This window comes from Micromys minutus (assembly GCF_963924665.1).
Source record: "Micromys minutus genome assembly, chromosome: 11".
Lineage (NCBI taxonomy): Eukaryota > Metazoa > Chordata > Mammalia > Rodentia > Muridae > Micromys > Micromys minutus.
Genome location: NC_137980.1, coordinates 58,830,465 through 58,891,412, shown reverse-complemented (window position 1 = coordinate 58,891,412; position 60,948 = coordinate 58,830,465). Strand labels below are relative to the sequence as shown.

General features: G+C 49.9%; 3 protein-coding genes across 4 annotated transcripts; 2 read left to right on the top strand and 1 right to left on the bottom strand.

Moving 5' to 3' along the window:
- Positions 1–324: 324 nt before the first annotated feature.
- Positions 325–20,993, top strand: NKAIN4 (sodium/potassium transporting ATPase interacting 4). 2 transcript variants are annotated; one of them, XM_080925447.1, is made up of 7 exons: positions 325–431; positions 10,089–10,226; positions 10,482–10,562; positions 11,378–11,575; positions 18,628–18,688; positions 19,805–19,889; positions 20,929–20,985. In XM_080925447.1, exons 1-7 carry the CDS (start codon positions 378–380, stop codon positions 20,936–20,938), a joined length of 627 nt encoding a protein of 208 aa, XP_080781573.1. In that variant the 5' UTR covers positions 325–377; the 3' UTR covers positions 20,939–20,985. The 2 variants fall into 2 exon arrangements, with proteins under 2 accessions (XP_080781573.1, XP_080781574.1); XM_080925448.1 differs by lacking the exon at positions 19,805–19,889 and having other exon boundaries at positions 20,929–20,993.
- A 1,496-nt stretch (positions 20,994–22,489) lies between these two features.
- Positions 22,490–26,157, bottom strand: BIRC7 (baculoviral IAP repeat containing 7; the record flags this gene model as incomplete). Its single annotated transcript, XM_080925445.1, has 6 exons — positions 22,490–22,683; positions 22,818–22,892; positions 23,961–24,006; positions 24,088–24,166; positions 24,503–24,602; positions 25,791–26,157. The coding sequence occupies 6 exons, from the start codon at positions 26,155–26,157 to the stop codon at positions 22,490–22,492; spliced, it is 861 nt and encodes a 286-aa protein (XP_080781571.1).
- Positions 26,158–33,788: 7,631 nt separating this feature from the next.
- On the top strand, positions 33,789–49,259 carry YTHDF1 (YTH N6-methyladenosine RNA binding protein F1). The gene is made up of 5 exons (XM_080925440.1): positions 33,789–34,029; positions 34,380–34,404; positions 35,567–35,646; positions 42,104–43,624; positions 47,995–49,259. Exons 1-5 carry the CDS (start codon positions 34,003–34,005, stop codon positions 48,019–48,021), a joined length of 1,680 nt encoding a protein of 559 aa, XP_080781566.1. The 5' UTR covers positions 33,789–34,002; the 3' UTR covers positions 48,022–49,259.
- The last annotated feature ends 11,689 nt before the right edge of the window (positions 49,260–60,948 follow it).

Here is a 60,948-nt window from a genome sequence, read left to right as displayed (position 1 = left end):
GAAAGGGTCCCGCGCCTCCTCTCCGGACCGCTTGAAGCCCCTAAGGGCTGAAAGGACTAGGGGTATCTAAGCGTGGAGACAGACACGGCGCAGCTGTTACCCAGAGCTGGAGAGAGGGGTTGGGCGGGGTCTAAAGAGCGGGTGGGCAGGGGCGGGATCTAAAAGGAGGGGCGGACAGGGCTGGGGTCTGCTAGGCTTACCCGAGGCAAGATCCCGTTGGGGCGGGATCTGCAAGCTGGAAGGAGGCGGTGTTTTCAGGGCAAGGCAGGCGGAGGAATGGGGGTGGGGTGGGGTGGGGAGGGTGGACAGAGGTTTCGCACGCGGAGGACTCTGGCCCACTCTGGCAGCAAAAGGCTCCGGCGGGCGAAGTGAATACCATGGGCTCTTGCTCCGGCCGCTGCACGCTTCTTGCGCTCTGCGCTCTGCAGCTGGTGAGTCCGGGTGTCCTGCGTGGCTCTCCGGACCTGCACCAACCTCGGGTGGCTCCTGGGATGATGGCTTGGACTTGGCGGCTGCAGCCGATTTTTCCGGCTGCCAGGCGTGCGAGAGGAGCTGTCACGGTGCCGGATCTTGGCTGTGCCCTGCAGTGTTTGCTCGGGGAGTAGCGTCCCTGATGGCGGGGACAGGTGCTGGGGAGCGTCTGGGCACCCCTGACCACAAGGAACAAAAGCCTTCGGGAGGGCTGCCCTAGGAGCTCTGCTCAGGTCCGGAGTGCCTGATGGGGGATGGTGTTGCCCTTGACGCTCACACTCCCTGAAGGTGCCTGTGGCCGGGAGATGCAAGCGCGGGTGTCTTACTACCGCGGCACAGGGTCTGAGCCAGCAGCAAAGTTCAGTGTCTTTTGAGTGTGGACCTTAGAGTCGGATGTGCTGGAGAGTGTGATCATTTGACGCGCCCAGCTTGTGCGCAGGCACAGACTACCTTGGAGTCTCCCAATCTCCCTGGGCCTGTAGAGGGAAGGGGCTCTCAGGCCCACTAGTTGAAAAGCCTTCTCAGGTCAGAGAACTTGGATGATGCTGAACAACTTTGCAGCTCTCCCTGGGCTTGGAGCCTGGAATATGGGTTCTGGGGCTGATGGGAGAAGGTCGCTGGGGGAAACTCCTTGCAAAATGCTAATGGGTCCTGAGTATCTATCTGGTCTTAAAAAGGAAATGTAGCTTTGTTGTTTCTAGGCTGGGTGTGGACCTGGGCCCAGCTGAACTGGGTGCCTCCTTCCCTGGCTGAAGTGTCTGAGGACACTTTAAGGCATTTGGTGTCTTGTACCTCCAAGGACTGCCAGGCATAATGTAGGATTACAGGGAGGTCTGTGGTCCAAGTCTTTACTGGTCTGCAGGTTTCTACAGGGTAAATCAGACTTAAGAGGTCTGCCTCCAGCCTTGAAGCAGTGTTGAGTGCTGTCTTTCTGTGAAGGGATCCCTCAAGGGGAAGATGGAGAAAATTCCTGCAGAATGACCAGGTAAAGGATAGAGATAAATTCGCTGACACAGGTTTAGAGCCTGCCTAATGTGGGAGTCAGGAAACAAAGTCACTGTGTGAGAGGAGGAAGACTTTGGTTTCCTTGTCCTGGATTTGTCGTGACAGTGTTCCCTGACATGCCAGCTCTAGTGCAGAGATGTGATCTTGGGGTGAAAGGAGGTAAGGTCAGGGCCTGTTGCTTCTGTTTGACTTCTTGCTGCAAATAAGAGGAGAGGGGTCACTTTGATGCTGGGGTTGTAGGGCTTCCCTGGACAGGGCTTCTCAAAAACACGGTCTCGGCCAAGACAAGCCCAAGGACTTTGTGGAACTGTACTGAGCCCTGTACCCTTGCTTTGTCCAGCAGGGCCACAGCTGAACTGCCCCAGGGAACTGTCAAGGGTCTTTTGTCTTACACTGGCTGGCAGTTGGGGGCGGGCCACCTTCCTCAGTCTCCGGGCAGAACAGGCCCAATACCACCCACTGCTCTGGTCTCTGCTTTCGAGTGGAGAGCAGAGGAAGCTGGGGGGAGCATGGGGGTCCCGAGGCTTTCCCTTTTTTGACAAGCGTGAGAGTTTTCTTGTTACCAAGTTACTGGACAAAGGACCCAAACAACTCTCCCTTAAAGAACAGCAGGAACTCTGCCGGCTATGAGCCAGAGAGACGCTGAGACCATTCCCAGTGCTCGCTTTGCTGTGATGACAAGACAGAAGATTTGGGACACATGAAGGGGTCTGCAACTAGATTCTGCAGGGCTACCAGCTCTAAATTGCCTGTCTCCATGCGATGGGAGACTCAAACATGGCCAGAGGGCTTCTGGGTATGTTGGCTCAGAAGTGAGAGGATATGCCAGTGCCCTCACCTCTTTCGAGGCTTGCCATTCCTGAGGCAGCTAAGGGGCTGGCAACTCTTCAGACTGAGGTCCTGCAGCAGAAATGTGCAGCTGGTCCAGCATCCTATAGGGGCCTCACAGGATGCCTTGGGTTTTTAATGGACCAAAGGGGGCATCTTCATCTCCCATTTCCTTTTCTCCCCGGGTGAAATGAAAACCAGTCAGATCCAATCATTCACAAAGAGGCTGGCCTGGCCTCCATCCCCTGGTGCTGCTCACCCCCCACCCCCATATTTGTAATTTTATGTGCAAGGCTCCTCCTGGAGCTACAGGCTTTCTGGGATGGAGACGCTGGCTCTGATGCTTGAGATCCATTTCTAGATGGTTGATTCTCCTACAGTGTGTAGAAAGAATGTGCCTCTGGTCGGTGCCTCTCACAGTAGAGAGGAACAAACCAGCACACAGACCAGCATGTGACTCCTCAGGACTAGTATATCGTAGGGAAAGGGAAATGCCATCTTTATCTGCTTGCCAGGGCAGGAGCATGCAAGGGTGGAGACCCTGAGTCCTGCCTTAAGGGGGATGCTTCTGTTCCAGAAGTTGAGAGGGTTCATGGGGCTCCGACATAATGGATGGAGGCAGGAGGGGTGAAGGTCACTTGAGTGGGGAGCTCGGTGCTCAAAGGCTGGGTGCTGTTAGAGCCTCCCTCTGTGGGTCAAGAGCAGTCTGTGGCTGCAGTTCCATCAGCAGTCTCTGTCTTGGACACTCAAACAGGTCATCCATTTTGTGGGGCTGGGGTGGACAGCCATCCGGTGCCTCCTTAAGGGAGATTCTTACAGTTAGTGGATGTTCCCTGGGAGTCTGGCTCTTCTGATGGAATGAGAGCAGAAAAAATACCCATCCAGGGCTTGTTCTGGCAGAACTAATGATGTGTGGAGAGTCCTGCGTGCCTTCCCAATAGTTACGTGTCCAGTAACACTAGGAATTCAGCAGTGAGATAGGAGTACAGCTTGGTGGACAAGTGCTTGCCTAGCAAGTGCAAGGTCCTGGATTGATTCCAGCATAACTCTCTCTCTCTCTCTCTCTCTCTCTCTCTCTCTCTCTCTCTCTCTCTCTCTGTTTCTCTCTTACACACACATACACATATACACACACACACCACAGCTTGGAAGAGTGAAAACATTCCATTCCTTATGTTTCCTGGCCCTACTGACACTCAGAAACTGTCTTCTGAGCTATGTCACAGATGTTTGCTGCATTCTGTTGCCTTCTAGGAAGCTGAGGGTGGACAAGGCATGCGAAGTGAGGACCTGCAATTCCCAAGACCATTTCTTACCCGTATGAAGGCCACAGGGTGGTCTCTGCATCCTTCTGACACAAGCTTGAGCTGAAGTGTAGAATCTTGGACATGCCTTGGGACTCAGATCCGGAGCCCAACGGTATTGGGGAACCCTGAGAGAGAGAGTGGGGAGGGCAGGAGTTTCCAAGGCGCTAGAGAGTCAGACAGCAGAGGTCTCCACAGGATTATTGGAGCTGTTGATTTCCTAGGGCCACGGCAGCTCTGTACACTGTGGACCCTTGTGATTCGAGGTCCAGGGAGGCAGAAGACAGACAACAAATGGGAGGAGTAGTATGTCAACCTCTTCAGAAGGTTGTGCTGGTGGGCACCAGTCATTCTGCAGGTTTGTTGTGGCCTTGGTGTGCTATGTGCCTGGCTGCTGTGCTTGGCTTGCATGCCACTTCGGGAGCATTGTAGGGGGGAGTCAGCAAATGCTGGGCATGCAATAGAAAGGCATTGGTGGTAATGTAGATGGACAAGGAGAGAGAGGAGGATATAAATGGGTTCTCAGATCGACAGGAGAGAAGGGACCTGGCCTGCCAGGCAAACTCTGGCTGGAGGATTGGAGAATCAGGAAGCTGGCGTCAAGGCCTTTCTAGCAGAACACTGGGCCAGGGCAGCCCGTGACAGCCAAGAGAGTAAGTACAAGTTCTAGATAACAGAGGGAGAGCTGATGAGGGGTTAAGTGTGTCCGAGACACCAGGTAGGTAATAAAAGGGATGCTGGGCATAGGAGTTGCAGATATGGGGTACAGATGTACTTCAACCATGGCTCTGTGGCCTTAGACTCAACCTGACCACTGAGAGCCCATCTTGCAAGATGGGAGCAAGGCAAGGCTGACACCCTACCTTGGAGTTTTAATCTACTCCTCAGGGAGGGTCTCCAGTGTATAGTCTCTTCCTGGGAACAGGAGAATGGCATGCTGGATAACTGCCTTCTTAAATACATACCCCTCCACATCCCTCTCGGAACAGGCCATTACTGACAGTCTCGGTGTTGCAGAGTGCCTGAGTCAACCTCACTGAGTCTCAGTGACCCCACATTCCAGGCCCAGAGCCACCAGGGTGTGTCTGAGCTGAGGGAGGGGCAGGTTCGGAAGGAATTTGGCAAATCATAGAAAGAGTCTCCCTCCCCAAAGAAGTTATAAAATCACCCCCACAGGACAGCAAGTCTGGGAACAGCAAGACAGGAAGCACTATGGACCCGCAGTCCTGACTGGGTCTGTCATCCGGCTTCTCCCTGACTGCTGCTGCACAGTATACATGTGCTTACACATGCTCATGCGGGTATACACACACAGCCTCATGTGTATATGGGTACACTGGACTCTGTATTTTATACAGACATGGAGCTCACCTATGGCCCGACCCACCAGCATCCCAGACATTCTCTGGTTACTTCTGGGGTCAGAGCATCTCTGAACCATTGGCTTGGATTGGAACCTCAGGATCCAAAGAGCCATTGAAATGGATGCTGATGGACTGTTTCGGCCATGTGTTGGGAGTCCAGGCAGCCTGATGAGGAGGAGAGATGAGGCCTCATCCCTCCTATCAGCTGTGTACAGCCCTGGGCCTGACCATTTACTTGTCCAATAGAGCATACCTTCTGTGGGAGAAAAAGAGGCCAGGGACTCTGTGAGCAGCCATAGAGATTCTTAGAACAAAAGAGGCTTGGGGTACAGAGAACATAATAACCCACACTCGGGGGCCCCTGTTGCTGTGCAGCAACTGCAACAAGGTGGCCAAGGCCTGGCCAGGGATGCTGCCACCATGGTTACTTCAACTGCTGTGCTCAGTGAATATTGGCAGTGGTTGACCCCTGAGCTCCAGTGCCCTCTAGGGAAGTCAGCAAGACCGTCATCCTCTTGTTGGGACCCACCTGTGACTGATTCTCCCACACAAAGGCTTCTGGGCTGGTCCTCCTTCTCTGGTGACCATGGGCTGTGCGCTGGCTCTGGTGGCACAGGGTTTCTTGAGAAGGTACAAGCGTCTTAGGCAGTGTGACCTCCTAAGGTCTTTTGGGCTTCTACTAGAGTGGAATTAGTTCATGTTTAAAAGAAGGTTTTTTTTTTTTTTTTGGGGGGGGGGCGTCTTCTGCCCACTGCTTTATCCCCGAGTATTAGTGAAGGTTTCAGGAAGAATGTGGGTAGCTTGATTAGGAGGGCCAGACTTACCTCACGGTTACTTTCCTTATCACCATGACAAAATGCTTGACCTGAACAACCTCAGGAAAGAAGGGTTTTATTCTGGTTCATGGCTTCAAGCTCAGCTCATAGCTGGTAAGTTATGGCACAGCAGTGGCTCCCTTTTGTGTTGAGAGCATGTCACAATGGCTGTTCATGTGTCTCCAACCAGGAAACAAAACACAGGTGGGAACCTGGGAACCAGGGGTGAGCACAACCTTCAAAGGCCTGCCCTTTGTGCCTTGCTTGTACCGGTCATGTCTGACCTCCTGAGAACCATCAGGATGCTGTCTCCTGAACCAGTGCCACCAACAGGGGAACAAATACCCGGGTTCGCTGACGGTCTCTATGCTGTTTCCCTGAGTCATTTGAGAGTTACACAGTTGGGTTTCTTCCACACTCTGGTATGTGTATTTCTCTGAGTAGTCCCAGCACTGTTTCAGCATTAAGACTTTATCTGATGCATCACCACAGGGGTGGCTGCTCCTAAGCTGTCATCCCTCTCGTCTTCTGCTGTGCACAGTGAGGTGGCTACAGCATCAGACATGCCTATGTGGGACCAATACCTATAAGTAACTGCTGTATATAGTATATAGGTCTGGCACCCCTATGGGAGTGGAAAATCCCCAGCTCCTATTAATGGTCCAGAAAGGACTAGCCAGGGAGGACAGTCCTCATTGCAGGCAAAGCCCCCAGAAGCTCAGGGAGACCCTGATCACCTCAACCCCAGCCCATGCGCGATGCCCGCAGTCAGAGCAGACTCTTAACCAGCCCTGGAAGGATTCTTGGCATATTCCAATGAGAAGAGTGTCTGGTTGACAGGCCAACTCCCAATTCCTTAGAGATGATGTAGTTCCAAGGTAGACAAATGGTTCCTTGTAAAAATAAGCAAAGATCTTGCAGGGCTCTCCAGTGAGCCCTTCGTGCATGTCTTCCATGAGGAAGGCATTTGAATGAAGAGGTGAGAGCCATCGGCTGGATCAATAATGTTGATCAATGGTCTGCCCATGCAGGGTTAGCGATGGCCCATCCTCTTCCTCAGTGTAAACAGCCTGTCCGGACTAACAGGAGCCGGAAGTTTGGCCAAGCAGCTCTCTGTACACCCTGTGAAAGGACTGAAATGAGAGCTGATCCTTGAGAGCTGTCAGATGTGAATTTTCCGCAGGGAGATGCTCTAGCCTCCATGTGCATCCTTAAGGGGTCTGCCCATGTATAAAGGAGACACCTACTCCAGGAGGCCAGCATCATGAAGGGCTAGTAATAGGAGGGATCTTTAGAGGTGAGAACTTGGCTGAGTCGAGGCTTCCTCCATCATCATTTGGAATCATGAGACATAGCACAGAGCCACCAGGAGTCTGCAGGCATGTGTGCTTTGACTCTAGAGAAGACAGGATATATTAACGCTTGGACAGAGAGGAACATTCGAGAATGCGTGTTCTGTCACAGGGATGGGGGGGCGGTGGACACTCTGGCAGGAGTTGGGGACAACTGGTGTGAGCACCCTGATAGGAGATGGGGCAGAGGGTGTGAATTCTCTGTATAGGAGAAGTGGGTGGGTCTGAGAACTCTGATTGGTCAGAGGCAGTAGGTGTGAATGCTTTGTGGTTTTGTTTGTTTGTTTGTGGGGCCTGTTCTTAAACTGATTCTGCCGGACCATTCTTGGTGTTGATAGAAGGTCTGCCCTTACCTCTCCACTTAGCAGACCAAGTTAGCCAGAGAAATCTAGACTCCTGTAGAACACTCTTGTTGACAGTCTTCTTCTTAAATTTCTTTGGACATAGCCACACTTCTGGTACATTCACAGCTGCCAGGGTGAGGCCAAGCACGCCCAGTTGCATATGTTTTCTGGGTGGGTGCTGTCAGCACACTTTGGGGGTCAATTCCATCATACAAAGAAGCAGGGAAGAACCAGAGTACTTTCACTAAAGTCAGTATCTGTGGCTATCCAACCTAATAACCAGATTACTCAACTCAAACTTAACACAAGGCATAAGGTCATGTGGGGATGAAGAGAGTGAAGGGAGGCTGTGCCCACATGGCAGTCTTGTCTTTCTCTCAATCTCAACTTTTCCAGCCTTGGAAGGGGCTTCTACTGTGAGCAGACCCACCTTAGGGTTTCTATTGCTGTGATAAAACACCTCGGGGGGGGGGGAGAGTTTGTTGCAATTTAAAATTCCCAGGACACACTTCATCACTGAGGGAAGTGAGAGCAAGAATTCAAACAGGGAAGGAGGCCAAAGCAGAGGCCATGGAGGGGTGTTGCTTACTGGCCTGCTCCCCTTGGCTTGCTCACCAGGTTTTCTTACAGCTCCCAGGACCACCACCCCAAGGTGACTACCTACAACAAGCTAGGCCCTCTCACATCAGTCATCAGTTGAGAAAATTTACCACAGGCTTGCCCACAGGTCAAATTGATGGCGACATTTTCTAAGTTGAAATTCCTTCTTCTCAATAGACTCTGGCTTGTGTCAAGTTGACAAAAAAACTAGCTAGCAGACCTCGAACTCAGAAACCTGCCTGCATTAGGTGCTCAGATTAAAGGAATGCACCACCACCACCAGGCCCACAAGCTAGTCAAGTCAGGGAATGCCTTAGCTTTTCCAGTGCTGGTCTGATTGCTGGTACACAGAGGTCCAGTGAATGTCACAGACTCAGCCAACATACTGCCTCTTTGACATTGCTTCTCTTCCCGAGGTAGCCCATCCTTTTTAGTCCTTCTTGGACAAACTTGTGTCATCCCAAACACAGTGGCTCCAGAGATGTCAGAACATGGTGGAGTTATCCATACTTTCTCTTCCTTCACCTAAACTTGCCCATGGAATGGAGCCCAATGAAGGATGGATGGGTGAGTGGTGAATGAAGGGCAGAGAAATGGATGGAAGCCAGAAGGGATGTGTAGGTAGATGAAGGAATGGGTAAATAGATGAATGGATGGGGGGATGGACAGATGATGGATATAAAGATGGTTAGGTGGATAGATGCCTTAGAGTCTTGATTCTACTGGGCATACGTTCGTTTTCTCCAAGTATAAAACATGTTCCTTGTATATAATCCAATCTTTCCCATCAATCTCTCTGTCTACTTGGATAGAGGGTAGTATCTCCAGAGCTGCAGCATCCCATGAGTGTCCCCAGAATAGAAGTGTGCCCAGCCCGTCAGGATAAGAGCCATATTATCCACAACGGTCTCCAGGACAACCACAGAGAAATCAGTTACCAGGAGACACGTATTCTCTGTGCTTTGCGTTCAGCATGTTGTGTAGGCTCAGATCTTGTCTGCTACCAAAGCAGCTGGGCAGTACTTGAGGATCTGTACTTCTCGTTTATGTCACCCCCAACCCCAAGGTTGAACAGCCTTGGGTACGAGCCAGTCATTATGGCGCACGACTTTAATCATAGCATGTGGGAGGCAGAGGCAGGTGGATCTCTGTGAGTGCGAGGCTGTCCTTGGTCTACATAATGAGTTCTGAATGAAGAGAGAGAGAGAGAGAGAGAGAGAGAGAGAGAGAGAGAGAGAGAGAGAGAGAGAGAGAGAGAGAGAGAGAGAAATAAAAAGGAAAAGATATGACTAGTCCTAGGTATGGTGGAAGAAAAGGTTTATTGTAGATAAAAGGGAGAGCATGGCCAAAGGCAGGGGCATGACCCTGAGTCATGTGAGGAGAGTGGAGAGAAGGGAGAGCCATCCCAAGAGGCCAGGAAGGTAAAGGGCAAACAAAAGGGCCAGGTAACCAAAATGGCTAGGGGAAGGGCTGCACAGCTCCTGGGATGGGGAGTTCAGGGTAGGGATAGAGAATGCCTGCCAGTAGAGCCTGGTAGTAACCAAGGAATTCTGGGAGAAGCTGGGGTTCCCTTAAGCAGGCACATCAGCTGTTAGTCAGGGTTTGAGACCTAACAAGTTCCAGGATAGCCAGGACTTGGTAGAGAGACCTTATCTCAAACAAACAAACAAACAAACAAAAAACCAAAACTAACAACAACAAACAAAAGCAAAAACAAACAAAAATAAATAAACCTTGGTGCTTTGGGTCTGGGGACAAGGAGGGAGTCTGGTTCCTCAAGGTAGGAGCACTCCAGTGGTAACATTTGGGCTTTATCAAACTTGATAATTTTTGCTAGAAAGGCCACATTATAGGTACATGATACCACTCAGGGTTATGGCCAAGAAGGAGTTTGTGGCCCACCTGCTACAGGTATTAAAATAGGTGTGAGGGATACTTAGGAGGGAGGGAAAACCTGAGGTGGCCCATTGGTGTCCACTGTTCCTCATGGGCCACCTGTTCTTAGGTCACAGCTGTGGAGCGGCAAGTGTTTGACTTCCTGGGTTACCAGTGGGCACCCATCCTGGCCAACTTCGCCCACATCATCGTGGTCATCTTGGGGCTCTTCGGAACCATTCAGTACCGGCCACGCTACATCGTGGTGGTGAGTCTGCTGTGCTTGGCTGCCTCTGTGCTAGTAGTGTCGGTAGCAGCATAGGCAGGATATCTTAGGTGGACATCTGTCCAGGGTGGGCTTAAGGAAGCTTTTCCAAGCTTAGTGTTGGGAAGGTCAGACTCAGGGAGACCCATCATTGCCACAAGTTCAAGGGCTTTCTTCCAAGGGGTTGGAGAAAAGTAAATACCCCCTCTGTGAAGCTGCTGGGTTCAATTTCTACCCTGTCCTTCTTGGTCTCCCTAGTATGCTGTCTGGGCAGCTGTCTGGGTTACCTGGAATGTCTTCATTATCTGCTTCTACCTGGAAGTGGGGGGCCTCTCGAAGGTGAGTAAAGGTGGGAAGGGGCTCATCCTCTGGGTCTTTGCCAGATCTCCATGTGATGCTTGGTGCAGTTCACTGCACGTTCCTAACACAGACAGTTTTGGCTGTGACCAGTGGCTCAGTAGTTTGGGAAGACTGTTTTGTGGGTAGTAAGGGCTGCTGGTAAGGCACTGTGGGTGTCTGTGTGTCGGGGCCTCAGGCTGGGTAGCACAGAGGATGGATCTTCTGGAAGAGAGCCTTGGATCCAGGCAGGACCAGGGAGGAGTTGGGACTGAGTAGACAACGGGCAGAGGTGTGTAGGTGACTCCTTCTCAGGGATGGTGGGATTGGGGAACAAGCAGAGACCTTCCTCTTGCGGCCACATGGAGTCTTCTGCCCTGAACAACTGCCAAGTCCCACCTAAGGGAGCTCTAGACTAGTGCAGCTGTGTTCTCCTACTCTAAAGAGACATGCAGTGGTGTGGTAGACTGAGCTAGCCCTGACTGGGCTTATGCCAATAACAGGGAGTGGCTGGCATAAGGCCCAAAACCCACTGTGGCAGCTTTGGCCAGGGACATAAATGAGGGTTTTGAGGAAACTGGATACCATAATAGTGAGTCCTGAGGCCTTCTTGTAGGAAGGGGTATGAGGGCTGAGGGCCAAGAAAAGCAGGCTTTCCCTCCTGAGGAACAGTTTGGGGACACTTTTTCCTGTCTCTCACAGCTGGAACCCAAGAGGAGAGGGTGGAGGGAGACTGGACACTCCATCCTTCCTCACTTCAGCCTGTGGTTGGTGGACTGGCTGCCTCCTGATATTAATTTCTGTACTTCTGTTTCCAGGACAGTGAACTCTTGACCTTCAATCTCTCCCGGCATCGCTCCTGGTGGGAAGGTCATGGGCCAGGCTGTCGTCATGAGGAGGCAGCCACAGCTAGCTTGGGTTCACTGCATGGACAGTCCTTGGTGGTGGGCGCTGGCTGTGCCATGGCGCACAGCTATGTGGAAGCCCTACACAGTGGCCTGCAGATCCTGCTGTCGGTGAGTGTGGGGTCAGGCACCCAGGCTGGGGGCTTGTTCTCCCTGGGCCAGAGTCAGAGCCTTTCCTTCACACAGAGGGACCAGCTTTCCTCCTTGTTAGGCAGAGCTGCCTCCATATCCTGCACGAAGTAAAGGAGTCAGGGTGGACTTCTGACCTCGGGCCTGTCTCGGTCTCTGTTCTGTTGCTGTGAAGGGACACATGACCGATGCAACCAATGAAAGAAAGCATGGAATTGAGGATCTGCTTGCAGTTTCAGAGGCTTGGTCCATTATCATCATGATGGGGAGTGTGGCAGCAGACAGGAAGGCATAGATGGAGCTGGGGAAGGAGCTGAGAGCTACATCCTGATCCTTAGACAGAGAGAAAGGGACTGGGCCTGGCATGGGTCTTTAGAACCTAACCCCAGTGACACACTTCCTCTGACAAGGTCCCTCCTCCTAATTTTTACAATCCTTTGAAATAGTGCCACTCCCTGGTGAATAAACATTCAAACATATGAGCCTATGGGGGGCATTCTCATTCAAACCACCACAGAGCATCATTGTTCATGCAAGACAGGCTCAGAGGCAGAACCAAACTTCACCCTCTGATGATGCTGTGGAGTAGCAGGCAACCAGGAACAGCAATGGCGAAGGTGGGTGCTCCTCTACCTCCCTAGCAGAGGCAAGGGTGGAGGCTGACCTCAGCAGGACTGTGAAATGGAGCCAGAAACCCCAGACCAGCCAGTAAGGCTACTGATGCCACTATTTAATCCCAACAGGTCCAGTCATTAGGATAACACCTCAATACTTTTCCATGGGTCTCAGGGCCTTTGGGGATATTTCACAAGCTCTCATCTCCCAGGAGAGAAGGCAGGCTAGGGGACATACTCCCTGGCGCACAGTAGGCTGACTGCGCTGGCTGTGAGCCCATGGCTCTGAGAAGTCTGCCACAGAACAGAGGCTGTGAGACAGGGAAAAGTGTGGGGAATCTGGCAAATTTCCTAGCACTGCAAGATACCACTGCTCTTTAGGAGTCATGCTCCATGAGCAGAAAGGTTCTGTGGCCCAAGCAGCTCCTATATCAGCGGTGGGGCTGAAGGCTTCTGGGAAACTTTTTCACCACCCTATTAGACATGTAGAAAATTCTCTTAGCAGTGAATCACCAGCAAGTGTCAGGTGCCATTTTCCTGTTGATGATGACATCTCCCTGGACTCGGGTCGTCAACCTTGAGCCTCCAGGGAGAACATAAGAAGCTGGGACTCCCTTACTGTCCGTGTGTGTTCAGGAACCTGATCCCAGGGGAAAGATCAAGGTGACCTGATGTCATTCTACAGGCTGTGATGGAGCAGAGTAGGAGGCTGAGTTCAGGGGTGCAGAACTTTGGAGTACAAGGGGACCTGAGGTTCTGAACCCCAAAGGCCTTTCCCCAGAACCTCAACCCATTTAGATGGTCAGGGAGCCAAATGGTGCAGAAAAAGCAGTTATAGGGAGAGGCTCAAGGTGGCATTTGAGAGACTGGTGCTGAGGCTATGTTCCTGCTATGCTGTCTTGCTGCCATGGCAACACAGGTGGCCCAGGCTTCAGCCTCCTTGCAAGGCCCGGGGTCTGGACTTGACATGGTCTACCAAGCACAGGAAGTTGTGGCATCTGTGGAGATGAAAGACAAGTGGCCCTCTCGTTTGCTCTGAGACCTCGTGGGGAATGCAAGGACCAAATCCAGGATGGTGTCCTCCTCAGCTACCTATATGAAGGAAGTACTGAAACAAACCCCCATTCAGGAACAGTGGATGGCAAGGAGACCATGAGTCCTCAGACTACCTATCAACAGCACCAGCTGTTAAAGACCGGGCCAAGGCACACGAGCCTTCCTGAAGGACCCTTCCCATGCAGACTGAGCATCGGGGCACACGGACACCCACCGCAGTCCGCAGTCTCTTACTCTCACACCCTGCTCAGACAGATGGTCCAGGTGGAGTAGGTCCCTTTGCAGAACTCTCAGCCTCAGGGAACACTCTGGATACAGTGTCAAGTCTGGGCTCCGTCACTGTCAGTCATTGGACCTCTTACTGTGCCCCAGGCTCCGTCATTCCAGGACTGTGCCTAATGGAGTAAGGTATATTGTCCTGGTCAGTCTAGACCTTTATCTGTGAGTTTGGATTCAGGCCAATGCAGGGACTTAAGTCTTGAAAAGACTGGGCAGATATTTACTCATGAACTCTGCCTGGATGTTTATGGAGAATGGTGTTGCCACCAGGAACTTTTCCAAAAGCCAAGTCAGGGCCTCATCCAGCCACTCCACAGTACCTCAGCCTGCATAGAAAAGTAAGGGGCTGCAGAAGCTGCTATAAATGCATTGAAGCTCAGTGAACCTGGATCCCCGTGCTTGCTTGGTTCCACCAGGCAGGATGGCCTGCTACCTCAGCATGGATCAGAGAAGGGCCCCACACATTTGGACCATCAGAAAGGTCGAGTTCTGGCTTTGTCTCTGGAAGTCTATAATAACAACCAACCGGACAGGAGGAAGATGGTATAGTGACACAAGCCTGCTTTTCCAGCATGTGAGAAACAGAGAGTGGGACCACCTACTCAAAGGAAGATCCCCAACTCAAAGGAGGACCACCTACTCAAAGGAAGATCCCCAACTCAAAGGAGGACCACCTACTCAAAGGAAGATCCCCAACTCAAAGGAGGACCACTTACTCAAAGGAGGACCACCTACTCAAAGGAAGATTCCCAACTTAAAGGAGGACCACCTACTCAAAGGAAGATCCCCAACTCAAATAAGAACCACCTACTCAAAGGAGGATCCCCAACTCTAAGGAGGACCACCTACTCAAAGGATAGGAGGACCATCTACTCAAAAGAGTACCATCAACTCAAGGCCAGCCTGGGTACAGAGCCAAATCATCTCTGGAAAATAAAATAGAATATGGCTATGGTGACAGATCAGTTAGTCTGAGTTCAGTCCCCCAGAACCTATGTGAAAGATGCTGGGCACTTGGACGGACAGACGGTTCAGTAGGCAAGAGTGCGTGTTGACCTGGTACCATCACAGTGTCCCAAGGCAATAAAGTAGAGGGTGCTAGGACAGGTCACTTGAAGTTTTCTTCCACATGCGCTCATGGGTGCACACCACTGAGCAAACATCTATATACACACATGCATGCACATGATGAACAAACATGTATGTACGTACATCATACATACACACATAAAACAAAACAAACAAAGATAACCCTGGTTGCCCTGGAACTCTGTAGATCAGGCTGGCCTCAAACTCATAGAGATCTGCCTGCCTCTACCTCCTAAGTGCTGTGATTAAAGGCACAAACCACCGTATCTGTTTATTAAATATAATAAATTGTATTTAAAAACAGGAATGGTGGTGTGTACTCGTAATCTCAGTGTTTGTGAGGTGAAGACAAGTGGATCTGTGAGGCTCGCTGCCCAGCCAGGCTTGCCTGTGGTATCAGGTCAGTGAGAGATGTCTTTAAAAACACAAAGGTAGATGATGCCTAAGGAATGACATCAAAGGTTGTTCCTTTGCTTCCAAGTGTACCTGCATGTTCATGCACATATGTACCCACAAACACACACACACACACACATGCACACAGCATGCATATACAGTAACATGCACTTTATGCTGACATAAAATAAATCATCCAAAAAGAGAAAATTGCTCTCTCACAGCTCCAAAGCCCAAAGCTAAGGAATTAGTGGGGCTTGTTCCCTCTGAGGAGGGCCAGATGTCCTTTAATTATGGGCCACAACAGTCTCTGGCCTAGGGACGCACCAGAATCTCTACCTGCCATACAACCTGTTCCCTACATGGCCATCACAGCACCCTCCCTCCGGTAAAAATGCCAGACTTTGATTTAACTTCACCTTATCTAACCACATGCTGATGGTTTGCGGACCCTTTTTTTTTTTAAGATTTATTTGTTTATTTTATATAAATAAATATTTATTTATATAGGTACACTGTAACTGTCTTCAGACACACCAGACAAGGGCATCAGATCTCATTTCAGATGGTTGTGAGCCATCATATGGTTGCTGGGATTTGAACTCAGGACCTCTGGGAGAGCAGTCAGTCCTCTTAACCACTGAGCCATCTCTCTAGCCTCCAGCGGCCCCTGTATTTTAAGAATGACCAAATTCCAAGGCACCAGAGTTGGGCTTTGAGATATATGTGTGGCTATGGTTTAATATACCACAAAAACAATTCACTAGACTCACACCTTGGGCTCTGGCCCCTGAGGACTGGATGTGACAAGCCACTGCCTGAGAGGACTTCCCCAGACCCTTTCCGAAGCTGTTTTCCTACCTGCAGAGAGGAGGGACATCTTGCCTTCGAGATGCACCTTGTCCTATGTGGTCCATCATGAAATAGGAGCATGTGCCCTTCTGAGAAGTGGGTCTCATCTACTCTGGTCCTGCCAGCTTCCTTCACTGTCTCCAAGACTGTGATGATCACCAAAACCAGTAGGTGGCTTTTTCCAAAACCTCACCATGACCCTGGAGAGATCATCTCCCAACCACGTTCCCACCTAACCATGGACTCACTGGTGTTATGTGAAACGAAAGAACGGCTGTAGCTGGTGAACATGGAATTGACTCCATAGACCTCTCTCTCAGCTCAAATTAGTGAAAAATGGTGGGGCGAGAGACAGCTCCTGGACCCAGGCAGTGCCACCTCTGTGGCCCTAGGGGAACCATTTAACCTTTCTGCTTCCTTTATCACTTCTTAAAATCAAGGCCATTTTGATCAATGGACTCACAGGGGTGGGAAGGAGAGGTTTAGGAGACAGGAGCAGCAGCCAGAGTAATACAGCCCATGGGAGTGTGGATGCCATACCTTGGGCACAACCAAGTTAGTCCATGGAGAGGCCTGGCCAAATCTTGAGGCTTCCCAGGGCATGCAATGCTTGGCAGAGGTCAAGTTCACAGGACAGTCAGCAGCTTATGGAAGAAATTGAATTCTACATCTAAGAACATCCGAGATATAAGAACGCATGCAGCAAACGGTGCAGGAAGCTTTGAGGTCCACACTACACCTCCACTTCTCCCCTAGGCTTCTAGTTTAAGTTCAGCCTTCACAGCGGGAAGCTGAAGTTATGTTTCACCCCAATGTAACTCATGCAGAGGCAAGAGAGGATCCCAGTTGAATCCCAAATGTGAAGTAACACAAGCATGGTCCTCATAAAAGAAAGAACTGAGTGGTCGAGGGTCTCTGTCAAGTCCTAAAATCGAAGACTCTGAAAAGGCAGTAACGGGAAACTAGAAAGACAAAGGCAGGCCTTCTTGCAGGGTGCAGAATGAGTTTTGGTGGAACAGGTGCTGGAGGAACAAAGTTCTGCATGTCAGTGGGGAGACGGACTCGAGCCATACTTTCTCAAATAGGAGTGCCGGCTCACACGTCTGGTATGCTTGTACTTTTTCCTATAGAAAAGTGGCATCTCTGTTGTCCGCTCTGGGTTATCAGGCTTAGTTCTTACCAGACCATTGGTAAGGAAAGGCCAAGGAGAGGGAGAGCTTCCAGGAGACACAGAGCAGAAAGATGCTCAGGAGAGATCTGGGTGAACAGGGTGGCCAGACGTGGCAGGAAGAGAGGACAAGAATGTGCAGGTAAGATGTCATGAACCACGGGGTGGCTTGAGACAGAGTAGGTGCCAGCTTGGACAGCCCAGGAGAACCTGTCCCTGTTTCAGCACTGTGGTCAGCTCTCCGAGGAGGTGGGCACCCTGGGGTGTGACCCTCCCAGACTGTCCCAGGTAATCATAAAAGGTGTGAGAGACATCTCAGGCTTTCCTCTCAGTGAGGAGAATGATGTCTAGGCTCGGTTCTGGACTCATCCCCAGAGTGCTGGATTCCTAGAGGGGCCGCGGCCTGTGCCTCAGCTGGGCAGGGTCTCGCAGGCTTTGAGCAGTGCAGTCCCAGCTTTAGTCTGTCTCCTTCGACAGGAAGGTGTGTGGTGGCCACTTGGGAGGTTGCTGGGATCAGGTCAGGGTGGAACCATGGCCTAGAGGGTAAATGAATCCCTCGGGGCTGCTTGTTACTTTTGCAGAGGGACCTGCTGCATATCTAGAAAGTCCTGCTTCCTTCCAGTCACCCAGACTGGACACTGCCCTGTCACCTCTACTATAGCTTCCAGTGCTTTCACTGGCCAGGCCACTCCCAGCTGTGGTGTCCCGAGACGTCCACTCTGACTTCCAAAGAGCCCACTATAGCTCCTGCTTAGCTGTACCTTTTGAAATATTCAGGTGCACCAAATCATCTAGGGTCCCAGCAAGACAGAGACTCCCTGACCCTGCGCCGACCCTAGCTGTTGCTTACATAATATAGATATTATATTATGCATAATATAGATATTATATTGGTGCCCACAGGGGGGTAGTGCACTCTCCTGAGATTCATGGCAGCATCTGGGGCCCTGAAATAACACAGAGAGTAAGTTGCCAGCACCAGGCCAGGGAGACAGCTTTGCAAGGGAGTGACTAGTGTTTCAGTTTTGCTGGCTTCTCCACTAGCCAGCCATCTTGGTCAAAACACCAACCCATCCACATAGACAGCCTTGCATGCCAGGAACAGAGGCTAAATGTGAAAGGAGGGCCTGTACCCTGGAATGCTCCTGGAACTGAGTGGAAGGGATTCACAGGACATGTGGTGACATGAAAAATACAGACCTGAACATATAGGCTCAGAGGAAAAAGGGCATGACTTTGTCACCTCCAAACTACTACTCAGGTGCCCATGTTCTGTGGGAAACTTCAGCTCTTGTTTTCCATGTTCAGTCTTCCAAGCCCTGAAATGGGAAATGGCTACCACCCTTTCAGACTGGCTTGATTGCCCCCTCACCCACGGGGTGCCCGCTAAGTAGTGTGTCACGGGAGAACTGAGATATCTGGAATGTGGGAGCTTGGGAAGTAAAGCAGGCCAGTGCCACTGTCCCATTTTAAAGGGGAGGAAGTGGAGGCTTGCGGGATGCAGGGATTTTGCCAGGCACACATGGAGTCATCCCCACAGCCAGACGGCTTGACATGTCTCACCTCTTGGTGTCTTTCAGCTCCTGGGTTTCGTCTACGGTTGCTACGTGGTTAGCATGCTTACAGAAGAAGAAGACAGCTGTAAGTGTACAGCTAACGGGAGTGACAACTTTGAGTGTTATATTATCTGGGGTAGGGCTTGAAGGTGCCCCTTAGTGATACCCCATTCCTATTGGCTATTCATTTTTTGCCACAGGCCTGACCATAGTCGTAACAGTACAAAGATCTGAGAATTGGGGGGCGGTGGCTGTCTATGAAGAGGGGCCCAGCAGCCCTCGGGTCCAGGGATGTCTGTCTTCATAATCCCTACAGTGGCCCTGGGAAGGTCTGAGTCTTCAGTACCAAGATTCATTCTGCCTGCTTGGCATCATATTGATTGACACTGAGTGTTAGGTGGGACCCATTTGGGCAGATTATCCTTTCCTCTCTGCATGAAGACCCTTTCCAACTTAACTTTGATTGGCACCATAACACAATAATGACTCAAGCCATCCCTTTGGGGACTCCCAATCCTAACATAGTCTCATGGGAAGACCCTGCAGAGGAAGGATTGACAGTGTGTGGGTGGGTGGTCAGGCGCCCTGTGGATAGAACCTTCCCCAGAGTCAGAACTGAAACTCAAAGCCATCTGCCCCAGAGAGTTGGACCATGGTGTCAGCTGTCTCCATATTTAAGAGACCACACTGAGGGATGGTCTCTTGAGTCTGTTGCCTGATCACGGGATCGTAACTGGCTGCTGCTGAAGCAGGAGCTCCACCTGCTGTTTGAATTCAGAACTGCAGCCAGCCCTGCGGTTCAGAAATACCATTTTTGCCCAACATCCATTAGTCTGTGGATGGCTTCAGGGGGAAGGTGCTTGATAATAGTGAAGGCTGTGGGGTTAGTATTTGGAGATTTAGTGATTTGAAGAGCCTGGCAGGGTGGGTTGCAGCTCCATCTATACTGAAGGGCTCTTGTTGGCCTTCCTGACCGGAAAAGTCAATTCAAATTGTAGAGCCAGAAAACTGTGCACAGTACCCCAGACAAATCCCAGCAAGGTTTGAGATACACCAGGGACCGATTTGGGTTTATGCCTGCACCCTTCACAAGCTCTGACAACATCCCTCCTGTTAGGAATCTGCCACGGGTGATATTTTTCATTCTGCCATCTTTTCCATCATTTGGGTTTTATTTTATTTTGGGCTTGATTTCTTTCAGTTGATTTCATTGGTGGATTTGACCCATTCCCCCTGTACCATGTCAATGAAAAGCCGTCCAGCTTCTTGTCCAAGCAGGCATATTTGTAAGTATGGCCCACTCAGCCTGCGTTAGAGCGCTCACAACACAAGGCTCTTTGCTTTGGAGACTTTCTCAGGCATCTGTCTGTCAATCCATCCATCCATCCATCCATCTATCACTCCCTTAAGATCATGCTCTGGTGGCTGGAGAGAAGGCTCAGTGGTTAAGAGCACTGACTGCTCTTCCTGAAGTCCTGAGTTCAAAGCCCAGCAACCACATGGTGGCTCACAACCATCTGTAATGTGATCCAATGCCCTCTTCTGGTGTGTCTGAAGACAGCTACAGTGTAATTATATATAATAAGTAAGTCTTTAAAAAAGATCATGGTCTGGTTAGGTGTTGGGGGTTCGGTGGCTGTAAAAGTCAGCCTCACACATTGAGCTCAAAGCTTAGCAGGGGTAGATTCTGGAATAACCATGTCCCAGAGTCTCAGGAATGGGGGAGATACCAACAGGCTACTCCCCAGGGGCTTCACTGCTTCAGTAAGTGTAGAGGGTGTGGGCGTCTGTTTCCTATATTTGATTATATTTCCTTCTCCAAAGTGGTACCAGGGTCTCACAGATCCCACGGCTGTGCCTGGGCTTCCTGGTGGTCCTGGAATTGCAGTCAGAAGGGGTGTCTAAGGGTTCCCTTGGTGACCCGATCCCAGAGATTCCTAATGCCTTCCCTAGGAAGGGGAGGAGACTCTGCAGGCTGCCAGATGCAAAGTCCTTAAAGTCTTGACAAAATATGCTCCTAAGCCAAGCCTGGGCTCAACAGATCTGCATGAATATAGGCAGCAGCCATTGTGAGATTTCTTTTTAATGGGGAATCTGACCGTGATGAAACCCTTAATCCACTTCCAACCCCATAGGAATAGGTCAGGGCCATCAGAGTATAAACCCAGTACCTGCCCTATGGAGAAGCTTAGCCCCTAGTATGTTTTTGCTATACCCTGAGCAAATGTCTCTTTCTCGGTTTTGTGGGGTTTTGCATTTGAAGTTCTCCAAGCGAAAGGACACTGTCCTGTCCTCAGGTTCCTCTGACCTCTGCCTTTTCCACAGGCCGGCATAAATGAGGGAACGGCTGACCTGCTCCTGAAATCCAGCCTCAGCCACAGAACAATGAGGAGACCCCAGGCGTGGACTCGCGGCTCTGCTTCCCTGCCTGCCTAGCATTTTTTTCAAGTTCACCTTGGATACCAGTGAGGGGCGGGGACACTGCAGGCCAGGGTGGCTACAACTGTGAGTTTGTAATTTCTTTTTTTTTTTTTTCCTTAAAAAAAAAGAAGAAGAAGAAGAAGAAAGGGCATGAGAGTCTGTGGAAACAAATGGTTATCGTCCCTGGTCTTCTTGGACAGCCGGTAGCAAATTTCCCCAGGAGTCCTCTGTTCTGGGATTATAAAACCTGTAGATTATATATTGCTTCCAGGAGAGGGGCTCATCAGAGGACCACTAGCAGGTCCCTGTAATGAGCCACCAAGACCCAAAAGTGACTAAGGCCTTAAATAAATGCTGCACTACCCCAGTTGCAGGTCTTATTCCAGCAAAGGCCCTGGCCCCACTGATGCCAGTGGAGTTCCTAGAGCTTCAGACTCTAGCTCCCCAAGCTAGAGGGGTACCTACCGTGGAGGGAACCTGGAGCCTGAGGCTACCACATGAATTCCTCTTTGGAGAATGTAGACAGCACCATCAAGAAAGAAAGACCCTGGGCGGGTAACCAGATGGGGGGTGGGGTTGTCTTTAGGCCAGTCTATTCCGAAAGTGTGAAATCCAGTGTAAGGTTACTGAGATCAGAAAGGGTGTTTTCTCCTACGTGAGAAAAGGCTCGTGCAGTGACTAGAGGCAGCTAGACTCCTGACGGGTTCTGCTCTGCCTGTGAGAAGGAATGGAGTCCCTGTTCAGCATGGACCAAGGGACATGGGCAGATCCTAGCTGAGCACTAAGGTGAGACTCTCCTTCTGCTTTATTATCTTTGGGTAGATCCAAAAAGCTACAGCAGAGTCACTCTCTCACACAAACCAGGAACTCTTCCTCTGTGCTGCACCATTTGTGGCGGACGAGGAGTGTCTTCTGCAGACTCGCTGTCTGGTTTGGGACGGGCTGAGGAAGGGCAGGGCCCACTCTGCAGTGTGGTGTCTGCAGGGAGAAGGGGAAGCACAGATGAGTTGTTCTCATCAGACTTGTCTGAGCCAGGGGCCGTCGTTGGCTTCGGGGACTTCCTTGACTCACCACTTTGTTTAGAAAATTCTCTGGCACATCTTGGGGACATACTGACCTCTGTGTACCCAAGAAGGGCCATGACTCCTATCACTCAGCAAGAACAGGGGTGTGACACATCTATGTAACAATTGAGGTTCATGTGTCCCTCTCAAGCCCAAGTCTAGACCACATGCCTCTGAAGCTGGCCTCTCCAAGCCCGGCTTAAGCCCTGATGACCAGCTAAACAAGAGGTGTCCCCCAGCCCCCTTTCCTTCTGACTCCACCTATGAAGGATTCAAAACAGTAGGTGGAGTTGACCAGAGGAGGGGGTAAGAAGTGTGGGCCTGGCCATCTCTAGAGTTGCTAGAAGCAAGACACCTAAGCTGCAGGAAGGATGCTGGGAATCCCCCGGGCCTCACCTGGTTTAGGAAAGGAATGTGCGTACACAGCTGCAGATAGGCACCCTGCAGATAGGGCACAGCCGCAGATTGGGCGCACACTCGGTACAGACGAAGTGGCCGCAGGGCACGAAGACCACAGAGACGGCTCGATCCAGGCACACCTTGCATCTCCTCTCTTCCTGCAGCTGCCGCAGCTGTTCCTGCACATCCTCAGCTCCTGGGGGCTCAAGAATTCACCAGCTTCCTCAGGGACTAGGAGACTGATTCCTGGGTTGGGGGGACCCACCCACCCTCTGTATTCCCTCCGTGAAAGAGGGTGACCCATTCAACCTATGCAGATCCCGGCTATACCTGGCGCACTGGCATCTTCAGGCTGAGTCTCTCTTCTGGATCTGAGTAACTCGGGGCTGCCATGGGCAGGAGGAACTGTAGACAGTAGGAATGGATTAAAGGCCTCGCTTCTGTGGGGAATGGAAGCCTAGCCCAAAGAAGGTCTAGCAGCCACCAAGTTTCAGTTCTGACCTAGAGAGCGGAAGGATTTGCATGGCATTCCATTGCTCATGAGTTCAAGACCAGAAGCTTCCTTGAGGACACCAAGGACCCTGGCTTCTTAGGTTAGGTGGTCAAGTACTGTATGTACTTGGCACCATGGGAGGAACTGAAAACAGATGGTGATGGGTGCCCGGAGGACTGAGACAGGGGAGGTACCTCTGTCTTTTGCCATCTGCCTTCCTCCTGGAGCAAGGCAGCCACCATGTGTGAAGGAGACATACTGGGCACACCTGGGCTTTGGGTCCGTGCTATCCCTTTCCACTTGCCCCTGGGGGAAGGGGGGCAAGACAGAAAGAGACAGAGACAGACAGACAGAGAACCCAGGGTTGTGGAGAAAGGCTAGTGGTCTGTGTCATGCTCCATCTAGATACCTATGGATACATATGGATCCCTGTTCCCAGAAGGCACGAGTAAAGGTCTGACTCTCTAACACTGAAGGCGCTGCATTAGCAAAGCTTCTATCTAGAGGAAAGGACCCTGGACAAAACCCTGCCAAGCACCAGAGTGTCCCACAGACTCATGTGCTTTTGAAATGGGTTACTGTTGTGTCACATCTCACAGCCATGAGATCGGGGAGGAAGGCCACTTGCCTGTGACCACAAGGTTGGTCCCTGAAGTCAGAAGTCCCCTCGGGGCTCCTGAAGAGCCTCGAAACTCTGATCCATAGTTCCAAAGGAAGGGATTTGGAAAGCTGTGACCTCTGTTCAACAGGCTTCTGCTTGCAGCCCAGCTGTCTTTAAGAAGCTATGGCTAGTGCCCAGCAGAAGTATACAGCTACATGCCCAGGTTTGGCCAGTGTATTTAGCAGCCTTCTCACTGAGAGCAAGGGATGGAGTTCCTTGGACCCAACACGTGGACATGGTCCTGACCCTCCCTGCTGACCGGCAGGCGGAGACACTCAGCAGCAGCCTTACACACAACAAACAGCAAGGGCTCTCTCACCTGCGGGAGTGGCAGAGACTGTTTCTTCTGGTTCTTCCCGTTGTTCCTGTTAGAGAGCCATCAATGCCTTGAGTAAACAAAGCAGAGACTGCCGACCCACCTGAGTCCTGCGGACAGATGGACTTACCCAGGATCCAAGCAAAGGGGTGTAGGCCTGGATTCTTTCCACAAAGTCCCTTCCTTTTGACCGTAGCAGGAACTGGCACCTGAGGAAGAGAGCTCAGAAGGTAGGACTGGTCTCCTAGAGCCCCACTGCTGCATTTAAGTCCTGCAAGCCTTCTGTTCCCATGGAAACCATTACTTCCTGTGACAGGTAGTCAGGGCAGTATCCCCCAGTGGGCACCCGCTAGTAAGGCTATTCTGGAGATGGGTTCTGAACACCCAGGTGAGCACCTAGAAAAGGATAGTGACAGCAGTTCCTACCCTAGCAGCCTTTCTAGAGAGGGCTCTGTGAAGAGTTGTCTTCCACCCTAGGGAGATCCATGGGTCTCAGAACCATGGGGCCTTCTCATCAGACCTAAAGCAGTACACAGGACCCTTACCTGGGGAACCACCGTGCGTGCTCCGTCCAGGGGTCATCCCCACGCTCCCAGCTCTGTAGACCCCCATAGCAGAAGAAACATCTCACCTTGTCCTGCTGGCCTAGGCACAGCAGAGACACATAGCTGTTAGCTCCACCCTGGCTGGCAGCTCCAGGGTGTCCCCCCATGACCATCAGAACTTGAGCAGGCAGGACTGGAATCTGTCAGCAGGTTACGAGAAAGGAGCAAGGCACATGGACACCTCTCTTGTCTCAAAGGCAAATAAAGACAATGACCCTGGGGCATGTGTCAGGAGGGCCCTGGAATGTTCCGGAAAGGTCGAACTGGCATTTGTGTTGTTCTCAGATCATGTGGATAGGGTTGCACCAAAGGCTTGGAGCATCTGTAACCTAGGAGTGTCAAGACCTCCAAGAAGGACTCCTAGTTACAGGATAAGGAGGTGACCCTTCCGTACCAGTTTCAGACAGACTTGATTTTAGTAGCTCAGGCTTCTATCATCTCTGCTCTGTGCCCCTCCCCCAGCCATAGGAAACTGTTCCCTTCATGACCTTGAGCAGAAGTTCTAAACAAGATTGCTTACAGGCATATCCCACAGAAGGTCTCCATAGGCCACAAAATCCCCCTGACATCTTTTGGCCTCAAGGAGACTCTTTTTCAAGGGGGCTCTAACTGTCCCAGACATTGACCCTTCCTAACTAGTGTCCGTTTGTCCTAAATCAGTAAGGACTCTTGACCGGCCCGTGCAAGGAAAGCGGATGTTTCCTCCACTGCACTCACACAGCCCCTCAGGGGCTCTCGCTGGCTCATTTCCCTCAAGCCAGGAAGCGATAAAGCCAGAACCTGAATCCTACTGTGGGCGAGGAGCAGACGAAGCTCAAGGAGTGGTCTAAATCTATAACTAGAACAGGTACTCAAAGGATTTGTCTGGAGCTGGCCCCTGCCCCATAGAATAGGTTCTGGTTTTGTCACTTTGGGTCAAGAGATGAAAGGGATCAGTCAGCCTGAAAGAGTGGGGATCCCTGAGGCGTGTGGGATCCTCAGAAACGTATAAGCAGGTGAAACCACCAAGCCAGCAGACTCCACACGCTGAAGGGCCCCCAGAACAAAGCCAGAATAAGCCCAGGATTTCATAGCAGCTTTGAGTAGGGTAGGCCCAAGCCCTGGCCGGGTGAGGATGACAGGAGAACCTTTTATTAGCTCCTCTCTCGGGGCAGGAATGGACAGAGCCATTTGCCTGGAAGAGTGCTAAATAGCATCTAGACCACAGCCGAAAGGCCCCAACATTTACCTGTGTGGAAGAAGCCAGCAGCAGCCAATGGCTCGGGCTGAATCCCCGCAGTAGATGGCCAGTCGTAGAAGGAGGCTAAGCGGAGGTCCTCTGAATCCATCTCCGGAAAGGCAGGCTCCCCAAGGAAGGTAGCCCCAGAGGATTCTTCCTCTTCTGACAGAGGGCGCAACTGGCCTAAGATCTGCCCATCCAGGCAGTCCTGACCCAGGACTTGGTTACATGGACAGTGGGATCCATCGTGCTCCTGTGTGGGCCCATTGCTATCGTCCCCGTGGCTTGGTTCTGGGCGATAGAACGAGTCCCTGGCCCTACTCTCAGGCCCCATGGAAAGGACAGCAGCTCTGAGCATGCCTGCAGGCGAGAACATCACCAGCTCTGGAATGTGCCTGGTGACTTACCTCTCCAGCTCCTGCTGTGAGTCTTTTCTAGAAGCTGTGGTGGCTCCTGCTTCTAACTGTGAGCATAAACTGCTAGATGCTCAGATGCAGTGGTGTCCGGGGAGGTGCCACCTTCTGAAAGAGGCCAGGTGGCAGCCACGTGCTCTTTGCAGTGTGTCACGGGGCCTCCTGGTAGGCACATAACAAAGGCACTACTCTACCAGGCAAAAAGCATCTCTCAACAGGGGAGGGACCGGGCTTGGGACCCTTCCAATAGCTTCCCCTAAGCCCCAGGAAGCAGGTCATGAACACAGACAAAATAGAAGAGAGGGACTCCAGTCACTCAGGGTCCAGTTCTGGGTAGAGATAGACCCAGATGAGGGCCTGCAGGGTAGGAAGCTAGGTTGTCCAGAACAGTATGCAACCCCACATGCCTTCCGTACCAAGCCTGTGCTAATGTTCAGGGATGACCACATCACTAGCTTATCATGTCCCTAGTACGTAGGAGATCCCTGCTTGGCTCAACCCTGAGTCAGAGTCAGTCCACCTATTGGTCACAGGTTGCTCTTTATCTGTCTGGACAGTCTAAGGTCAAATCAAGGGCAGGGTGTGCCCTGTTCTTTGTCTGGAGGAGCTCAAGGTTTGGCTTGTGTTTGTTCCAAGCCAGCCATTTCCATTGGCACTGTCACATAGAATATCGACTCCCTAGATGAGCTCTGCCCCAGAAGTTGGTCTTCACTAACTTGCCCCAGGTGAGGAATTCCATTGACACAGAAAAACAGGGAACAGAAAAGAGGGTCATTACTCCAGAGAGGCCATAGCTACAGGTTGGTAAAACAAGAATCCTTAGGACCCCTGGAAGAGGCAGAGAAGACCAAGAGCCCAGCTCTGCCTGGCTTGCACTGTTCCATGTTTCTGCACAAACCTTTACCCTTAAGTAGTTCTTCGCTGATTGGGAAGGTTTTAGTATTGTGAGTTTTAAAATGTATATATATCTTTATTAATTCTTTGAAATTTTCAGGCAAAACTGGACACGGTGCTTCCCAGCACTCAAAGGCAGAGGCAGGCAGACCTCTGAGTTTGAGTTCAGCCTCTCCAGAGCTAGTTCCAGAACACCCCGGGCTATGTGTCCTGTCTTAGAAAAAAATTCCACTCCAACTTCATGTCCTTTTTCTTTTTTAAATGTATAACCAACAGAGTCCGGTTTGTGGTGTGCATACACTTATGGGTGTGGAGACATCCACGGGGGCACAGCCTTAAAGAGAACTGACCTTCCATCCTCCAGAAAGCTGCCAACTGTCAACAGTCCCTCTGTTAGAGATCGGGAGACATGGTGAGGGCCTGGGGCTTGTGAGACATTGTGAGGTAGGTGTGGTGGCTTGTGCTTGCAGTCCCAGAACTAATGGGGATAAAGCAGAAGACTTTATCTTTCTTTGTATTTTCCAATGTTACTTGGCCTTAGGATGCCCTGAGAGGTGCATGCTTCACAGAACCCCTCGTTGCCCTTTGTGATGGGCACGAAGTTGTCACCATTTCAGAGATGTGGAAACTGAGGCAAAGTTAGCAGGTTCACTGGGAGCCGAGGTATGAAAGGTCAGCCCAGGAGATGGTGGCATACCCATCCCAGGTCAAGCTCCAACAGGGCTGGAGTCCCTGGACTATTTTCCATCACCAGGTCAGCCAATGTAGCACCATATGGCACTACAGGGATGTAGGACCCTGTCTCATTCCCTGCTGTGCCCACATGCTAACATTCCCATCTGTGCAACAGAACCTTCTGGTTTGCCTTTCTCTTTGTTTGCAAGTAAAAGGGAAGAATCACAGCTTTAGTGCTTGAACCTGGAGCCCTGCCTCTCCAGGCCCCTTGCTGGACTTGGGTCCCCTGGATTGAGGGGAACAGGAGCAGCTGCACCAAGTTCCTTCTCTGTCTAAACCCAGGCCTGGGTCCCTGCGGGGTCTGAGCACTGAACTCTGGGCCTGCTGCCTTGGCCTTGGGGTCTTCGACAAGGAACAGTTTCTCCCAGCTATGACCACGACCATTCCTCTTGTCCTTGTCTGAAGCAGCTGAGCCAGCCCCTCTCTCTTGTTTGGAGGTTTGAAAGCCCTCTTGGAGGATGGAGACATCCTGTACCTATGAACACAGACTGGGGACCCAGGGCTGTCAGCAGTGCACAAGGCCCCTGAGAGTGACAACATTACTGTATGTGCCAAAGGGGCTGAAAACAAAGCCTCTGGGTGGTTATTCCAGCTGCCTCCATGCAGGGACTTCATAGACACAATATCTATCTCTGCGACCTCTTGCCTGATGCCTATGTCCCTGCCATGAGCTCACACTACAATCTGAGTCCCTCGCTAATGCAGTACCTAAGTGGTAGCCAGTTGTAGTTGACAATGCCCTAGAGCTCAGAACACAGCCATGATGTTACTCTGGGTCAGCCAAGGCCCAGTGTGGAAGTGTGGGGACTGCTTGTGCATCTGTGTGGTTGATGCCTAGGGGGAGGCCTGAGGGCTCCACCTTGTGGTGGAGGAAGGGATGAAAGGGAGGGAAGGAAGACTGAGGAAGTCCAATGCCACCACCCGCCTCTACAGACCAACGGAACTCCCTTTCTGTGTTTCTCTAGATTGTCCGTCCTACCCTGAGCTCTATAGAGCAGACCCTAAGCAGGCTGAAGGCGGAGTGTCAGGGCTGAGTATCATCATGTTGGCAAGGAGTAAATGTGTCGATATTGAACTTTCTCCTGAAGGACGCTCCTCTGGGCACTCCATGGGGTTTCCTCAGAGCCTGGAGACCCTGAGGTGTCCAGCCAAGGAAGAAGATCTATGCATCATGGGCTAGCTGAGATGGTAACAGCCTTCTGTTCCCAAAGCCCAGAGGAACCCAAACGTCCCACGGGTTGGCCCTTCAGACTGTGTGCTTCTGGGTCCAGACTCTAGCCAGTGAGGGATCCAGGGTAAAGTTAGGTGCGGCTTCAGAAAGGGCTGGATCAGGGAGCTCCAGGGCCTCAGGATGGGCTGCAGGGAAGGAAGTGGGAACTGTCACCTGCAAGGGACAAGCCTGACACTACTTCCTCCAATTTAATTCAGTCAGAGTTGCTGGGGGTAGTGGCGTGTTAGTGGCTAACCGGGCTCAATGGAGTCTGTGAGCCTACTACACACACAGGTCCTCAACCTTTCTCAGGGACTTGAACTTTGAGTGTCCCACACTCCAGACCCCTAGCTAAGTGCAGCCATTTGAATCTTGATAAAATGAAATAAAATGAAGAAAACAAAAACAAAACAACAAACAAAAAAATCCCGCAGTCCCTTAATTGAACAACAGTGTCAAGGAGTTGGGCGATGGACCCAAGGTCATAACACCTGACCCAGAGCGCCCCCTAATGGACATGATGGGAATGACAGCACAGGGTCAGAGAACAAAGGTGGAGCAAACCCTTCAGAAAGGATGTGTGAGGGAAGACTCACCAGTGTCTTCTGGTTCTGAGGATACAGGAAGAACAAATGGCCATGTGTCAGGAAGACAGCAAAGGGACTTCTGGGGGCTGTCAAGGCAGGAGGGATATGTGGCCAGCGTCTGAGAACCACAAGAGCACCAGGGACTAGTGAATAGAAGCTGGAGGAATGGGGTGTGTGTCGGGGCAGACCGTCCCCTGTGGAACCCTGATTGGGTCAGGACTGAATATCCTGCATTGTCATCGTGGTGACATAAACACAAAGCTTCAGCAACAATGAAACGCAGTGCAGGGTGGACTGCCTCAGCTCTGTCCATGTTCAGACAACGCCATCATCTGCTTACCTCTCTCTCTCTCTGGGATACCCCATTCTTGGTAAAGGTGGCCATGAAGGTCCTCCTCACATGCAGCTTCGAGGAGTCAGGGAAAGGCATCTCGCCTCCCCAAGAGTGTGAGACTGATGAGGACTTCCAGAGTTTCCATCAGCTTGAAGCTACCAGATCGAAGGTTGTTGTGAGTCATGGAAGGCCTTCCCATTTCCTTCCTGGACAGCTCACTCTTACTGCCTGAGGAGGGCCTTGGGTTGGATGGCTGCTCAGGCCCTCACTCTGGTTTAACAGCTTCAGCAGCAGTGCCTAACACTCATCCGCTACCACAGGCAACTTCACACACTCCTTGTTCCAACCAGGCACCAGGCCCTCTCCAGGCTTAGCCCCGCTTACTCTCTTTCCTCTTACCCTGCTGACCCTTGCCGGCCCTCCCTGATTTGACTCTCATGATGCCCTGCTTTGTGTGTCTCTAACAGGAGGGCCTCAGAATTCTTGTGGTTCCCAGGACCTGCCCAGACACCTTTTGTATCAGAATGTAGCTGTGGCTGCCTTCTGGACAATCCTTGAGATTGTTTTGTGTCACCTGCTAAGATAATTGGGCCTGGGAAGGGCTTGGGGACTCAGCCCAGCCCAGCCTCCATCTACCCCAGAATCCCTTCCACCCCTTGTTACCAGCAAGGACCTAGGTGTAGGCAGTATGTGGGCAGTGTACTCAAGGTCCATGTATGGATGTTGCAGAGTGGCTTGGGTGATTGACAGCACCATTCTACCTGAGGGAGCATGACATTAAATATCAAATCAGTTGAAAACCAACCAACCAACCAAAGAAACAAACAAACAAACAAACCATCCTGACAAGTCTAGAGGAAACTGGTAAAGGTAAGAGGAGGAAGCCATTCTCAGCTTGTGAACTAGAGTTTCAAGTTTCATCTTGCCCTGGTTGGGGGGGTGGTGGCCCTAGCTGAGAGCCAGCCTTGGTTGCCACAGGAGTTGAATGAAGATGCCTGTTAACACAGCTTGTGTAGTTTCACGACTGGAAGTCAAGGTCTGAGGCTTACATGGTGCCAGGTACCACAATCCTGTTTGTTCTTCCTCAGCCTTGAAGCTGATATTTTGAAGCTGTCTGGACCCTAGGCCACCTGGTACTACCCAGACAGACAAGCACCACTATGGTAGCAGAAGCTACAATTCCTCGGAACACAGAGGCAGTCAGTGTGCCATGGCCCCCTCAGTGGGCAGCAGGTTTCTTGTCCAAGTTGTTGATCTTTGGCTTGCTGTGTAGATCGAAAAAGAGACGAAGTTCATGAGTGGGTTGACACTCAGATTGGTTGTCTGTGGCCTGGCATTTGCTCTAACCCTGGACCACAGAGCTGCTTGGCTTTTGAGAGGTGTCTGCAGGATAGATCTGGCACAGGCTGCTGCACTCAGCCAAGAATGCAAGAGTGGCTCCTGCCACAGGGAGCTGACCGTGGGGTTCGTCTGTGTTCTGGCTCCTGCTGTTCCTCTGTCTGGAGCATCCTGAGCCAGTCAGTACTCACTCACCTAGATTCTAGTTGAAAGACACCCTAGAGACCAACCCAAGGACATCCTCTCCTCTCCTTATTTCTCCCTGTCCCGGCTGCCTGCCACATCACAGGCCTGATTTATGGTGACTTGGTTAAACCATCCTTTTTAAGTCTGGGTTGAAGGACAGCACCTTGCCTGTGAACACCTAGTGGGTACCCACTGTACAGTGAAGCTGAGCTGATTGAATTACTTTTTAGGACCATGTATCATCCCTCCCCCAGGAAGCTACTGGTGCAGAGACCACTGGTACCTTATTCTATACTTCCCAGGCATGGTGTAGGTGCTCAACTGAATGCTTTAGGACGAGTGGCTAATGGACAATCAGAGAGAGAGGAGCTGTGACTCACAGATACTCAGGGTTGATATTGAGAGGCAGAGAACAATAGGAGCCCCAAGATCACAAGCTGGTTTCCTGGAAAACAAACTAGACACCCAAGAAAGTATGGTAGGACGGAGTATCCATAAGGAGGTTTATCGCAGGGAGGTTGTTCATTCCCAAGAGAGCATTCATAGAGAGGAAGGTTGGGGCTGTTGCATTTGAGCAGCTGTGACTCTGCATGAACAGGTGTCCTCACTGCTGGCCTACATAGGGCCAGGTGCTGGGTGAGTCAAGCCCAGCACACAGTAAAGGCTTGTTCCAGCCAGGTGTGACTTGAAGACAGGGTTTCTAGCCTCTGGGCCTCATCCTTCAGTTCTTGTAGCTGAAAACTCCAACCCAGCTTCCTTTGAGGACATCTCACATCTACAAAATGGCCCGCAGATGTGTCCTTCGATCCAGTGATCCACCCGTAGGTGCCTTCCTCTGGTGTCCTCCTTTTGATGATGCGTATCAGAAGCTAGGACATTTACTCCAACAAATCCAGAGACCAAACACTTCCTAGGAGAGATGTGGATGCATCTGGGTGTTGGTCTCTAGCAATGTTCTTGAAATCACATGATGGCTCACAGATTTGCCTGTTATTCCAGTTCCAGGCAATCAGACACCTTTTCTGACCTTCACATGCACCAGGCACACGCATAGTCCACATATCTACATGCAAGCAAAACACTAATACATATAAAATTTATTTTTAAAGGGGCTAGAGAGATGGCTCAGGGCATGAGAGCATTTGCTGCTCTTTTGGAGGATCTAGGTTCAGTTCTCAGCATCCATTTCAGCATCTGAGCCATCCATAACTCCAGTTCTGTGGCATCTGGCACCCTCCTCTGGCCTCCCTGAGTACCAGGCACACATGTGGTGCATAGACATATATGCAGGTAAAACACTCATACACATTAAATAAAAATTAGTTTTTTTTAAATTACATTAAAAAGATTTGTTTTATTTTATGTGAATGTGTGTGTGCATGCTTGTCTGTATATGCATCACATGTATCCAATGCCAGAAGAGAGTTCTGGAACCCCTGAGACTGGAGAATTGTAAGCCATCATGTAGGTGTTGGGAACTAACCCCGGGTCCTCTGTAAGACCAGCAAGTAGTCTTGAGCACTGAGCCGTTGCTCTAGCACCCAAATAAACCTTTTTTAAAAAGATTATTTATTTAAAGTATATGAGTACACTGTCTTCAGACACAGCAGAAGAGGGCATCAGATCCCATTACAGATGGTTGTGAGCCACCATGTGGTTGCTGGGAATTGAACCGAGGACCTCTAGGAAGAGCAGCCAGTGCTCTTAACTGCTGAGCCATCATCTCTTCAGGCCCCAAATAAAATGAAGGTGATATCTGCTATGCGGTAACAGGGAGGAGCGTGTGCATGGTAGCATGTTCTCTGAGCAAAGAGCTTGCCTGAAAGTGAATGGGCTAATGGGGTGAGTTCTTTGTTGGAGACTCTTTGAGGGATGAACTGAGCTTTTCCCACGTGGAGCCCAAAGGGGGCTGTCCTGCTTTCCTCAAAATCCTCGTCTTTTACTCAGGGTGATGGAATCGGGTACAGAATTTAACGCGAACATTGGTCACATACTGGCACGCTCCTGTCAGGCCCAGATGGTTGCAGGGTAGGATAGGAGGTCAACCCAACACCCACAAAACTCTGAAACAGGTGTAGATTAGCTACAACCTCCCACCTTCTCCCCAATAGGTGCCGCCCCAGGAGCCCCACGTGACTCACTGCTCGCCCCGCCCCATCCGGCCCGGTCCCGCCCCTCCAGCGCGAGACTGAGTCCCAAGCGCGAAATCCTGGGCAAGGAGCGACGGTGCGCAGGCGCCATAGTGGCGACTCGACGGCGCTCCCGGCCTGCCCCGCGCGCTGACGTCGCGCAGCTTCGTCCCCCGCCGCCGCGGCCGCCATTGGAGTCGGCGCCCCCTCAGCCTGTCCGCTACCTTCCGCTGCTTCCCGCTGTTCCGGCCTGCGTGCCTACAGCTGCCGCCGCGCCCGGCCGCGCCCGCGGAGTTGGCGGCGGGGCACGGGACCACGCGCGGCGTGACAGGCCCGGCCTCGCGGGAGGCCCGAGCCGGCGGCGCCCGGGTCCCGCGCCGCGCTGTTCATGAAGCATGTCGGCCACCAGCGTGGACCCCCAGGTAGGGGCGTCTCGGGACCACGGTCGCGAGACCAGGCCGTGGACAGGGCAAGACAGAGGTTCCGGTCTGGGCCGAGCTGGGGACCTGGAGGCTGGGCTGGGGTTAGAGTGCGGGGTCCGGGCTGGAACAGGGAGGCCGGGTCAGATCTTGGATCTCCGGGCCGAAGATCTGCATAGCAGGCCGGACCGGAGTTATGGGGTCGGATGGTGGGGTCGCTGGGCTTGCCTGTGATCAAAGTATGGGCCCGGGTCGCAACGCCCTCCGGGTAGCATTCTTCAGATAGTAACTTTGTGTTTCCTTTCCCGGGCTGGGTGGTGTCCACCCGCATATCCTGGCCTGCGGCGAAGCAGAGAACAAAAGGACAAGATAATAAAGGTGAGGAGAGTTCCGGGAAGTCGTCCGGACTTTGGAGGAGAACGGGGCAGCGCCAGTCGAGTGGACAAGAGAAAGTCCACCAAGCCGGCCTGGGATCCGAAACTTAGTTTTCTCCGTCAGCTTGGAGGAGATGAAAGTTTCCATTTCCGGGGTATTTGACAGATTGGAGGGGAACTAGAAAAATGAAGGCGTACTTGGAGTAGTTCAGATAATATTTTGCAATTTCCCCCATGACCCTGCCAGAACAGTTACCTGGTGGGGAAAGAAATGGTGATAAGACGACCTCGAAGGGGTTAGCGGGGCTGAAGGACTGACTGGTCCTCTGTTGGTAGGTAGTGAATGGCTCTGGAGAAGAGTCAGCCAGCTAGCTATGGACCTGGAGGTCCTACCCTCCACCCTTAGTCATTGTAAGTTTATTGTTATCTCCTGTGATATTCTGGCTTGTAATAAATTCCCACAACTCTTGGAAGAACTCGAGAGTGACACTAAATCTTTGGAAGACTGTTTTTAACCAATGCGTGTTGTTGTTACTTGGGTGTAACCAAATATGGTTCATCGTGTTTTAAGGTTGGAAAAAGCCCAACGCTTTATTTACCATTCCTTTCCTTTCCTTTACTGGCTGTGCACTGTAACTGAGGAAAGTAAGTGGAGAATCAGATGATAGCAAGCTTGGGTTACAGCCCTTTCTAACTGAGCATCCTGCCTTCAGATCTCTATGCATAACTGGGCTCTTAAAGCATGCATCCTGTTTGCCTGGAATAGTTCTTCTGAGACCCTGTAGTTTTCACCAGCCCAGGGTCAGTGGTAGCGCACTAGCCTAGGGGAAGCCCTGGGTTCGGTTCCCACCTTCAGGGTTGGGGAGGTGCCATCATGATATTGGCTCGAAGTCTGGCTGTAGGTTTCTTGCCCCTTATTTTGGTTGCAACAAAATGACATCTGACCAAATTATGATTATATTTTTACTTAAAGAATTTAGAAAAAGTTGTAAAATGCCATTCTAACTAGTCAGGGTAAACATTAGGTTTCTATAGAGATTGTGTACATTTTGAAATAAGATCATATCTACTAAAAATTGATGAAAATAGGCTTTACTGCGGTTTCCATACTTAAAAGTAAACTTTTTTAAAGCTTGAAGGTAATATCTTGCAACTTTTTGTTCTAGTACAAAATGGTTCTTTGCATCAGAAGGATGCAGTTCATGACAATGACTTTGAGCCCTACCTTTCTGGACAGTCCAATCCGGTGAGTTTATTTTATTAATATATTTTTTATTTAAATAGTTTTCTTGTAACACATTTACTATAATATGTTTTTATCCCAAACAGCAAAGAGACAGGCTGGAAAGTAATGAAGCTGATAGTCTTGAAGACTTGCTTTGTGCAGGTCCTCCCGCTGGGCATGGGCCTGAGCGATGAAGATAGTTCTCTCTGTAGAACTGCATCCTGTGGAGGTTGGGTACAGCAGACTTATTGTGGGCTGGTGATGGAGGGCTTTTTAAATGATGCATATGACTGGTTTCCTTAAGCTTTGTGTCACCTTTATTTTGACTCTGGAGGGTTGGAGTTATGATCTAGGTAAGCACTGGACAGTGCAGCAGACTCCTTTTTCTGTGCTCTTACCTGCATCAGGAGACTTGCCTTCCCTTAATCTTAGTTTCCTTTTGTATGAATAAAAAAATCCTGCTCTTAGGACTGTTGGGAGATTGGCATTGGAGAGAGTTGTGTGTAAAGCACAGAATGAGTACCTTATGGTCAGGATTTCTTACCTTTGGCATCATGGAACCCCTTCTGTTTTCATGTGTATGTATATATGTACGGGCACAGGTCTGTGTGTCTGACAACGTGTTCAAGTGGGGGGTGGTGTAGAACGTGTGTAGACCTGATGCTGGTATACACATGGGAGATGGAACACTTGTACAGAGCTGATGTTGGGGTCAAGATTGATCTTCTGTCACCTTCTGCCTTATTCAGTGATGCAGGGTCTCTTAAACCCAGAGCTTGCCAATGTGGCTAAGTCCCAGTTATTTGGGGAATCTTCTGTATTACAGGTAGGCCACCATACTACCTACTTAAATGTAGGCATTTACATGATTTGAGGATATCCAAACTCTATTCCTAAAGTTTGAGTGGCTATCACTTTAAACTGAGTCATGTCCTCAGTCAGTACTTTTATTTTCTTAAGTGTAGATGTGTATGTGCATGCACAGATGACCTTGGAGTCTAGAAGAGGGTGTAAGAACCTCTTCTAGAACTGGAGTTACAGGTAGTTGTGGCAACTGAACTGTGGTCCTTTGCAAGAGCAGCAGGTGCTCAATCTCTGAGCCATCTTTCCAGCCAGATAACTAAACATTGTTTTAATGTACTCTTAACATTTCATGTGTATGTACTATGTATGTTGATCATAGCAGCCTCACATTTTCCCCGAAGTGCCCCTCCTACCTTCATGTCTCTTTCCTTTAACATATTGGGGCCATGGACATTTTATGCCTCAGCATTCTTTTATCCTCTCGCACTGTAGGATCACCTATACCCCACCCCTGGCTTCCACCCACTAAATTTCCTTTGTAGCTCCCTTGAAAATTGTCTGCAAAGTATTTCCAGGTAACAAAATTGCCCTGTTTAAAAACCATGGGCAATCTGGGCATGATGGTGCACACCTTTAATCCTAGTATTTAAGGGTAGAGATGGACAGTTCTCTTGTGAATTCAAGACCAGCCAGGGTTATGTAGTAAGACCTATCTCAAAACAAACTGAAAGCCATATGCAATTTGAAATTTAGGTTTAGCCATAGTCTTTGCCACTTTTAAATGTATGCTGCATATTTAGAGTCAAGAAAGACTTTTTTTGCCTGGTTGTTGTATCAGAAGGAAATGGAGTATCTGTTGCACCCTACCCCCAGGCATCCTTTCTGTTGTTGTTGATTTGTCCTTCTAGGTCATCTTAGAGCATTTTATAACTTTTCTCTATCTTCCTGAATATTTGGGCAGTATAAGGTTGCAAAACTGACTTGACTTTAATTATGGGCTATTGACTATGACAAGAACAAGAAATTAAACAGACCTATTCTTTTGAATATCGTGTTTCCTGATTTTCTTTCTTTTTCAAAACAGGGTTTTTCTATATAGCCCTGTCTGTCTTGGAACTCCAACTGTAGACTAGGCCTGGCCTCAGACTCAGAGATCTGCCTGCCTCTGCCTCCCGAGTGCTGGGATTAAGAGCCTTCACCACCACTGCCTGGCTCCTGATTTTCTTATAGCAGTGGTATATACTAAATATTAAAACAAGGAACTAGGGTTGCTTTTCTATATTTGAAATGTTCTTATAAAGTTGGGACTCATAGAATATTTGGGAGGAGTTTCTTAAAAATAGAATCGGTTTTTCCCCTTTACTGTCAATTGCATGTCCCTGGAGTCTTGAGGAAACTATGAAAAGGAATGTTCTTCAAGATAGCACCTCAGTAAATAGCTTTGAAGTGGCACCTTCATGTCTGTATGTTCAGATGTACTTTTTAATAAAGTACTTAGCCAGCATATTGCTTAAGAATACATTTTCTAGAAATGCCCAACTTTATTAGGAGGTACTTAGAAAGTAACAACACAGCTTTCAGACTTTTCCTTAAGCATGAAGCAACTGATGACCAGCATGGTGGCCATTTACCGTTTTGGAGAAGAGAGCCTCCAATCATTTAGCGGGTGCCTGCTGTCTTTGTATTGCTTGTTTCTTCATGAGGGGCCAAAATGCCATTTTGCCCCCCTATTTCTGTAGTACATTCTTTTACCCAAAGATTGCTTAGAATGTTGGATGGACATTGTCACTCATGTTTTGTATGGCCACATTGAAGTTTATACCTCTGTGCTCATTTGTGAGGAACTGCAGGCCTTGGGAGCTCTTAGCTTATCTTGAAACTTGAGCTGCCTCAATCACGCAAGGTTTTTATCAGAGTTTATGTGGTTTTTTTTCAACTGCAGCCAGAGTTAAATAATGCTGAGCCTTGTTAGAGTGTACGCAGCTTCTGTTGTTTGTGACTATCTGGAAGGAACTTGACACTTGGGTTACTGCCATGTCTAGGCAGTTCTGGTAGGCTTGAATTAGCACATATGTGTCTGGCCATCCAACCTGTCTGGCTTGGGTTTTGTGGTTACATGTACATACTATAAATTTCCTTAAAAGATCCAGTGGTAGTGCCCTGTAAGGAGGGATTTGCTATCACTACAGCTTTCAAGAGGGGAAGGATCTAGTTTGTTTTTACTTGCTCCTTAGCAAGTTACTTAAACAGATGTAAAAATTCTTGTCAAAAACTGCTGTCTCTGCGTATCAGCCAGATAAGGGGTTCACATCACAGAAAGACCAGAAAAGTGCCTGTCTGAGTGTGGTGTCAGGGTTCTCTTAACATTTTCTTTGTCTGTAGTTTCCTCCTGAAGCAAGGGTGTACATTGACAGTAGTCCCAGGAGTTTTAGACACTTGCTCACAGTTTTTCACCCTTGCTCTCAGTGCTTCCTTACGCACAGTGGATTTGATTTAATGAAGTACATGTGTCTCAGCATAGTCCAGAGATGATCTGCGGGGCTTGGAAGAGACTGTCCTACATCTCCTTTCAGTCTCAGTCACCTTATTGTTCAAATTGTCTCAGATTTTAAAAAGGGCAGAAGTGTTCTAGTCATTTAAAATCCACCCACCTTGTCACTCAAGGTGATTAAACTTGGATTAATAATAAAATAAATAAAAGCTCTTAATTCTAGAGTAGATCTATGGCTTTGTTATATTTTACAGTTTTCAAATGACCTAGGGATAACAGCCATGGTTATTTAAATTCTCTTTAATTTTTTGAAGTGTCTATTTTGTTTATCTAATTTTCTAGTTATCAGAATCAGGAAGAACAGGCCTAAGAGCTCCAAGTTGTGTTTTTATCTGTCAGTGGTCTCTGGCTTTGCCTGGAAGATTTGCTTGTCTTCCTTGTGTGGTCTTGTACCCGGGCTTTGGTTAGAAATCTTAAATATGGTATTACCTAGCCATCTGATGAGCCATGGGAATCCAAGTGTTGTGCTTAGAGGTGTGTACATATGTGAAGAGCAACTTTTGAGTTTGGTTACATAACTTAGTTTTTCCAGCTGTGTCTCTGGTAAACCATGTCATACTGTACCTTGGACGGTACTTTGGAGCCACCAAGCGAGAAGGGACGGTTTTCTTGAGACATTTACAAGTGAGTATAAAACCCCAAGCTTGTGCCTGGCCACACAGAGGGAGGTGCTTTACCAGCAGCCCCAGTGTATTTATTTCCAGGGCATGCTTGAGCTAAGTTGTTAGACATCTAGACCAGAATAGGCACAAACTGATGGGAACCACTTCTTTCCCAGGAATGTTGTATATCATGACTGGCAGTCAGTCTGACTTACAAAGTTGTGGGAACAGCTGCTACAAGTTTCTTTTGCACAAAATGGCAGGGTTGGGATAACTTTACAAAGTAGCTTGATGCTTCCCTTTCAGAGACTGAAAGGGAATACTGAGGTCATAGAAGTTAGTCTGTCAGTGGAGTTGAGGTAAAAAAGTGGAGTTGGCCTTAAGCACAGTTTGACATGACTGTGCTTGTGGGCCTTTCAGGTTGGAGAGAGTTAGGAGAGGTGTGGCTGCTGGTTCAGAGGCAGAGGGAGGGTGTGGCTGGGTGTTTGGATTTGTGGATGCCTACCGCACTTTCAGGACACTTTAGTAAACAATGACCTTTTAATCTGGGATTTTACCGTGGGGCTTTATTTATCTTTTCTTATTTCATCTTTTAATCTACAACTCTGAGAAGCAGTGAGGTCTCCCCAAGCTGTATCTTGAAGGCACTGCTGATGCCTCACCACTTCTGTCCTACATGTGTGTTTCTACATGTACATTTTAGTTGAAATATTACATCCTGGTCTTGAGGTATGATGATTTTTGCAGAGAAAGTTAGCTGGGATCTTTGTGTTAGGATCTGAAAGAAACACAATTTTAGGATTTGGGGCAGGGTGTTATGGAGGTTTGTGCTTGAACCTACATGTTCAGGTAGCATTTGGGCAGTACAGGCTGGAGAATAATGGGGGCCACCTATTGTGTGGTGTTTGTATAGCTCTGTTTGTGACCTGTGTGCTATGTTTGTTCTTTGGATGGTAATATTTTAGGAGGGCTTTGAGAGCTGTAGGTATAACTCTCAATTGAGTCAGTCTCAGTTAAGGCCTAGGTGTAAGTTGGAGCAACCTGAGTATCTTCTGAGTCCTAACTGTTGTTTGTTAGTTTGTGGCCAGTGGGTTAGAATGACAGATGCATGGCCAGTCAGTCTATGCATCAAGTGTTTGCTGAGGAGACAGAAGAGGACCAGTCTTCTTTGAAAGGACTGTGACCTCAGTTTTGTATCCATAAAGGTATGCTTCCCTTACAGAGCAAGGCTTCTGCCCAGACTTCTTTGGTTCTTTTTCCCCCTGGCCCTGTTGCTCAGGCTTCTTTGAAGGATGCTAGGCAGATATATACAACCAGAGGTTGCAATGGAGGAGCTAGAATCACTGAAATCTTTTCAAGAGAAGATATACCAAGGGTTTTTTCTTTTTCTTTTTTTATGTTTATAGACTATAGTGACCCATGTGGATTCAAAAAATTTTCACTACAAGGAAGCAATTACTTCATGTTAAGTGATAGTCCTTTGATGGTCTGGTGCCTAGTGGAGCTTTCTTACCTTCACTGGACATGTCCACCCCCAGCACAGATTGTCATGCTATAGGAAGGTCTCTTCACTTACATCACTGATGCTTCCTTTTCAGAGATTGAAAAGTAATATAGTAAGGTAATAGAAACTAGCCTGTTGGTTGAGGTAGAAACTGAAATTGTGCCCAAAGCACATGCCTGATTCTCACCAAACCTTGGCTGAGTGTGTCTCCAAAGAGATGGTATTCTAGAGCTGCCAACTCTGAAGTCTACACCTACAGGTTAGGAAACTCCTTAAAGGTAGAGTAAGGCTACTAGGTCAAGATGGTGAAGCATTCCATTGTCCTCGTTCTACTCTGAAACCTAGCCTTAAAGCCCCTCTTAGAAACTTCTGCTGTATATAGAGTTGGGGCTTAGGAAGACTTTGCTAAAGTGGGCCTTCTGGTATCAGATAGCAGGGTTCTTAAACTCCAGGGACTTGATACTGGTAAAGACACTGCAGAGGAGCCTGTGCTTCACTCTGAATACCCATAAGTGTACCCAGGAAACCATGAAATGTGAAGGACAGACTCTCAAAAAACCCAACTGGGGTAGCTAACAGGAATATTGTGTAGGAGAGGGTCTTGAGGGTGGCATGAATACCAGTGCCCAGGTCTGTTAACAGGTCAGTGAGCTGGAGCCATCCTAGTGTATTGTTAAGGCTGTCCTCACACTCTGCTGTGCTATCAGTGTTTTTTGTAGATATTACTGCTGCAGGACTGGTCTGGATTCCTCGGATGGTGAAAGCAAAAGGGTGGTTTTGCTAGGTCATTTCACCTGATTTCAGATCATTGCAAAGCAGGCTTTGTGTTTTTAGACAACCTGGTTTGCATTTGTTACTGCTGATATTTCTTTTGACATTGGTGAGCATGTAGGAAGAAATAATCGTGTGCTATATTATATTAGGCTTGTTTATGCTGTTTCTGCACCTGGGTATGAGGTGGTTGGCATGCTGAGCTCTCTGACAGTTGTCTAACTCATCACCTGTTTGTTTTCACAGAGTAACAGTTACCCCTCGATGAGTGATCCTTACCTGTCCAGCTACTATCCACCATCCATTGGATTCCCTTACTCCCTCAGCGAGGCACCATGGTCCACTGCAGGGGACCCTCCCATCCCGTATCTCACTACCTATGGACAACTTAGTAATGGAGACCATCACTTCATGCATGATGCTGTTTTTGGGCAGCCTGGGGGTCTGGGAAACAACATTTACCAGCACAGGTTTAATTTTTTTCCTGAAAACCCTGCATTCTCAGCATGGGGGACAAGTGGTTCTCAGGGCCAGCAGACTCAGAGCTCCGCCTATGGGAACAGTTACACTTACCCACCAAGCTCCCTTGGTGGCACAGTTGTTGATGGGCAGACAGGCTTTCACAGTGACACCCTCAACAAGGCCCCAGGGATGAACAGTTTGGAGCAGGGCATGGTTGGCCTGAAGATTGGGGATGTTACCACCTCTGCAGTTAAGACGGTGGGTTCAGTTGTCAACAGTGTGGCACTGACTGGTGTCCTTTCTGGCAATGGTGGGACAAATGTAAACATGCCAGTTTCAAAACCAACTTCATGGGCAGCCATTGCCAGCAAGCCTGCAAAACCACAGCCTAAGATGAAAACAAAGAGTGGGCCGATAGTGGGGGGTGCACTGCCTCCTCCACCTATAAAGCATAACATGGACATTGGTACTTGGGATAACAAGGGCCCTGCTCCGAAGGCCTCTGCCCCCCAGCAGACACCATCCCCCCAGGCTGCTCCACAGCCCCAGCAGGTAGCTCAGCCTCTCCCTGTTCAGCCCCCACCTTTGGTCCAGCCACAGTATCAGAGCCCTCAGCAGCCACTTCAGCCCCGCTGGGTGGCTCCTCGAAACAGAAATGCAGCATTTGGGCAGAGTGGAGGGGCTAACAGTGACAGTAACTCTGTTGGAAATGCCCAGCCTACTTCTGCCCCAAGTGTAGAATCCCATCCTGTCCTAGAGAAACTGAAAGCTGCCCACAGCTATAACCCTAAAGAGTTCGACTGGAATCTTAAGAGTGGGCGGGTATTCATCATCAAGAGTTATTCTGAGGACGACATCCACCGCTCCATCAAGTACTCCATCTGGTGTAGTACTGAGCATGGCAACAAGCGCCTGGATGGCGCCTTCCGCTCCATGAGCAGCAAGGGGCCTGTTTATCTGCTCTTCAGTGTCAATGGGAGTGGACATTTCTGTGGGGTGGCAGAGATGAAGTCCCCTGTGGACTACGGCACCAGTGCTGGGGTCTGGTCTCAGGACAAGTGGAAGGGGAAGTTTGATGTGAAGTGGATTTTTGTCAAGGATGTACCCAATAACCAACTGCGGCACATCAGACTGGAGAATAACGACAACAAACCTGTCACAAACTCCCGTGACACACAGGAGGTGCCCTTAGAAAAAGCAAAGCAAGTGCTGAAGATTATTGCCTCCTATAAGCACACGACCTCTATCTTTGATGACTTTTCTCATTATGAGAAGCGCCAGGAGGAAGAGGAGGTAGTGCGAAAGGTGAGTTGTCCTTAGGCACCTGTTCCACAGGTCTGCATGCCAGGTGACCTGCACAGCAGGCTGGAGTGTAATGGGCATTCTGCTGATGGTCTAGTAATGTGTTCCCAGCTGGCCTTACTCAGGGTAGGTTGAGACAGTACAGGTGGCCTTCACATCACTGAGATGGGCCAGTACTGTGCTGTTTTGAGTGGATGTAAATGAAAAGCTATCATTTTCCTGTTAGGAAATATGTTAATTTGGACCACTGTTTACATGAGAACAGAGAGAGAATGCAGGGAAGCTATTCTTTGTAGTGTGTGGTCCAGGGAGACTGTCCTTATAGTAAGTAACATTGGCTACACTGTGATGTCCCACCTGCCCGAGGATTCATGCTTCTTAGGCACCACCACATAGCTGTTGGAAGCTCTGGGTCTAATAGTCACTTCCTGTTGTCCTTTAGAAACTCAAAAGACCTGCAGTTTGGAGGAACTTAAACCCACATTGTTTAAGTAATAAAGAGAATGATGTGTTGGGGTGGTGGTGATAAGGAGCTGACTTGGGATCCAGATTTTTTGTAATTAATGGTTATTTAATTAGTTCCATTTGGCTGGAGATGGTTTCAACTGAGGCTGTTTGATCATCAGAACAGAAATGGTTTTCAGAAATGAGATCTCAATGTGTATTCTGAAGCTTTTATTACCTAAGAGTATTCACCTTGAGATTGTCCTTTTCATGAAATGTCATTTAGCATGAGTGATAGTTGGATTGGCTTCCAATCTTTTTGTCCCCTGAGTTAGATAACTTGCTTGTGTGAATAATTAAGCATTTTGAGGAATGAAGTGTGGAGAAAGCAAGGCAGTAATGCTTTTGTTAGTACCATTAATTTATCCTCATCACAAGTATTGATAAAACATTAAGAAAGAGATGGCATTTATTTCCAGTAACTGAAATTCTGTAGGTTTAACTTTTTGAGTATAAATAACTAGACAGGTATTGGCATTCCTCAACAGTGGCGAGTGTTCTTGGGGATAGCTGTCTGTCATTTTGTTTTGCTAGCATCATATGTATACACATGCAAACCAGAGATGCTTAGAGAGCACTTATGGATCAGACCATCTGAGACCTCTGTCAGCACAGTCCTGTTAGTACAGTGTTTCCCTGCATTAGAACAAGGAGAGAGAATGGAACCTGGGTGCTTACTTTATCTAGTAGTTAGCTGTTTGTGTGCACATGTGTTAATGCTCAGTTTTCTTTTAAATACTGAATTTTTAAGAGTTTCATTAAAATTCATTGGGTGGGGCTGGAGAGATGGTTCAAATGATTTGAGTGTTGGCTGGTTTATTCCCAAGGATCTGGGTTCCATCCCCAGCACCCATTTGACAGCAGCTTTCTGTGACTCCTGTCTCATGGGATCTGACACCCGCTTTAGCCTCCAAGGGCACTGCACTCATGCGATACACATACCTATAAGTACAGGTAAAATACTTACAAACATACAAATAAATAAATCTCAGAACACAAAAGAATGTTCAGTTCTCTAAAAATATACTAGCTCTCAGAGATAGGCTTAGGGATAAAATTCTGCCCTCATCTGTTGTGTCTTAAAAGTTCCAGGTGTTTTAAAACTTTTGTTTTTTTTAATCTCTAAGTTTTTATGCATGCCTTCAGGAGTTTGTGTGCATCCCATGTATGCAGGTATTTGCAGAAGAGTCGAGGGTGTCCAATCTCCCTGGAACTGGAGTTAGAGATGGTTGTGAACTTCTTCATAGATGCTGGGAATGAATGGCAAGGACAGTGTTAGCCCCTAAGTCTGCCATCTTAGAACTTAGGTTATGAACTTGATTCTTAGACAGCAGTGTCTGTCAGGTCTCTCTGGTCTTGTGGTAAGCCTTTTGAGTGACCTGTAGGGGTTATTGGCATATATATAGTCAGGATCCCTGGTGGTCCTTAGACCTCTTGAAGCCTTCTGGAGGTCAATGAGAAGAGCCTCCTAGGGAGGATTGGCCACCCTTACCCTAACTCTGACAGTTCAATCATAACCCTTTTTATCCATAGAGCTGAGTGTTAAATTGTATTATTAAAGAAGACAAATGAATACTCTGATTTTTTTTTTTCAATTGTCTTAGTGGAATTTCAAACATTTCTTTACCCAGTGTGGTGCAGTCCTTAGATGACTCATACCTTTGTTGAACCTTATACCAGTTGCTCACCAACTATTTCATTTTTCCCCCTGCCAAGGAGGCAGGGGTATTAGTTTATCTAGGAGTTGGAGTCTTGGGTGTTTTGGGATTGAGAGTCTAGGCTGTTGAGGAATGTCTTTTCGGTTTTTAAGAATGAAGTGGGAAGCTGGGTGTTGGTGGCACACCCTTCTAATCCCAGCACTCAGGAGGCAGAAGCAGTGGATCTCTATAAGTGCCTGTCTCAAAATGTGCCTGCAAAGTAAGTGCTTGAGGCTCCTGGAGACACTTGAGATTCTCCTGACCTGAGGACAGAAGACCCAGTTCATGTCATTCACTGACAGACCTCACCACTTTCAAGTAGCAGCTTGTGTTTATAAAGCAAAACATGGCTGCAATTTTCAGTTTCCTTTTCAGAGTTTTCTTGTCCAGCTATAAATATGAAAACATGCTAATTTTTCTCCTTTTTCCCCCTTTTTTTTTTTTTTTTGGTTTTCAAAGATACGGTTTCTCTGTGTAGCTGTGGCTGTTGTGGGACCCACTTTATAGTCCAGCTGGCCTCCGAGTCCTACTTTGATATGTTGTTTTTGTTTCAAAGGTTTATTTATTTTATGTATGTGAGTACACTGTCACTGTCTTCAGACACACTGGAAGAGGGCATCAGATCCTGTTAAGAGATGGTTGTGAGCCACCATGTGGTTGCTGGGAATGGAACTTAAGACCTCTGGAAGAGCAGTGAGTGCTCTTAATCACTGAGCCATCTCTCCAGCCTGATACCTTGTATTTTTAATGTTTTTTGTTTTTTCAAGATGGGGGTCTCACTATACATCTAAGGCTGGGCTGGTCTTGAACCCAGATCCATGTACCCTGGGGAGACAGGCTTCTGCTTAAAAAGTTTTTCTTTTTAAACCTCAGGATAGAGGGTTATGGATTCTAGTAATCCACCTACTCACATATCTCGGTTCTCTGCCATCTCCTTAAGATTAGAGCCACACAAAGATTCGAGGAGCCTCACCTTAGACTTTGGATGGTAGTTCTTACTGTGCCCGGCATACGTTTATTCCAGGTTAGCCCCAAAGGGAAATACAGATGTTGGCTCAGATATACTAAATGTAGGTAGGCACAGTGCCTGTGATTCCAGTGCTTAAGAGATGTGTAGGGGCAAAAGATCAGGAGTATTTCAAGGCCACCCTTAGAAACACTGTCTCAAAACTCCAAAACCCAAACTAAGCAATTACAAACCACAGTAACTGTATAGGTACTCTACTGACAGCTTTCTTGGTTCACACCTAGGATGCCCATGCTAGGGACAGAACCTTTAACCTCTGAGTGTAGTTGTATTTGTGCACACTCTCCAGTAGTATGATAGTGGTACGGGAGGGAGGGAGAGAGAGTGGGGGGAAGGAGGCAGACAGACAGACATGTGACTGCTGTGCAGAGGGTCCTAAAAGGGTTAGGACAGAAAACATTGTGCGAGTGGGGGGTGGTGTGTGCTCCTTGCATCAAAGACACTCTTTGTCATGGACTGAATTTAGATGCATTGCTAGGGAAGACAAGGTGGCTGCTTAGACCCACTGATCAGAAACCAGCTAGGCAGATATGAAGAGTGGGTGTAAGTTCCAGATTGGTGTGGTGAATGTTGGGAATAGAGAGCTGTGCCCCTGACTTGGTCAGTACTGCTGGAAGCCACAGAGGAAGCTTGAGCTGGTAGGAAGGGCTTAAACTAGATGGATCTAGCTTGTCTTCCTGTCCTACTTAGCCCTGACTTGGAGCTTTCTTAGAGCCTGTCAGATAGATTTTGGTGTTCTCTGAGTCATTGGTTTGTTAAAATGAGAGAAAATTTAGAAAAATTATTCTTTTGTACCAGACACGCTAGAGTGCTCTGTGCATGCCAGTCCTTCCCTTGGGTGCAGGTGCTTTCATAGTTCTACTGTTACTTCATTAGCATGGGTAGAAGACACATGATTGGACATGTCGCTTGTAACTTCTGTACAGGGGGTCTTGAGAAAGAATAGGACAGTATGTGTTGGTTCCTGCCCTGATCTGTGAGACCAGGCTGCTGGATAGTTCAGAACCAGGTCCATGGGGACTGCCCAGACAAGCACACATCTTTGACTGCAGCCCATAAAATGGCCTAAGACCTCACCTTTGTGGGCCTTCACCTGCAAATCAAAGTGCTTCATGAGCTAATAACCTCTTCTCTTCTTTTAACAGGAAAGGCAGAATCGAAACAAACAATAAGGACAAGCCAGTTTGTTTTTGGTTAATGGTTGACTTTGAAACAGAGTTTTAAAGCTGTGTGCTTGGTGCTGTCTCCGAGTCAGCTCCAGTGTCGTCCTCGTGCGGGGTTGATTGTTGCATCTTTATCTTTGTAGTTCATTTTTGCCAGATGGATCTGCATTCATTTGTATTTTTCTATGTATTATAATATTGTAGAACTCACTAATAAAGGAGTATTTTGTTTGTCAGCTTATCAGTCAGATTGACCTAATGCAAAATATAAATATTCTTCAAACAAAACACCTAATACATCCCAAAGATATTTTTATTTTGGCAGAAATTATGTTCTTATTCTTATATCTAGTCATTTAATATCCCTATAGGATACTTCATATTTCTTGCCCTCTCCTGCTTTACAGCAAAAAGCCCATTCAGCATGTGCTGTTGATGTCTCCTCACAGTACTGAAGTGGCTTGCCATTTTACTATCTGTGGTATCCATCATATTGCTGACCTGCTCTTTTGAGTTTCCTACTAGACAGATAACTGAGTTTTACGTGTGCCCACAGCTGTCTATGGACACGCTGTCCATCATTTAACGCCCACACAGAGCGCTGCTCCAGTTCTTGCCACCGTCTGCCACTGCATGAGGTTTGGGCTCTGTGGCAAGGAACTAGAAGGTGTTTTAAGTCTGGCTCAGCATTGCGACATTCTTAGTTGTTCATAGATCATTTTTAGTTGTCTTCTTTCTTCTCTTAAAAATCCTGATGCTGTCTTAAGTTTTTATACCAGTGACGCTAAGCTTTAAGTGTAAGGTCTGATAGTGCAGGCAGTGTGATGGATGCTGCTGCCGACTGTAAATTTCACTGTGTGTCTAATTGTTTTTTTTCTGTTGAATGGGTGAAAAAAGCAAAAAAACAAAAAATCCTTTAGAAAACAAATTTGCTATCATGTTTTGTGGAATGAGGAGCCTCGGAGGAGCTCACCGCCACCTGGAGTTGGAGTTTAGCATGAAAGTGGTGCTCATGCCCGACGCCCTCGCATACCGAATCTGCACGCGCCCACTGTAGAGGATCCTTACTGTCTTAGAGAGCAGATACCTTCTGAAACTATTTACTCCAGAAGACCCTCTGAGTTAACATTTAAGCTGTATTATTTAGACTTGTATTTAGAACGTGTCACTTCCTCGAGCTGTTACTGCCTGTACGGAGTCGTGGACAACATCGGATACCTGTCCTCTAGGAGAATACAAGCCTTAATAAACACCTGTTGAGCAAGCTTGTGTGTTCTTGTCTTTCTTGCTGCATGTGTCTTGCTTCTCTTTACAGCTGAAAATCTATGGGGTCTGCTCTCAGCAGTGGAAGCCAAAGACTGCAGTTTTGCTTACCCCTGGGTGCTAAAAGGACAGAGGAACTTTCATAGCTCCATCTAGGACTTGGGATTCAGTCCCCAACTATAAGAATTAGAAGCTGACAGGTTGATGGACTGTTTTAACAGCCAATATATCACTCATTTACACACTTGCATTCAGGTTCGTCTCCTTGATCTCCCTTATACCTTCATTCTTATGTTTTAAAGTTGTGGACTTTCATTGTACTCTCTAGTAACTAAATCTTGCATGCTAGATTTCTTAAAGACTGTAAGGATATACACCAAGGCATGTGTGTGGAGGTCAGGACAACTTGTGGGCAAGCCCATTAGTTGCTTCCTGGGGGTTCCAGGGATCAAACTTGGATCATCAGGTTTGGCAGCAAGCATCTTTACCTACTCAGCCATATTGCTGTCTTTTTTGTTTGTTCACAGCATTTTTCTTGCAAGGGAAAATTAAAGATGAAATGCACAAATCTGAGCTGCAATACAGTTAGCTGCACCTCTCCACTTTGAAAACAGTGCCTTATAACCCCGACTGGCTTTGAACTCCCAGTCTTCCTGTCTCTACCTCCCAGGTATGGGCTGGAAGGCTGTTGCTTCATACCAGTCTACGTATGTACATTTTGACATGTGGGATTCAGATAACCTAAGTGATCTCATGCTTTCCCCAAATACTTCCTGTCTATACTTGGAGGATAATGGTTACTATGGAAGCAAAACGAGCACAGGAAAGGGACCCTGAAGACTCAGGCTTGTGCTGTGAGCTTCAAGCTTCAAGAAATTCAATGTGATAATATCAGCATTAATGTCCTTACTATTACATTCCAAAAGCTAGACATAACTTCTGAATGTCTCCAGGGCACACAAATCTTTAGCAAGGTGTTGTGGTTGAGGTCTATCTCAGCCTACAGTATATCATGCCTGCTCCCTTGCACTGGAGAACACTGGACATGTGCATGCATTTCTGGACCTAGAACTCTTTGTTGGACATCATTTATCCTGGATTTCTTGAGATGCCAGAATTGGTGAGCTCTTCTTGACTTAGACAGGAAAGAAAGGAATTACTTGTCACAGTGCTATGACTTCACTAGACCTTCCTTTCCTTGTAAACTCAAGTGAGTTGTATTTGGCCTCACTCCTGATTTTAAGAATTTTTTTTTTTTTTTTTTTTAATTTTAATTTGAGTGCTCTGCAGCATATGCAGCCACAGGCCAGAAGAGGGCATCAGATCTCCTTATAGATAGGAGCCACCATGTGGTTGCTAGGAATTGAACTCAGGACCTCTTAACCACTGAGCTATCTCACAAACCTCTGTTTTGCCTACAGAAACAATATGGATGTGGAAGAAAACTCCTAGATTCTGCAGCAATGTATTCAAATAAATAGTGGGATTTACGCCTTCACCTTGTGGCTCGTGACTGATGGCTTTCTATAGCTAAAATACATATGTACGTAAACTTCTAGGAAGAACATTGAAAGAGTTACCCTTTATGAGATTTTAAACATCATCCCGTGAGTGGCAGTCAGACAGGATACGTTCATTGAAGCTCAATGAATTTCAAAGTTTTTCCAAAGCCACCAGGCTTCTTCCTTTCACTATGGATCTTTCTTTAGCTCATAACTATCCACTGAAGACTATTACCAAGAAGAACCAGGGCAGGGGTGTGGAAGAGAGCTCACACTAGCCTCCAACTTTTCACTCACATGAAGTGTAGCAGCCTTAATTCCCTCCCAAACCATGGGCTGTGGGGCTAGATGCTAAATAGGGAGCACTGATAAGTTTGTTTACCATGTCATACCTAGAATCTAAAGGAGCCTGACTTCCCAGATCACTAGACTGCCCAGTCTCCATGGAAGGAGTATTGAACTCACACTTCCAGTGGCCATTCTAAAGAGCAGCTTGAGGTGAGCAGGTGCCCACTGGACCTGCTTGCTTCCTAGACTGGTCTCAGTGTTTGTGATTGGCTCTTTCCCTTCCCAAGTGTCCGAGACACCCTGAATCAAAGAATGACAACCCTCAATACTGGAGTGAGGCTCTGATGGCAAGTGTGCTATGGATGAAATGTCTGAGTCAAACCCCATCCTCTACAGCTCCAAGGCCCAGGGAAGGTTGATCTGTGTGAGCTCTGCTGTGTAGTAAGGTATGCGGAAGGCTGTGTAGCGCAATAGGCTGGGCTGGCCATCTGTGCCTGGACTTAAGAAAGAGGAATGGCATGAGATATGGCTGGGATTTTACAGTCTGCAAGGAGACCACAGCACAGTGGGTCTTAAGCATAGCCCTGAGACGAGTGAAGCTCCCATCTCTACTCAGTGGAGCATCATTGGGCTATGTCCCAAACTGTCTTTTTCTCATCTCTCTGAGAGCATCTTTGTAGCAGCCCAGCCTCCTAGGAGAGTTCATGTACTCTACTTCTCTGGATCTAGAGTGATTGGAAAACGCCTTTGAAGATCTTCCCTGACCTTTTGGAAGACTGAAGGGAAGAATTTGGAGACTGTCAAAAATCATGTGGCCTAGGAGCTACTCGGGCAGTACTGGCCAAGGGTCTCCTGGTATGAAGAGAGCTCTCCTGATGTGAGGTTGGGCCGTGTACCATGGGCCCACTTCACTGCTCAGCTCTGTCTTCTTAGTTCTGTCATGGTCCTTTTCATTATCTAGGTTAACCAGCTGTCAGTTACTGTAACAAAATGCCCGAGGTAATTAACTTAAAAAGAACAAAGAGTAACAAAATGCCTGAGATAATTAGCTCATAAAGAACAAATATTTATTCAGTTCGAAGTCTGAGGGGTTGTGGTTCATGATTGGGTGGGCCTCAGGTCTTTCAGCTTCCCACAGGGGTGTGGATGGCCACAGCAGGCAGTGGCTTGCAGAGCAAAACCACTCACCTTATAACCAGGAGGCAGAAAGGAGAAACGGGAAAGACTCAACTTCACCATGTCCTTCATAGACACATCTCCAAGTCCTTCCTACTTAGGGTCCATCTCCTAAAGGTTCCCCACCCGAAGACAAAGACTTTAGCATCCAGGAGACATTTATCTGAAACATGGCACCTTTCTGAGTAACCTTTGGGTAGCCACAGTTCCTGTGCTATCTTCATTCTGCTGCTCTGAAAATAGAACCAGACAGAAAGGAGGGTTAAAGGCCCCAGCCTGAAGTTTAGAAAAATGATGGTGATGATGAAGTTGATGATGGAGATGATGATGATGACACCATGATGGTGATGATGGAGGTGATGTTGGTGGTGGTGATGATGGTGGTGATGGTGATGATGGTGGTGGTGATGGTGGTGGTGATGGTGATGATGGTGGTGGTGATGGAGATGGTGGTGATGATGATGACACCATGATGGTGATGATGGAGGTGATGATGATGAAGGTGGTGGTGATGATGGTGGTGGTGATGATGGAGGTGGTGATGATGATGGTGGTGGTGGTGGTGATGATGGAGGTGGTGGTGATGGTGGTGATGATAGTGGTGTAGGAAGAAGTCATGATGGTTGGTTAGCCAGCAGTAATAGCAATGGTTGAGACTAATGATAATGAAGGCGATGACAATGGTAATGATGGTGTTGACTATAGCCACAATAACTTCACATTGAGCCCTGGACATGTCTGAACTCACACCCAGGCGCAGATGGGTGAGGAAATCCTGACTCTGTGAGTGTGAGTGCGAATCCTTAGATCCCTGTGCTCTGTGGCTGAGCGAACCAGCTTTCTGCTGTCATTAGGATGCCCCGATTTTCCTACCTCAGTTGTAGCAGGTGGCATACAGGGTGCTTTCCTGTCTCCTGCAGACTTGCCTAGACCTTGACCTTGTGGCACTCACGGCCTAGTCCCTTAGAAGAGACTCAGGAATACCTGAGCGAATGAAAGAACAGAAAGTACGCAGAAGATCTAGGGTCTTATCCCATGCTGAGGTAGGACTCATCTCTAGATGAGGATACCTCTGCTCCCCTGTCATTGTTCATAGGGATTAGCATCGGCTGTCTAGGCATTGTCCAAGATCACTCTGGGGCCTGCTTTTCCACAGCATCATTCACCATCCCTGTCCAGGTGTAATATCCTGAAACATCTTTAAGGTTTCACCTGTGGTGAGCATAGGCACCTGGACAGGATCTTCACTCTCTCTCTCTCGAGCACACACACACACACACACACATACACACACACACACAGACAGACACGGACACAGGTGTGTGCTGGGGTATTCTGTGTGTGCCTCAAACAAGGGTTTGTGCCGCTTCACCATACTTCAGACCGCCTGAGCTTGGTCCATGAACTTTGTACATATTCCCATTCTGTTTCAGCAGAGATGATGCTCCCCAGGCAGTATTGGCTCTCAGTGACATGCGGACCAGATACAGCCTGGTACTGAGAAGCTTCCCAAACCTGGCCATTCTTCCACATGGGCTCACACTGTATTTAGAGTTGGGCTTTATTGTGAGTAGTTGAAGAATGTTGATTCTGGCTCTCTGGTCATATACACTGGGAATAACTCTGGAGCTCCTGGTATAAAATCACAGGGGTGTGGCCCAGGGAACGACCAAGCTAGAATGCCCAGTCTTGCAGGTGCTAAGGTGCTTCTGCCTCTGCCCACGGTCAGCAGTAGTTTGGGTGGCAATTCAGGCAAGAAAAGGACTACATAGGTTTCACAGACATCTCTGGGAGAGCCCGACAAGACCTGTTTAAAGTGGCTGAGAACCAAGGATGGGACCTAGCTCCTGGGAGAGCCTTGCCACACGTCAGAGTACAATGTGCTTCTGTCCTGCTGAAAAAGCCTATCCCCTCCTTCAGAGCCTCAGAGGAAATGTCATCTGTATGGGCTTCTAAATAATGCCCGGCTCCCATCCCCAGCCCAGATGGGAATTCTATCTTCCTGATGAACAGCTTTTTATGTGGTAGAGATTGCCTTGAGATCAAGTCCGTGGCAGCCAGGTAGGAAGTGCAGACCTCGGAAGGGAAGGCGTGTTGCTATTATTATTATTATTATTAACCTTTGTTGTTATTATCATATCTTGGCTGACGCTGTGTATCTAAAAAGAGCTAGGGATGTCTGTACCTAAACTCCAAGGGGATGGGAACAGCTGTGAGGGTGTAGGTGGCGGGCGAGGCACCTGGCTGTTTTGCAAATGGATCCTTTTCATCCGATCTCTTTGAAACAAATTCTGCCTGGGCCAGTACTGCCATGGTTCAGCTTCCAAGGAAGCCTGGGCCTGCTCATTTGACCCCCTAGGAGGTTGCAGGTAGCCATGGGGATACTGGTTTACTCTTCTGGCCACGCTGAGGAGACAGCCTGCTGCCAGTGGAACCTGATGCTGAGGAGAAGCCTGGGCCTCTGTTGGTAACAAAGCCTGTTGGTAACCTCTGTTGGGTGCAGGCAGAATAGAGTAGAGGTTAGTATACCAGTGGGCAGGCTTAGGCTAGGGTAGAGGCTCCTGCATTCTGGACTCCCATGACTCTTTGATCACACTCCTGGGAGATGACGCTCCACTGTGGAAAGTAGACCTTGTGTGCCTTGTGGACTGGGCACAGCCTGAGACTGGGAAGCATCCCAAGCCTGGGAGGGATCCATGTGTGTGCACTTAAGAAGATGATACCCGTTTTGCTTCTCCTTGGGTGGGGCTGCCATGCAAAGCCAGACCCCCGTTGCTTCTTCCTGCCGACCCAAAAGTTCTTCCCACATTTACTTCGGTCTCTCTAACAAGCTATGCCAGTCACACCTCGCCATCTTAATTTTCCTCCTGAACCGTCTCTGCCTCAACCCCCACCCGCTTCATCAGGAGTGGGTGCAGAGAAGTCTGGGGCCTCGGATAGAGATTGCCAGAGCATGGACTTTAGGGGAAGAGGTGCAGGGCTCCTGGATACTCCCCTGTGAGGTTCCATGGCAGGGAGCTGAGATCAGGGAGAGCCTGGGGGCTGGAAGTACAGAGACAAGAAGCTGAATTCTGAGGCGTCTCCAGTCCCCGCAGGACAAGAAGGCTAAAAGTGACATTCTGGGGAGAATTAGGGTTTCCCAAGGGACCTACGAGGTGACTGCTCCAGGACAGCAGCTGTGCTGGGCTTCGTTCGGAGCGGAGATGTGCTTGTTACTGGATGCTCAAGCCATGCATCCCCCTTTCTCCAGTCCTGATACGTAAGAGGGCCCAGCACCAAAAGGGGTTTATGGGAATGTCCTGAATGTTCTCTTCCCAGCTTGGTGTTGACAGGGTTGGCACCCAACATGCCTGCATGCTGAGCCCTGGCTTCTGAGTGGGCCAGGCAGTCTATATGTAGGGATGAGTGTATTTTAGGATAAACAGGGGGATGGACATCTAAGCTAGCCCACAAAGGACTGGGTACAAAGCATGCTGGGAATAGTCTGCTGGTCCCAAGAGTCTCAGAGTGATGCTGGCACTCAGCCCCCACAGGTAGATCTGATGTCCTAAGTCACCTGCGTGGGGCCTGCCCACACATCAGCAGACAGTGCTGCACCCTGGGCACAATGAAGCCTTAAAGATGACCTTCCTGCTGAATGCCCCATGTTTGCTAGCCATGCCCAGTTCAGTCCTGTGCCCCTGAAGCCTCTAGCCTCCACTGAAGGGGGTGCGATGAAGGTGAATGAAGGCGATTGCTCCTCGTGCTTGGGCAGGAGTGCAGGGCAGCTTGCCATGGGTTTTACCATCTATTGGCTCTCTCGCCTACCTCCCTCACCATCCTCCCTACACTGATCTCTGCTCACAGCCCAGAAGGTCACTGTGGTCAGGAGCCAACTCTCTGGCAACGGCAGTAGTGGCGCAAGAATGGAGCTCCCGCTCCAGGGAAGAGGTGGGGAAATCTTCCCTCTGAGAAAAGAGCCCGGCTGCAGTGTAGACCAGCCCCAACAGAGCTTATGTTACAAGGGACGTAGTCTTGTGCCCACCAGGAACCCTTACTCTAGGGGACTGCTACCTCTGCCGATTCCTTCAGCACTGCCTTGAGTTCACCTTTCCATCCTTCTGAGGGAGGAAGGGAAAAAGACAGCAAGCCCAAGGTCAGTGCTGTGGTCCAGCCAGTTAGTTTGGGCCCCTTCCCCACCCTCCAAGGGGCGGAGGTTCTGCAGAGGCTCTGCTTTGGGGACGGGTGCAAAGGCACCAGTGGACCACGAGTGTGTGACTGTGTCTATCTCTCCACGTCGTACAGAAGCAGGCTCCCTGAAGCATCTCTTTGTGTCCTCATGTGGGCCCTTTTGTCTTGCTTTTTTTTTTTTTTTTTTTTTTTTGCTACCTGCATAGGAATTGAGGCTAAGAGAATTCAGGCAACCAATTCTGGCTCAGGGTCAGAGACAGGAAAGGGGCTCATACTCACCCCATGAAGATGAAAAGCAGGTCTGGAACTTGTCGGAGGGGATGGGGGTACAGAGGGTGTGACCTCCTCCTCTGATAGTCAACCCTAGGTCATCAGTTTTCAATTTGTGTACCGGGACCCCTTTGCAAAACCCTATCTCTAAAATATTTACATTAGGATTCATAACAGTAACAAAATTACAGTTATGAAGTAGAAACAAAATACGAAGTAGCAAGAAAAATAATTTTATGGTTTGGAAGGTCACCACAACATGAAGAAATGTATTAAAGGGTAACAGCTTTCTGAAGGTTGAGAACCACTGCCCTAGGTAATAGGGCCTGTAACCTTGGGGTTCGGAAACCGTGCGGAGAGAAGACACGCCAGAGTCTCATACCAGCACGCCAGCAGGTGGCGCTGGCTTCCGAGGACAGAAAAAAAAAATGCCTGCAGCAGACCTGAGTGGGTGTCACTGCGGCTGCAGATGGTGGTGGGGGGAGGGAGGAGGAGGATTTGTCATTTTCTCTCTGGGCTGCAGAGCCTCACGTGCTTAGCGTCCCGCATAGCTGGAGAGAGGTTTGGGGGCGGGATGCGGTCCAGTGTATCCACCCAGATTTAGACCTTGGGTGCAGATGCAGATCCCCCACTTTCACAGCTCGAACCTCAAACCTAAGGTTGCAGGGGTTTCTTCAGAATCAAAGTGAGCACCGCCTTCGCCCCGCGACCCCCAGTCAGAGCGGCCAGGGGACAGACTGCAGTGACCCCAGACCCTACCCCATTTCTCTGTGGTTGCTGCGGCAACTATCCAGAGCCCCCTAGGTGGGAACAGTGATACTCAGGACATCCCTTCGTCCCAAGCTTATTAGCGCCCAGTCTCTCTGGGTGGCTCCACCGCCAGCACCTAGGACAGCGCCCAGGACGGCCCGAGGGCAGCCGGGCGCGCCAACCCAACCCGGGAGGCTGCTCACTTCCCTCTCGAGCCCCTCAGCCCGCCGCTTCCCCAGCCCCTCCCTTTGTCTTCTGGCCCTCGTCCCCCTCTTTGGGATCTCGAGCACTCAGAGCTGCGGACACACGTGGTCAGGGGCCGGGTGGCCACAGTCTCCCCCGCGGTCGCCCCCACCCTTCTCGTGACGTCCTAGGCATGCGGGCCCCTTTGTGTCCCGCGGCCAGATCCCCGGCCCGGCAGCTGGGCCGCCCTCTGGGCGGGCGCATTGTTCGCCGGATTTGTCCGCGGAGCGAGGGGCCACCGGGGGCCAGGGCTCGCCTTTTTCCCGCGGGAGGGGCGCCGCGACGGCCGGGCTCCCGGGCCATTTCCATGAGAAAGGAGCGGCGGAGGCGCCTCTCTTGGCATTCACCGCGTGCCTTAATTGTATAGACATTAAATCAAGGTCCGCTGTGAACACGCAGAGGGGCCCTCAGAGCTGCGGCGGGCGGCGAGCGGCTGGACCGGGTCGGGGCCGGGCTGCGGCTTGTGTGGGGTCCTAGCCCGAGGGGCGCGAACGCTCCAGCTTCTTCGCGGCGGGGCGGGCGGGGCGGGGCTCCGCGCTAAGCTGGCAGTGCTGCCCTGGTCCGCCCGCCCCCAACTCCGAGGAGCCAGCTCTCCTTCCCCTCCCCGAGGTAGAGAAGGGCCGGGGCAAATCCCTCGGGGCGTTCCTGCGGCAGGGACCCCTCGGAGCCGCGGCGAGGGAGACGCAGGAGCCGGCCGGGGTGAGCGCGCGTGCTCCGGCCTGCCGCAGTCTTCTGACGGGTGCAGAGCCCGCTCCACCCCGGCGGCCAAGCCTCTCCGCAGCTGCCCTTCCCCGGCTCCTCTTCCCGGCCCCACCGGGGGTGCGCGAGTGCGGTGAAAATAAAGAACCTCGATGTTCCGAGATGAAAAGCAGTCTCTTTTTACAACCCGCCGAGCTCTCTTCTCTTACGCCTCTGGCCGACGAGAAGCTGCTCGAGGAGAGAAAGACGGGGTGACCCGAGAGGCCGCTTGCGGGCTCGCTCCGGTCCGGGCCGGCAGCGCAGTTACCCGTCCGGGCGCGAGCCGCCGCCGCCTGCTGCTTCTCGGCTGCCGCCGCCTCCGCTCCGCAGCGCCGCCTGCGCTGTCGCCCGCTCCCGCCTCCGCCTCCTTCTTGGCGCCCGCAGGACCCGCACGCTGCGGCTCCGGGTGGAGGAGAGCGCAGGGACAGCGCCAAGGAAGCCGGGCAAATTCCTGAGGGCCGGGTGGGAGCCCAGCGTCCGCGAGGTCGGCACTGCGGGCGTCTGACTCCCGCTCTCCTTGCCTAGCCCGGGTGCGACCGTCCCCGCGCTCGCCGCCGCTGCCTCCGCTCGTATCCGCGCTCGGCTCCGGCACCGGGCGATTATCACTGGGGCGCGCGGTGACGTCACCCGACACCGGCTCTGCCGCCTCCTCTCGGAGGTGTCCTTGAGAACTGAGGGGCACGCGCACCGCGTACACGCGCATTCACGCACCGCGCGACCCGTGCCTCCCGCGCACACGCTCGGCGTCCCGCTCCGCGCGCTCCTCGACTCACACGGACGCAGCCCTCGAACGCCTTCGATTGTGCCTGGCGCCCTGGGGTCACACGAATGCGGATAAACTGCCTCTTTGACACTCTCGAACCGCTCGTTCTGTCCTGCCGCACCACCCACGCAAAAGCTCCTGCAGCCCACCGACCGCAGCTCCTCGACACCCACCAGCCACACCCCGCTGTGCAGCAAACACACTGTGCCTGCCTCACACAAGCGGCTGGCCCTTCCAGAATAACCACTCAACACACTGGCTTCTGCGCCCCTTTCTCCTGGGGGGGGGGGGAAGAAAGGGGTCTCAGCCTCCTGCTGACGGCCTTATGTGGAGGAGGGAGTTAGACCAACCCCCATAAGAGACTGCTCCCCTCTTTCACCCTTTCCTAGCTGGGTAGCTAGAGTCCTTGCATACTGGGTTGGGAGAAGCTCAGTCCACACTTCACAGCTGACTGCAATCCGGTCTACTCTTTGCAGCCTATTGAAGGGTGGCTACCTTCATCTGGGCCTTTAGGGCTAGGGATCAGCGGCTTTCCAAAAATGCCACTCCAGGCCTTCCCAGCGGGCCTTTGTTCCTGCAGACTGGAAGAACCACACAGAAAGCAGTCAGGCCTCTGTCCTCCTATCTTTTCTCCTGGGCCAACCCAGCCCTTGACCACCTGCCCTCTAGCAGAAGCTAAGTGACCCAGGCACAAATTCTTCCCCCTCCCTTTCTAACCTTCTTCGGTCCGTGGGACTCCCCCAAGACCCTCTGCTGGGAAGAAGGTGATCTCCAGAGATCTCATCCCACTGCCGGAAGATTCTCAGAAGGTCAGGACACTTCTCTTTCAACCTAACATCTTTCCCTTTGCGGTGTCAGTCTCAACGGTCGCTGGAGAATCCCTTACACAGTCAGTTAAACCCACCTTCACTTAAGTCCAACCCAAAGCCAAAGAAACCACCCACGGCCTGCCAGCACCTGCAGCTTGAGGGACAGTGGCTGGTGGCTCAAGAGTGAAGGATTTAGACTCCGAGCAGAGACAGCTTCTCCTTAGAGCCAGCTTCTCTTTGCCTGGCCAGCGGTCCCTCGCCTTAGAGGGTACTGGAGCAAGTCCCCAGCACCACCCAGGACACCAAGCCTTCACGGTCTGCTGTCCATGGTGTAGACAGCAAAGCCTGCCCTAATCGCTTCCCATCCGCGGAGCCTGGATCATCGCCCAGCAAAGGCTCTCCCAGGACAGCAGACCCTTCACCGTCCCTCAGCCCCACCCTCGGCTTTTGCAGTGGTCTAAGACATCTCCGCTTCTAGCCTGCCCAGAGCTATTTCTATTCGGAGGATGCGCGGGGGGTGGGGGAGGCGCTCCCAAAGAGCCTCGGGCTTAGGAGCCTGCTTGCTACAGGGCCGGCTCCATACAACGACTCCTCAAAGACCAGTTCCCTTCCCAGACCGAGGACCTCCCTTTGGCCTCCCCTTACTATTTGTGAGAGGTATTTACACCAGGCCAGAGAGTGGTGCTTGGGGAGTCTGGGACAGCACCCCTTCCATGGGTCAAACCAAGTTTAATTTTTTGCATCTCTGCCGAGACGTGCCCGCGCGTTTCCTCCTGGTACTCCTATACACTCAGACCCGAGCACCCGGTTTCTCTCTTTCCAATTCCCTGCGTCCTGCCGCCCGGCCCTGAAGGGCTGGGGGAAGGGCTGTCCTGGGTGTGGGGGTGGAGCTGCCTGTGCGCTAAGAGAAGGGGAGCCCACCCCAAGCATTCCTCTGCCTGCTATTTTGAGTCCTCCCGGTAGG

Bases quoted from the DNA above. Each gene is read 5' to 3' on its own strand.
- YTHDF1 (XM_080925440.1), top strand. From the start codon at position 34,003: ATGTCGGCCACCAGCGTGGACCCCCAG. The intron at 34,030-34,379 runs GTAGGGGCGTCT...GCGGCGAAGCAG, and splicing joins CCACCAGCGTGGACCCCCAG to AGAACAAAAGGACAAGATAA. The intron at 35,647-42,103 runs GTGAGTTTATTT...TTGTTTTCACAG, and splicing joins TTTCTGGACAGTCCAATCCG to AGTAACAGTTACCCCTCGAT.
- NKAIN4 (XM_080925447.1), top strand. From the start codon at position 378: ATGGGCTCTTGCTCCGGCCGCTGCACGCTTCTTGCGCTCTGCGCTCTG. The intron at 432-10,088 runs GTGAGTCCGGGT...ACCTGTTCTTAG, and splicing joins CGCTCTGCGCTCTGCAGCTG to GTCACAGCTGTGGAGCGGCA. The intron at 10,563-11,377 runs GTGAGTAAAGGT...TTCTGTTTCCAG, and splicing joins AAGTGGGGGGCCTCTCGAAG to GACAGTGAACTCTTGACCTT.